Below are 72,089 nucleotides of genomic sequence, written 5' to 3'. Positions count from 1 at the left end.
ATCACTAATTCTTCTAGATCTTCTTCTTCTTCCCCTTCAATTTCATCATCATCAGCAATGACGACACCAGGGTCCATTGCATCAGCTCGAGGTTCATGATTTGGATCCAGGAGGTTGCTCAGCCTATGGACTTTCTTCATGCAAAGTAGTATTATGTTCTTCTAAATCTTCTATATAAAATTCTAGCTCATGCGTTCTAGCTCTAGCTACATCTTCCCTATGCCAAGCCTTATTTCTCCCTTCCACCGTACGAACTAACATACGCTCGTAGTTCTTATGAGCGGTGGTGCGACACTTCAATTGATCCTTTAACTTGCCCACCCGGATGGCATCCAAGGCCCTATCTCTAGTAGCCCATGCTAACTCTACTAAAAGCCTCTGTATCTCTACCTGGGGATTCAGGCCTAGAGCTGCTACTGCTAGCACCATCATTTCTAGGGGCAAGTTGGTGACTGAGGAACTCCTTTAGGTCCAACAGACTTACGGGGCGTTACATTGGTGCGAGCCATACTGTAGGAAGCAAGATTAATCCAATTAAGGACAATCTGATCAAAATCTAAAGAGCAACTAGGATGGATTACATAACTTAACCTAGACTCACTACCAAACCTAGACTCAGGGTGAAGGAAGTAACAAGTGAATTAATCATGATGCATGAATCGTTCTTACGAACAAAAACATCAAAGCTTATAATGTACATAACCACAATTATTTTTATATAGGGCATAATAAGATTACTACTCCACTATACAAAGCCTTCTTAAACAATTAAGGAATGGTGAGAATGAAATAAGATAAGCCAGAAGCAATTTGGACCAAATTAACAAGTTATATCTATTTGTCCTAAATCATTTTGAAGTTTTTGTAAAACAATACAACAAAGACTTTGTAACGATCGCTCTGATACCATTCTATGGTAGAACCTCCTAAATTATAGGACCCACATGCACTTGTCACTGTCCAACGACCTTTGACAACTATGCATATGTTCCTGGTAACTTAAGAAGTCTGTCGGGTGTCCTCGGGGAACCCCGAATCATCCACGATTTCTGAGTAGGATCACATTACACAGTCATTACAGTATTACAACATTTATTCAAATATACACATCAGAGTAAAATAGCGGAAGTCTTATGATAACTTAATTTACAAACCAGTTGTTTCAAACCTTACAAACTAAGTTAGATAATTATTACAAACCATAGTAGTAGTGGAGTGGCATAATTAACATAAATATAACACACAAAATAAGCATCCTGTCCAAGGATCACACATTCATTTATCGTCATCGACCTGAACAACAGTCATGCAACAAGGTCTAAAACAGACCTGCTCATGAGGCTCACCTGCAACAAGGGTCAACGAACCCTGAGTACAAAAGTACTCAATAAGACTTAACTAGAATAAAAACTGAGAAGACTCAGGAATGTAGGCTCAGGGATTCAAGGTATGGCTTTAGCAATAATCAAAGTTCTTTTGCGTAAAAGCTCTTTAACAAAATTCTTTACTTCAACATATAAAACTTTATAAGAACCACATATGAATCTGCCATGATCTATAATGAGATCATGAACTTCATATCAAACTCTTTCTCAAACCTTACTCAAGTTTTCAGTTATTAACTACGATGATGAACAGTGAGTTGAGTCTCCATAACCGAGGAGCAACGACGATTCGAACCAATTATAAACCTAGCTGGGAATTCCAGACCACACGACGTATGCAGGTCCCCGACCTATATATACCAACCTGTCCTCAGATCCTCTAAAACAAGAATGGGTCCACGGCCACCCGAGAATATAGTACTCCACCAATCCAGCCCATTGCCACATGGGTACACGCTATTCCCGCCATCTCTCCACTCCCAGTGCGCGAGTAGCCATTCTCGTAATAGAATAGCCAAGTTAAGGCTTATCGAAGTATGTGGTTAGTACTACAAAGTCTCACCTCATGCAATTCAACAACGGACGGACCTTAATCGACACAGGCGGAAAGAAGCCGCTCACAAGACCTCCATGTCTTGTGGCTCTCACACACCGAGTCCACCCGGTCTAGATTTATTACTCCACATGCTCATATCTCATGATAACATAAGTAATCGAACGTAACCAAAGATTCATTTAAAACTCGCGGGTGACAGGTAATCACCCGACTTTTATCTGTCTAAGCATGGCTAAGCATAACTAGGCATTTACGAAGTAAAACTGGTAACAAGGTAGATATGGAAAAACAAGGTTGGTAATGCACCAATTAGGTTTCCACTTGACTCCTAATCACTTAATGCAGTATATAAAAGCAAAAGCGATAAAAACTTGTAAAACACAAGGTAGGTTTAAATGCATCCGGGGCTTGCCTTCGTTGACGGAAAAGTTAGGTTCCTGCGACTGTTCCTACAATTATCAGATCCGACCTCAACAGACGGATTAACCTCCTCTGCAACTTGATTAACTACCACTGTGTTCACCTTCGTTCACTACACGTAGTAACAATGCCATGTTTAACATGATGCGGGATATGAAACATGATGCTTGATGATGGATGCAAAATTAACAATTCGAATATAACTTTCCTTCGTGGTACAGTTGCAAGTCAAACGAACTAAACCTTTTTCGTAACACATACATCAATTGCCAAGGATCATTACCAACTAATGATCCAAGGTCATCACTAAATCCAAAATTTCAAACAAAACCTAAATCATTAAAGGTTACTATTTGCTTTTATGAATTAATTATTTAATTCAAAATTATGAAATAAATCAACTTATTCTAATTGAGCTCAAAATTTTTGTAAATGTTCATTACATGATAACTAAGTGGCAAAACAATTTTCATAATTTTTGGATAATTAATTAAGGCTAGCAAAATCATGGAAACCTCACTTATTAATTAATTGAGCAATTTTTATCACATTTAAAAAGTACTTATAATCAACATTTCATATTTTTCTTAAATAATATACATCACAGAGAGGTCACACAAAAATTTTCATAATTTTTGGAGCTCTAAATAAATCTACACAAAAATAACAAATCACATTACTATTCATTCAAATCTGCAAAATAGAAAAATCCATTTTCAAACCTACTGAGTCACTGACAAGGTGACCCCACATGTCATCTTCATCCTCTCGCGTTTGACTACGGCAACAACGGCGCTGACCGACTGCTTCCTCGCCGACGGTGAGACCAACAGCGACGGTGAAGATACCAACACGTTCACCATGACTAGGCGCATCGATTTGTGGCACTACGGAGATTAATTACGACACGATACAAGCCTGACTCCGGCCATGGCGGATGCGGTGGCTCGGCGACACTACGTCGGCGATAGGAGCCCTGGTAGCAATTAAATAAATGGCACAGGAAGGTCCAGCAGCTCACCCCGAACGTGATGGAGCAAAGAGCGAGGTCAGAGGATCAACGGAGATGTTGGTCGACGTCCACGGTGATCATGGCGGCGCAAACAACGACGACGGCGGTCAACCAGTGACTATGATGGACAAATTGACCAAGCAATGAGGTGTTAAGCACCATGGCACCAAGACGAAGCTGTAGGTACACTGTGCAAGAGCCAAGACTCACCGGAGAGCGCTGGCCGCGGTGAAACGGGATCACCGGTGACGCTACCGGCCGCGAGGAAGAAAAGCGCGTAGCGGGTTCCCAATGGAATCAGGCGACAACGGCTAGAGGACTGGGTTCGCAAGGAGAATACGAAGCTAGGACAGGCTTGACTACGACTGGTGAGGCACTACGGTGATGGTAAACGCACTGACAGAGCAGCAGGCGGTGGCATTAGGGAAAACAGAGGAAGAGGAAGGAAGAACGACGACGACGTCTGAGCTTTATAGGGCGGCCAAGGAAGCAAGAGGAAGACACGTCACTAGCCTTCTCTATGCCAGCACAAAGCCAAGGGCGGCCACAGGCATGACTGGAAGCCAGGAGAAGCACGTCGATGGTGGGGCGGTCGCCATGGCACTGTTCCACTTATTTACAAAATTGCCATTCGTTTTCAAAGCCAAATTACTCCCAAATTTGTATAACAACTCAAAAATCTCCTAAAAATAAAAGTTGCTCAAAATTCAAAGTTCTACAACTTTGATTTTATAACCACCTCCTAATTCGGTCTACATTTTGAAATGCAAATTTGAATTCAAATAGGGGACATTTAAAGAATTTCGCCTTTTCAAATTACTTCAATTTTTTCATAACAACTTTGAAAACTCCAAAAACAAACTTTATATAACTTGACAAGCTCTACACTTTTGCTTTTAGGCTCAACCCCAAAATATGCTTAGATTTTGAAATGAGTTTTTAGGGTAGGATTTAAATACTGAAAATCAGGATTTTTCTTGAAAATTCAAATCCAAACAAAATTTTGAACTTGATTCAAACAATACAATTCAACACATACCACATAAAGGTAAACTTGTTTTAGTGTATGCATATCAAAATTTTACTAACACATGAATGATGTGCTATGCATATGATGACATGGCATATTTTAGTATTTAAACACCTGAGGTGTTACAGCGCACGCTTGCGGGCCGAGCTGAGCTGCTTGGGCCCTTGTTCTTTTTGTGTTGTTTTTTGTTTTGGTTAATTCAGTGCTCTTCAAAATTTGAAAATAAATCGTAGAAAAATCATAAAAATGCCAAATCAATTTTGTTAGTCTCCTAAAATCATGATCTATCTGCTAGTATATTTTGTTCATATAGTTTGATAATATTCTTGAGAGCTATATAATTAATATGAGATACTTAATATTATAAAAATATAAACTTATAGGAATTATTGTGATAAATTGGTAATAGTGTTGGATCTGAAATTTTTACAGTAGGTTCCTAGCAATATTAGCTACTAACTGTAATTTTTGTAGCTCTAGAACAATTAGTTTGCTAGATAGATAATGATGCCCTATTTCGAATAAAGAATAAATTGATAGAATAGAATAAAGAGACAACTTGGGTTTGTATAACTAAAGCAATTGTTGGGAAATAGCACCTTATTCGACGACATGGATATATAGTACGGTCATCGTTAGAACTAGCTTATTAATTTGAGAGGCGTAAATCATATTTTACTGAGTCACGGTTGTAGTCGATTAATTATGTCTTTGCATTGCATCGCATTGCATATCATAATAGGGACATCGATGGATCACAGAGTCATTAGGAGTTGCTGGAGAAATGGTACTTTTGGAGATCGTGCCTGCCATGATAGGAAAGCTAACTTCTGATTAAATCTTACCCAGGTAAGTCCCGATGCATAACCCCTATTTTCTGCACTTTAAATTATATTTGTACATTAAGTTTTAAGGAGTTGAATGAAACCCACTTGCATATATAAATCTTTATCCTATGAGTCTTACTAGTATGATAGGATCATGTAGATTGCTATGCTACGAGGACTCCGGTAGAAGTCGAGTGATTGCCCGTCACTCGCGAGAGATAGGAAATATATTACTGTATTATTATCACTTGAAAAATATAAATGGTGGAAAGGAAAAATGGTGACTGGGTAGGGATATGATTTAGGGTATTGGTGGATATAAGAGGTTGTGTCCTACAACCAACAGGACATGGCTTGATTACACTGTTTTCCCTGTCTATGTCGGTTAATGATCCGGCTATTGCATTGGGCTCTAGGTAAGTCACAGACTTATTATCCCGAGCACATACTTGGGTATGGATATAGAGAAGACTTATTACTCTCTTGTTATGGGTTTTGGCTCTTTCCAGACCGACTATCAAGGTAGTTTTTGGGTGGAGGTCCTTGCACCGCACTGAGTCTAGGACTCAGGGGTGGGGACTTAGACTCCCTAGTTTGGATGGGGACCTAGACCCCATGATAGGAGGGTAGTGGGTTGGTCCTAGTTTGTGCCTAGGGATACAAACGGGGCATGTGTTTTTGGGATACCTAGCTGGGGGCATTGATTTGCGAATCCGTGGGCAATTCGGTACGACTTGTCTATGGTCTAGCACCGTAATAAGAACTGGAAGATGAAAGATGGTAAAAGGAAATTTGATTGCTTACCACCTGCTTGAAAGTAGCACAGGTGTTTATATAGAATGGTTAGTTAATGAACTAATGCGACTGCTAATAAAACCGAATATAAGGACATACACTTAGTAATGCTTCCTGCAGATGCAAGAAACGCACAAGCCAGATAGCCTTATATATCCTTGGAGTCTTTTTCTTTCCTCCTATCGGGTAAGTCTTGCTGAGTACAATTGAGTACTCAAGGGTTTTATTTCCCTCTAGTTGTAGGTGATAGGTGGATGCTAGAGCTGACTCTTGTGTGTGGATTCCTCCTAGTGGGGTCAGAGAGAATTTTCTTTACGCTACGATCATTGTCTTTATTTATAACTCTCACTAAATGTTTTTATAAATGAAAGATTTATAATTTGTTGTCATAGTTTATATTTTGATGCTTCGTTATGTCATGAATAGATATTTATTTCTGGTTTAACTCTGTTCACATGTTTATATTCCGCTGTTCAATTAAATTGTTCATAACTCTGATAATATGATTACATTCCGTTATTATAATAATAAATATTATACTATGATGTTGTATTAAAAGTGATATAAGAAATGGTTAATAATGATGTAAGCTTTATTCTCTTATTTGTGATCCTGAAGAAAAAATGTAGATTTTTGGGTTCTCCCTTGGGGTGTGCCCGACGGGACCACGTAATTTAGTGTTATCTCTTGAGTGCTTAGTGTCTAATGAAAGATGAGCACTCCTGGGAAGTATTAGATTAGGTAGTTCTACCAAAACGCCCGCCCTCGAAGGTTGGGCGAGGTGGAGATCGTGGCCTCAAGGTTGGGCAAGATGGAGCCCGCCCCCAGAGGTCGGGCAAGGCAGAGCCCATGCACCTAGGGGTCAGGTAGAGAGCTATAGGTGTGCTCTTGACTAGTCGGTTGAATCAATGTTGATGACCATTAGCTTCTCCTCTTCGGGTGCCCTAGTATTGGTCCCCGACAGTAGCCCTCGACCCTACAGAGGAGTAGAATACTCCTTTGGAGGCTTTTCTGAATAGGATGACTCTGAGGGCCTTAGCCATTTCTTGTCTCCCATGGCATGTCCTGGGGATGGCGATTCCCTTTTGTCGTGATCAGGCCTCTCGGGGGTATAGCCGTGAGATTTGGTGGGTCAGAAAAGGTCTTTCCTGATTTCGACCCCTACGGGGGTTTGTCATTCTACGACCGTCCATTCGGTCTCCTTGCAAGTCTAACTTTCCTCGAGCCCCCGCACATAGCAGGGGTCTGATCGAGGGTCGGCTCATCTTCGTGATCGTCTTCCCTCAAGCATTTTTTTCTGATAAAAATGGAGAGGCTGAGCCATGCCATGATTTCCCTCTATGGACGAGCCATGGTGCTCGGTGAGTTGTTAACGGGCTAGTCCGAGAGGGGTCCTGGCATCGTATTCGCAGGGTTCGGCTTGGGTCAGCTGGTGACCGACTCTAGATTCTTAGTGGTTAATCCATATAGTTCTCAGGTCCGTTTGATCGGTCCCGAGGGCTCTCTACCTTTCTTTGAGGAAAAACCATGGATCGTATCCGTTCGAGGCTCGAATGTGGGCCGAGATGCCCTTGGCGCTCGTGTGCTCAGGTACTGGCCGCTAGTGGGCCTATCCCTTTCCACCCCTCCCTATAAAGGGCTCAGAGCAGGTTGTCGAACCCGTCGGTGGGCCAACCTTTGAACTCCTAGGCTTAGACGGGCCATAGGAGCATTTTTAGCTCCATATCCCTCTTACCTGTGATGGGTCATGGCCCATTTAGGGAGGCAAAATGTTCAGTGCATTTTTCGAGGGGACAACCATATGTTGCGTGCGCACGCCCCACGACGAGACATGGTGACAGGGTATGGCAAGCGTGGAGATCTAGGTAGGCGGTTGGTTTCCTCACACCCATTGCCCCTATAAAACCAAAGGGTTAGCCCTCTGAGTTTCATACGCACGCCTGCATCCTTGCCTCCATAGCCACACCACCGCCGCCAACGCTTAGGTTTCCTGCCTCCACATCTCCGCCACCTTTGAGCTCGCATCCATCTGCTCCCACCTCCAATGGATCCATGGTGCCATTCTGACATCACCTTCTAGCGCATGAAGGGCCTCATCCATCGTGGTCTTCTCTACGCGTGGACCTTGGCTAAGGAGTGGTTGCTGCTCTGCGATGAGGGTTCGTCGTCGTCGCCCGACGGCTACGTGATGTCGTTCGCCCACTTCCACGAGTGTGGGCTTGCGACTGTAACACCCTAGGTGTTAGGCTTGCACTTTTGCACTTGCGTTGCATGGGCATAAGCATCATTCATTCATATATGAGCATAAGCATATGAAGTTCATCTCAAATCACCTTACTTTTGTACATGTGATGATAGCCATGTGCATGTATATGCTTGCCATTATGTGTGACCAATGTATAAAATGATTGTGGGACCTTAGGGGTATCCTAAACATGTTTAGAATGTCATATGGAACAACTTTGGTATTCATGACTTGGACTAATTTGGCCTCTAAGTCATGGTTATAGTATAATTTACTATTTTCAAGTTGTATGTTTGACCTAAGTTAAACTATAGCATAGAATGTTTACATGGTAGTGCACCCTTAAGAAAAGTTGTAGTACTTGACTAGAGTAACAACTTTTATTTTTGGGTCAAGAGCTAATTCAGCATCTAACTTGGTCAAATAGGGCTCACAAGAATCAACAAATTACTGTTTTCAAACTCAGAATTTTCTCCAAGTAAAAAACCGGTTTATAGTTTCATGTGCCATACTTTGATGCTTTACAATTTGAAAACCAACTCAAATTAGACCAAGCTCATTTAAGCAAAGTTGGAGTTTACATGTAGCTCTACAACTTTTATTAATGGAGTTTTTGCTAACTCACCATGGATTAGGAGTATTAACGGCTTGAAATGGCACTATCAGACGGCCTTATGGCCGGTTTGAATTGGCGTTGAGCGCCATCAGTGGCCGACCGTGCCAGGCCGTGGACACCACATGGTGGTCATACGCTGGCGATGGCTGAGCTAGTCGGGCAGCAACGCAGTGAAGACTAAGGCGACCCTGCTGCTCCATTCACTTCCCACCCTCTCGCTCTCTCACGCCTTCCCTCTCGCCCGCCAGCAGTAGCGCCTCCATCGCCATTGCCGCCGTGAGTTCGCCAGGCTCGCGCGCAGCCATCACCGCTCTAGTGTCCAATTTCTCATGCTAGTAGCATCGCCCTGCTTCGCTCTACCACCTTGAACCACCAATTTGACCACTCGAGTCAAGGTGAAGTCGTATCTCCAGTTGCTGTGCCTGCCATGACCTCGGTGCGTCGCCGAGCGTTAGCTCACCATGACCAGCCACAACATGTGCACCTTTGTTCCTTCTCTCCCTCCTCTGGTCTTTGTCATAGGTCCTAGGAGCTTAACCCATTGTACTGATCGCTGGCGAAGATGCCCGTCGACACCGGCTCTCGACCGGATGCTGTTTTTGCCAGCGCGTCAGCCGCCTTGTTGAGATGCCTCAGGATGTGATTGAGCTTAAGACCATCGAACTTGTCCTCTAGCTGGTGGACCTCTTAGCAATATGCAACCATCTTGGCTTTGTGGAAGCTTGATTCCTTCATGACTTGGTCGATGACCTGCTAGGAGTCACCCCGGACGTCGAGCTATCGGATACCCAGCTCGACGGTGATGCATAGGCCATTGATGAGTGCCTCATACTTGGCCACATTGTTGGAGGGGAAATGGATGCGAACCATGTACCTCATGCGTACCCCAAGGGGCGAAATGAAGACCAGCCCTACGCCAGTGACTTTCTTCATCAGCGATCCATCGAAGTACATCATCCAGTATTCTTGGTCGACAACTGCTGGCAGCATTTGGACCTCAATCCACTCTACAACGAAATCAGCCAGCACTTGGGACTTGATGGATGTTCGAGGGGCATACGAAATGCCTTGACCCATCAGCTCGAGTGCCCACTTCACGATTTTTCCTATGGCATCTCGGTTTTGGATGACCTCGCCGAGAGGAAAGGACGTCATGACCATCACCGGATGCGACTCGAAGTAGTGACGTAACTTCCTCTTAGCGATGAGGATGGTGTACAGGAGTTTTTGGATTTGGAGGTAGCGAGTCTTAGAATCGGACAAGACCTCGCTAATGAAGTACACAGGATGCTTCACTTTGAGGGTGTGTCCCTCTTCTTCTCGCTCTACCACCAGGGTGGCGCTGACCACTTGCGTGGTGGCGTAATGTAGAGCAGAAGCGGTTCCCCATCAGTTGGAGGGACTAGGATCGGGGCCTTCGTCAAAAGTTGCTTAACCGTGTCAAGTGCCTCCTAGGCCTCGGGCGTCCATTCGAAACAGTCTGTCTTCTTTAGGAGCTGATAGAGGGGGAGACATCGTTCGCCGAGGCACGATATAAAGCGGCTGAGCGTGGCGAAACACCCTATAACTCGCTGTACCCCCTTTATGTTCTAAATTGGACCTATCCTCATGATGGTTGAGATCTTCTTTGGGTTGGCTTTGATGCCATGCTCAGAGATGATAAAATCTAGCAGCATACCCCTTGGGACCCCAAAAACACACTTCTCGGGGTTGAGCTTAATGTTGTTTGCTCAAAGTTTCACGAAGGTCTGCTCTAGATCGGCTACGACCTGGTCAGCCTGTTTGGACTTGACCACGATGTCATCCATGTAGGCCTCAATAGTTCGCCCGATGAGGTCCCCGAAACATTTGAGCATACAACGCTGGTAAGTAGCCCTCATGTTTTTTAGACCGAACGACATCGTGACGTAGCAGAACGATACAAATGGGGTGATAAAATATGTCGCGAGCTGGTCGGACTCTTTCATCGTGATTTGATGGTACCCGGAGTATGCATCAAGGAAGCAAAGGGTTTCGCACCCTGAGGTTGAGTCGACTACTTGGTCTATGCGTGGCAAAGGAAACGAATCCTTTAGACACGCTTTGTTGAGACCCTTATAGTCGACACACATTCTCTATTTTCTACTATTTTTGTACCAGAAAGGGTTTGACTAACCAATCGAGGTGGTATACTTCCTTGATGAACCCGGCCACCAAAAGCTTCGCAATCTCCTCACCGATGGCCCTGCACTTCTCCTCGTCGAAGCGACGCAGGCGCTGCTTCACTGGCGTGGAACCTGGCCTGATCTTCAAGGCATGCTCGGTGATTCCTCTCGAAATGCCTGGCATGTTCGAGGGTTTCCACGCAAAGATGTCTCTGTTGGCGCGGAGGAAGTCGACGAGCGCGCTTTCCTATTCGGAGGAAAGCGTGATGCCAATGCGCACCACTTTGTCCTTGGAGCCATTAGGATATACGAGGACCTTCTTGGTGCCCTCTACAGGCTCAAAGGACCCGACCGACCGCTTGGGGTCGGGTGCTTCTTCGGCGACCTCCTTCCTGATGGCAGTAAGCTCCTTGGAGGCGACGATTGCCGCGGCGTGTTCACAGCACTCGACCTCGCACTCATGGCGCGCTGGAAGGAGGTGCCGATGGTGATGACCCCGCACGGTCCTGGCATCTTCTGCTTCAGATAAGTGTAGTTGGGGACGGCCATGAACTTCGCGTAGCATGGACATCCCAGGATGGCGTGGTAGGTTCCGTGGAACCCGACCACCTCAAAGGTAAGGGTATCCATCCTGTAATTGGTCGGATCCCCAAAGGTGACGGGCAGATCGATCTGCCCAAGTGGCATGGCCTGCTTTCCAGGCACGATGCCATGGAAAGGCGCTCCGGTCGGTCGGATGCGCGATCAGTCGATGCCCATGGCGTCGAGCGTTTCGGCATACATGATGTTGAGGCCGCTGCCTCCATCCATCAGTACCTTGGTGAGCCACTTTGTGCCAATGATCGGGTCGACCACGAGCGGATATCTCCCCGGTTGTGGGACGCTATCCGGATGGTCGGTCTAATTAAAAGTTATGGCAGACTCCGATCATTGGAGGAAGGTGCACCGTCGTAACTTGCGGAGTTTTGGGGGATTAAAGAGAAGCCCGCTGGTGATGCTATCCAATATGACCGTGAAGATCTTAGAGCCATCCACTAAATTTGAAATTCCACGTCTCTTCCATGCGGGGATGTGAGGAGCGATGCATGTTTTGCGAGATCGTGTCGCGGTGATTGCGCCCGTGTGATGCTTGCGCCGAAGATCAGCGCTCGATTTTCTGCCTGGTTTTGAACCCCCCTTTATTTTTAATAAATTTCCAGGGGCGCAAGCCCCTCCTGTTCCCTCAAAAAAAAATGTCTCTAGTGGTTGTTTACACGCTATTACATTGTCTCTGTTTGAAATTGGCTGTACATAATGTGCATCAAATGCTAATTATAAATGTGTTTTATGGATGTATTTACATTTTCAACCACCACATTACATCGTGTTTATACTTCTCTTGTTGCTATTAACTTCTTAAAGTAGTACTCCTTCCATCTCAAAATATAAGGAATTTTGGGTTATTGTCTTAAATCAAATTATTGAAAGGTTAACTAAGCTTATAAAAAACAATGTTATTTATTTAAAGCTTAACCAAGTTCGACATCGACGTAATTAATGTATTTGAGAAATTTTTTTGTCATAATTTCTTTTCCAACTAGTATGATGAAAATCAAATTAATGTATTTACTTAATCTACTGTTTCAGAATTGCTATTTATATTAATTATATTAGGCACTTACCTCTGGTTTATTCTAAATAGTTAGATGACCATAACATCTAACATTTTCAAATAATATGTAATTATTGGTTTTATTATAAACTTAGATCATCATAAAATCCGATCCTACTGTATATGTTCTTTTCCTCTTATTTTTCGACTAATCTTGGTATTTCTAGGTACTCTTGGAAAACTTGGTGGCCTCTTCTAATGCTATATATTGTAATAAGATAATTGATAGCTGAATAGACAATGAAGACTTCACCTGGTCTTATATAACATCAGGTAGACTCTGTACTCGGTATAAAGACCAGCTGCGCTATATAAATATAAAGGGTGATGATCAATTAAACCCCTATAATCGACACTAGATGGACTCTTGTGCCTAGCAGGCGACCATTAGAAATAGTCAATCAAACTTTATGCTTAGGTTCAATGCGACACTGTCCCCTAACACCTGGGCCAAAAAATGGGAGGTTCTATTTGAAAACGAAAACCAGTACACAAGTTCCTGTCCCTGTAATAGGATAGCAAGGCAGCTGACACCGTCAGGAGCAAGTCACACACGGATCCGAGACCTATTCATCAATCATCACCATATGGCGATTCGAAATACGATACGTGTACGGCGATTGAGATAAATAAAATACTCGCCGTATTATATACAAGAGCATGGTCTGACTTAGTATATTTAAGCAACTACGAAAGATTGACAGTGTCGACGTAGTTAGCCAAGTGCCCAGACAACGTCGCCGGTAATATAATCCCCATGTTTAGATGCCATCCAAATTCCAAGTTTTTTCACTCTTTCTCCATCACATCAATTTTTAGCCGTTTGCATGGAGTATTAAATGTAGGTAAAAAAAATAACTAATTGCACAGTTTAGTTCGAAATCACGAGATGAATCTTTTGAGCCTAGTTGATCCACGATTGAACAATATTTGTCAAATAAGACGAAAGTGCTACTATTCATCAGTTTGAAATTTTTTCGCAATCTAAACGATGCCTTATATATATAGCACACCTCCCTTTCCCATCCGCTCTCACGTCTACAGCTTCAGAAGCCTCCGACCACACCTCGCTACTGCAATCATTCGCGCCTCTCTCCTGAGCTAGCGATCAACGCAGTGGCAAGAAAGAGCACATCAAGAACGTACGTGTTCACCGTTCTACTACTTCCAATGGCAGGACGGGACCAGTCGGCTCTGCTCCTCATCGCGGCCGTGCTGGTACTCTCCGCGTCGTCCACCGCCACGGCGCAGCAGCAGCAGAACTGCTCGTCCGCCAAGTTCTCCGCGGGGCGGTCGTTCCAGCGGTGCACCTCCCTCCCCGTGCTCGGCGCCAGCCTGTACTGGACGTACCACGCGGCGAACGGCACCGCCGACGTGGCGTTCCGCGCGCCGTCGGACCCCAGCGGCTGGGTCGCGTGGGGCATCAACACCCAGAGCGCGGGCAGCATGGCCGGCAGCAGCGTGTTCATCGCCTCGCACTCGCAGGACGGCAACGGCGCGGTGTCCGTCCTGAGTACCTACCTGGAGAGCACCGGCAACCCCAGCCTAACCAACAACACCCTCAGGGTCGCCGTGCCCGCCGGCCCGGCCGCCGAGTACTCCGGCGGCGCGTACACCATCTACGCGACGGTGGCGCTGCCGGGGAACCGCACGTTGCAGAACACGGTGTGGCAGGCTGGGCCGCTCAGCGGCGGTGGAATCGCGACGCACCCGACGGCCCCGCCGAACCTGCAGAGCACCCAGAAGCTGGACTTCCTGTCCGGCAGCCGTATCACCGGGGCAGGGGCACCCAAGTCCAGGGGGCTGCTATCCCGTCGTAGCTTGAGGGGTTTTCAGGGTTGAGACGCCAGTGGTTGCTTTGCTTTCTTCTCACATTGTTCCAGTCTCAGATTGGTCAGACTGTGCATTAGTACGTTATATGTTTTCATTCATTGTCTCACTTTCGATGTTGTATGTGCATTAAAATTTAATTGTATATGTTGTTGCTATTATTTTTTTTGAAATAAAGAGCACCGTATGCTGCTACTGTATCCGTTTTTTCTTTAACTGAATTGTAGATTGACTGTGTATGATATGCTGCCATGTACTGTGCCAATTTTGTCTTTGAAAATGGAGAGAAACAGGTTTGTTCGGACTCCGGAGACACCATTCCAAACAGAAAAACTGGCCTCTGCTCGCGGGCCGCGGCCTCCCACACAAGCTTTGCAGGTCGGTCCGCCGATTCTTCCGTGTAAACCCTGCCCACTTAGGTAGGCTTTGCGGCCCAAACTCCTCGCCTCCTAACCTCTGGCGGCTTGGCCGCTTGGCACGTTGGGCCTTCTCGGCAAGTTCCTGGATCGGGCCCGCTGCCGGCGTCGCGTCCTTGGCAATTTGGGATGCAGCATGCTGCCAGCCGGCACGCGCACGCTGTTCCTTCCAGATGAAAAGCACCATACGACAGTGGAAAACGTACTCCTACTAGCTATCCCATGTTACAACCTTCTAGAGCCTGATGAACATTGCAGAATAAGGATGGGTGGGTGAACCATAGCAACGGTACTTCACTGGCACCAACTGCCAATGAATAAGGATGAAGCGAAAGGAAGAGAAAATCAAGCAGCTCTACTCTAAGCAAACCTCACAGCAGCATATAATATTAACTCCATGTACGAATCGGGCAGTAGATGTGAAATGGTTTACGGTTGAGCAAATTCACAGTTGGTAACCTAGCTAGAGCTAGGCTACCTGCAGAAGCGAAGAAAGCGCGTTTTGTTCTTCATAAAAAAAAACTGTTAGTGTACAAGGTATGAACTGAAAAGAAACTATGAGCTGGTCAGAACATCAACGAGAAATAGTAACCATATACAATGAAATGAACTACTTGTTCGGAGACCTAGGTGCGAGTCTACCATGTAGTTGCAGCTCGCAGTGACATACGCAAGCAACAATTTTTTTAACCAACAAACATGGCTACACGTTTCTCTTATATACACTAAGAAACTAAAATATGTATACCCTGTCCCTGTTCTGATTTCTGAATATGCTGTGTTCTTATCCAAACTACTGCATCACATGTCTCTTTGACCACCTAGTAGTACAAAAGTGAAATCCCAACGACCAGTTCGTTGCACGAGTCATAAGGCTCGCTAACATACACATGATCCTGCCTGCAACCTTCGTTAATTTCTCCGTATGTTGTTGCTTGGTCAGAGTGATCAAAGGTTCTATCATTGTACTGCTTGTACCGGTACTACATGGAAATTCTATACTAAAGAATACTTTCGACAATATATTAAAATCTTATAAGTTCTTAACTGGAGATCAACTAATCCCACTTGTATTATCTTTTGTTGCGACCACCTGATGTCAGTAATGATGCTTTCAGAATTAATCTGAGTACTTGGTCAGTTTGGTCTCTGCATCTCTGCCGTTGCCGCCGTTTAGTTCATTGGTATGTTCAAATGGAGACACGCTTTCTTGTGTTTGTTTACGATCAGACTGACTATGACAGACTATCCTATTATCTATAGAAGAAATAATTGTTACAGCCTTGTCGCAAATATTGTATTCTTTACCAAAGCCCTGAAAAGTAGTTGTACCAATCAAATAGAACTAACATCTTAAACAAGGCAAACAAGTTAAGGTACATGTGCACAAGTTAATGACAGATGAAAGTTAATGACAGATGAAGTAAGTCGATGATGGAAGTCTTATTTACACGCCGGGGCCCTATGTGTCTCGCCTACGGTTAGCGCGTGAATCGAAAGAAAAAAAAAACCGCACGAATGGTAGAACTTTTTTCAGCCACAGATAACCGAAAGAGAAGTTTGATAGGTAGTTTACAAATTTATGATACATGGCTCCATATTTCAGCATCTTGTATTTTTTTACCTCACAAATTGTTCGCTGAATTTTCAGTAAGACGACAGAGCTGAAAAACCTGCATTTCTTGATTTTTTTTTATTTTTAACACTTTTTGAAAACTAATTTTAAATTTAACACTGCTTAATTTTTTTTCCCAAAACTAACACTTTTGGTCACGTCTATTTCCCTGGCGCGGCGAGACGCCTATGCCGCGCGGTAGGATCTGCCACGCCACCGATACTTTCAAATTATTTTTATGAATTGCAGATACCAGAGAAATATATTTCAAATTATTCATAAATTTCAAAACAATTTTCCCAAATTGTGGTGGGACCCACCTCCCCAACCTTATCCCTTCCCTTCCGTCGCCTGCGCACTTCCCTTCCCTTCCCTTCCGTCGAATGCGCACGCAAACAGAGTCCAGAGAAGAAGAAGCAACGGTGATCTGACGGTCTGGCCAAGGGGCGGCCCTCCTCGTCGGCCTCCTCGTAGCCGGCCGTCGGCTGCTGCCATGGCTGGGCCCACGAGCTCTGAGGCTGGCCGCACCTGCTGCCTCGCCGGCCCTCGCTGACTGCGCGTGCCTCGCCTGTTCGTCGGCCTCGCCCCCTGCTAGCCGTCCGCGTAAGATCGGATGGCCCAAAAATCAGTTGATTGGAGAGACCAAATCAACCGGTTGAGGTTTAGCAATTCTGTAGCTAAAATGTTTCAGAAAAATAGTCCATCAACTCATGCTCTCGCACGGGTTAAAATTTTAGAAGATATAAGTATTAGGTACTGCAATGATGTAACATAGAAAACTTCTAATACTTATATTTTCTAAAATTCTAACCCATGCGGGAGCACGGGTCGATGGACTAGTTTTCTATGAATTGAAACATTTTAGCTGTAGTTAGATCTAGTAGCATCTACCGGGAGTCGTTGTAGATGTACTCCGTACTAGTTGGTCGACGAGACCCTCGTGTCTAGCCTTTCACGGGGACCGAGGCTGCCGCCCGCTCGACAGTCCGGTGGACGTCGGAGGGCAGGCCTATACTCCGGCCTAGATGCCCACAGTCACCGCTTCAATGAGCAGGCCTAGATGCCACTTAGCGTCAGCTAGCTCAGCAATAAGTTCATTAACTATTGGCATGGGTGCTTATTCTTTACTATTTGAGCATTCAAATGCCTATAGTCCACAAAAAAATCTCTATGTCCCATCTTTCTTTTTTACAAGCAGAACAGGTGAAGCATAAGGGCTTTGACTTTTGATAATTCCATTCTTCATCATTTCTGCAATTTGCTTTTCAATCTCATCTTTTTGAGCTGGGGAATATTTGTATGGCCTAATGTTGACCGGTGAGGCTTTAGGCAATAACCGAATGTGACGATCAAAAGGTGTCTGGGGAGATATTGAGGTGGGTTCCTGAAATAGATCAGCATAATCACTAAGTAATGACTGAATTTGTTGAGGTAACATTGCAGCCTGCCCTTCATTCAGAGCATGAATTTCCATAGGTGCTGAAGACTGTTGTGCCTGATCACTTTCCCATTTGTATTGTACATAATGCTGGACAGCTTCCCCACTGAATAATCCCTGCAAGGCAACAAAAGTTATAGCAGGGCATTGTGAAATCTGCTGCTTAACCCCATGAAGCTCAATTCTCCTTCCTTGATAGGTGAACCTCATGATCATGTTAGACCAGTAGACCCACATTGGACTACACTCTTCCAACCAGTCCTCGCCCACTATCATATCAAAGCACTTGAGTGGCAAAATGGCCATAGTAGAAATGAAAGAATGACCTTATACATCCCACTGTAAAGCCGGCAACCACGGTGGCCATGCCTAGATGCCCACATTCACCGCAACAATGAGCAGGCCTAGATGCCATGCCGATGCCACGTGGGTAGGCCTATGCTCCGGCCATGCCTAGCTTTGCCTCGCCGCGCCATTCTCCATGGCGCGACAGTGCCGCGCCCAGATCGGTGGTGCGGCAGACCCTGTCACGTCACTGGTCAGCGCCTCGGTCGTCGCCACGTCATCCCTCTCGCCGTGCCACCATGCAAGGCGCGGCACAGACGTTTCGCCGCGCTAAGAAAATAGGCGCGGCCAAAAGTGTTTGTTTTGGAAAAAAAAATAAACAGTGTTAGATTTAAAATTAGTTTACAAAAAGTGTTAAAAATAAAAAAAAAATCCATTTCTTCATTGTACTGTTTCCCGGTGTTGCCAGTTTGCCACCCACCGTATATCTGCTTTCTCTATTCCTAGAGCAACTTCAGCAGGGGCATCCAAATCAGGGTACCTATTTTGAATTTGGGTGCTCTCCTTACTTTTGTTGGCTGGGGCCGGAGGGAGGCGCGGCTGGGCTGCTCCCACGCGGCTTGGGCAGCACGCCCGCATGACAGTTGGGGGACGGCGGAGGCGGACGACCGAGGAAGGAGGCGCGGCCAGGTCGCCGACGCTGGGCGAGGGCGAGCGGGCGCCGTGGTTCCTTCCGAACGTGGGGGAAAAAACAACGCAACAACTGTATGGGGGCTCAAGCTAAGGCCCCAGGAATGGGCGCCGGAGGGGGGATTTGGGTGCCCACCGGAATTTGGGGTCGTAGTAGGGGCCTGCTGGAGCACGGTTTTCGGCCTGAGCACCCATATTTAGCTACGGGTGCTTAAGTAGGTGTCCTGCTAGAGTTGCTCTTATACACTTATATTGAAGCTTTAGTCCACTGTTAAAAATGTCATTCGATGTTTACTTCGTCGAGTTTTCACAACGATAGCTAGAATTGGAATATAGTATTTGCATCATTCATTTCTGCTTTTAGTTATTCATCTTATTCTTAGTAGAGGCTCCGCTTTATTCTTTGTAAGATGTGCTAGGAAAAAAACGGTAATGCTCTGGAGCAGGCGTCCGTCCGTTCGGACATCGCTTTTTCTGAGCCTACGTGTACCGGCCCAAACAGGCTTGCTTACTCTCTGCGTCTCCCATCTCTTCTCTCAAAAATATCTCCCGATCGCTCTCGCCCATCGCATCCCACTTTGCGTCGTGCGCTCGCTGCTGCCGTCTTCCCCACCGCCCACTCCATCTCGCGCCGCGTGGCTCCCCCATCCAGCGTTGCGCTCCATCCTGCGCCGCGCCCCCTCCATCGCCGTGCCGCGCTCCATCCCCCGCCACACCTGCTCTCGCTGCACGCTGTGCACCGTGCCACGTCCCCCGCGTGAGCTGAGGTGCTGCCGACGCCGCTGTTCCAAATGTTTCAGCTGTTACAGTCTTATGTTGCAGTAAGTGTTTTCATGTTACAAGTTACCAATGTTTTATATGGATGTTGCATATGTTTCACACATATGTTGCAAGTGTATGTTTCAGACGTTTCATCTGTTGCATTCAAGTGTTTTATGTTGCACATCTTTTATGTTGTTTGGAGAGTCAGGGGGCGCGGAGAGTGATGGTAGCATGGCGCAGGCACCTAGGAATGGGGTGCGGCGAGCTGGAGGCCGGCATACGGGGCGCACGGCGCGTCGGTGTCCTGTGGATGGGGCGCGCTCGGGGCCGGCGGTCGGGGCGTGACGGGGGCGGGGTGCGAGTGCATGGTGGGGCGAACGACCTCAAATCGAGGCGGATAGGGCGGGTTGCGAGTGTGAGGCGAGTTCTCCAGACACACGAGCGCTGCGACAGGGTGGGATAAGTGTGCGAGACGAGAAAATTCAGCGGGCGGGGGCAGGCTACGCGGACGTCCGGGCGCTAGCACCTCTGAAAAAAATAAATTTTAGAAAATTTTTATAAAATAAAAAAACATGACCATCAATTTGGTAGACTTTAAATTTTTTTTTGAAAAGAGGATAAACCTCGGCTTTTAAGAAAGCAAGGTAATTGTTTACAGCTGGGGATACCAGTTTCAGATAGGGACAATTGTCTGTTGGACATCCAAAGTGATGGTCATTTGCTGTCAGACACCCACTTTGGAGCAATTTGCCAGAAGACACTCTAGTTCAGTGAAATTAGGCTAAAGGACACCGCGGACCAGTTGCAGCCGGTTGAGGAGAGAGAACAACAATGAAATGACATTCTTGCCCTAGCCACTTTCTTCTTCCTCTCTCCCTTTCTTTTTTCCCGTTTCCTGTCCCCGCCACCCTCTCCGCCTCTCGTACGACGACACGCGCGGAGCCGTCGGCGGCGAAGTTCTCCGATAGCTTGCAGAGCTCGAAGAGCGCCGTGGCCATGAGCCCCACGTGCGTGTCGTCGCCGTCCAGGCTGAGGTGCAGGAGCGCCCGTGCAGCTGCCTCACCCCCGGCCTCCACGTGCCGCAGCAGCACCGTCGTGTTGCCGGACTCCAGCACCTCCCTCCGCCCGGCGGCGCCGGACTTGGCCAGCCTCAGCAGCGCTGGCACCGGTGACGCAGATCGAGCTGGCGCCACCGACACCGCTTCTTGCCTCGCGTGCGCCCCTCCATCAGCAGGGACAGGAGCCACCGCCGCAGCAGCCGCAGGAAGCGAGATGGTGGCTATGAGGCGGCGCACCGCGTGGTTCAGGATGAGCGGCGGGCAGGGCGGCAGCGGGAGGTTGGTGACGGGGCAGGTGAGGTGCCCCCCGTCGAGCCACTACTGGATGCTGCAGCGCTCGAAGGTGTGGCCGGAGGGGAGGATGACCGGGTCCGTCATGACCTCCATTCTTGAGCAGCAGGATCCGTGGCGCCGGCGCGTTCACGTGAAAAGGGGACGAGCAGAATGGGAAGCGTGTGGGACTCAATCCTAGAGGAAGCCGAAGACGACGACGACGACTGCTTCGCGGGCTCGTCCTGCGTCGGCGGGTGCGGGAGGCGGAGAGGGTGGCGGGGACAGTAAACAGAAAAAAGAGAAAGGGAGAGAGGAAGAAGAAAGCGACAGGGACAAGAGTGTCATTTCACCGTTGTTCTCTCTCCTCAACCGGCTGCAACCGGTCCGCGGTGTCATGTGGCCTAATTTCACCGAACTAGAGTGTCTTCTTGCAAAATGCTCCAAAATTGGTGTCCGCCAGCAAAGGACCATCACTTTTGATGTCCAACAGACAATTGTCCCTTTCAGATAACAGCAAAAGGAAAGCCATACTGGGCTATAAGCAAAAACAGCTAACTGAAAAAGATGTTGACAAGAATCAGATCTCAACTACATCCGAGAGCATCACAGTCGACGGCCTAAACTGCTTCATCCATTGTATGATCTCCTCCTTCATATTTCCCAGCCGCTCTCTGTCCTCCTCCCGAAGAAGGATAGCCCATTTCTGCAGGAATGATAAGCCAATATGCATTACATCAGTGGGGGCTTTAGGGAACTTTTTTTCGATTGCCATCTTGTTTCTGGTAATCCACAACGCCCATGTAAAGCCTGCAAATAAGAACATAAGCAATCTAGCAGGAATAGACCCCTTGCCTTGTAACCATTCCTCACAAAACTCTTTCAAAGAATTTGGTATATGAGGAAGATGAAAGACTTCTTTGATAATGCCCCACAGCAATTTAGCCAAATAACAGTGGAAGAAGATGTTGTCAATAGTTTCAGAAGCATTGCAGATGCAACATCTCCCAGTTCCCTTCCACCCTCTCTTAATCAAGCTCATAGCTACTTGTAACTTGTTGTTAAACATTTGCCATAAGAAGAATTTGATTTTTAGAGGGATCTTGCACTTCCAAATATGCCCTGCCACCCTGCTGGGCATACCCCTATTAGTAATAAACCTATACAGAGACTTAGTCGAGAAGACCCTGTTCTTCTCAAGAGCCCACAGCACAATATCTGTATACCCCGGAGCCAAGTCTACAGCTGCCAAGCTACTGCAGAGTTGAAGCCACCTATCGAGGAAAGAGGTCTTTTAAACTCAACATACCATTCCTCTCCATCCCAACATTCCTTTCGGTAGACTTTAATCACTATTGATAGTAGTAGTGGTGGACATAGGGCTAGCTGAATAACTAAATAATTTAGTAATAACTAATTAAAATGCTGCTTTGGGATTCATGCAACTTTTAGAGAGAGGTCTACCAGATCACCTCTCTGTACTTATTATTTTAGGGAGAAACGATGTTGTTCATTTAGCAGTAGGGATGTGTTTATAGGAGTAATGAGTGTGAATGCGTTGATGTGAATGATGTGTACTATTTTGTAAATTAAAACTTGATATGTGAAATTTACAAGAGCACGGATAAGGTCGTTTCTTGAGGTGCATGTATATGGATTGTCTCGTGAAATCGTTCTCGCAAGCTAAAGCGAAACGACGCAGACATTTGCTCAATGGCTTCATGATTGCGTGAACCGGTGGCAAAAATATCGCCGAATAGGCGCATCAGAGAATGATATGACACTCAAAGCGAAAGGTGGGTCATCTTGAGTACGTACGTGTGTGGATAATGACTTAACTAATGATCTTGATACTTGTTCCTCGGTGCCCTGATTGGATTGGACCACAGACCACTATCATATTATACAAAAGGATTGATCTGAGACAAATGCACGGTGGAAAGAAGCTCAATTATGGCGAAGATGACCTCCAATAACCAATATATCCAATCCAACTGGTGACTGAGAAAGTTTTCAGCCTGTTCAATACAGTAAAATGCGGCAATATACGGGGAGTCCTTGCAGCCACCAAGACGATGAGACGTAAGATAATCCCCAGAGAACTGAGTAGCATAGGGCCGTCAACATGTTCGACCAGGTCACTGTACTTCGTCGAAGAGTCTGAAGTAAGCTACGTACGGGCGTCGGCCGGTGCAACTGCACGTACTGGCCCTGTTCGCTTCTCTTAAAAATGGCTTGTTCGGCTTCTTTTTTCAGCCGGAACAGTATTTTTCTCTCACAACAATTCAGCCGGAACAGTGTTTTTCAGCCAGTTTCAGCCAAGTTTCAGACCAGCGAACGGGGCCACCGTCGTCTCTGTTATTTCTCCTCTTAATAATTCTTTATTAAGTACCTACTCTACCAGTACGTATATACAGTCTGGTAATACAAACAGTACATGCTGTAGTAGTCAAAGTTGACCATGGATCGGGAAGCCAACAAAGAAAATATGTACACACGCGGAAGATCAAAGAAGGAAGATCTATAGGTAGATTGCATGAAGGCGAATCCATGAACCAGAAGCGCGACGTTGGAGGAGTTAAAGAGTAAGACTAGTCAATGTGATGAACAAGTCATCCAGTAGTGTCTTAATAATAACTATAAGTGACAAGCAAAGCCTGGTGGCCTGGTCTTGATGATCAGAAGAACGCGTGCCCGGCCTCCGTATGGCACGCGCCTGAGGTAGACGAAGAGGGAGATTGATGGAGAAGCCCTGCGCCCTGCCATCCTCCAACAACTGTCAACTGTGCGCTCTGCGTAGATTCAGGGGACGAACCCGTCCACGCCCTTTTGCCGCCGGCATGCCGCGTGCTTTCATGCACGCAGCAAAAAGCATCGCTACGGCAGCCAATCAAATTACGTACACGTGATGGAAAGATTGCAACTTGGAGAATGCTAAGATTTCCGAGGGCTTATTAGATCATGGCATCATGTGTGAGGATACAGCCTACAGGTTAGTTTTTTTTCCTAGGGAACTTATAGCGTGAGAAACAGAGAAGAGGTCTCGATGCTTTCTTTTTTCCAAAGGGTCTACAATAGCTTTACGGTAATTTTTATTAGACGGAGAAAATAAAAATCCAAGTATAGTTCTTTTAGTATAAAATCAATCCAGAGCCAACTTGGTCGAAGCGACCCAACTAGCAAACACAACAACACTTACATCAAGCTAACAACTAAAGCAACTCAGGACACCTTAACCCAAAAGAACCAACTAGCAAAACAACTTTCTCAGGAAACCAACGCCAGGCACAGTTAACAAACTCGACGCATTGTCGAGCACCACCAATGCAATAGCATAGCTTGGAGCATCGTCATGGCTAGACGACAAGAGTGTAGCAATGGACCTATAAAAGCCTAGCGATGCTTTTAGGAAGGAACCGACGCCAAAGAAGCTGACAACCTAGCCCACCATGGGAATATATTCACCCACAATTCTAGTATATGGTAGGAGAAGTGGCACGAAGAGGACGCCTCCGGAGTCCCCGTCGACACAAATGCCACCACGTGCACCGTGGGCGTCCCTATCGCACGCGTAGCCACAGATAGATAGCCCTAACCCCACCAAGGAGATGGGGTGCGAAATGGCGAGGGGTAGGCTACAACGCCAATGTAACAACCCACAGGCCCGACAATACTGGCGCCCCAATCCAGCAAGACCGAGCCCCACTGCCGACATGCCCAAAACTGGGTTTGCAACAGCTACACCGTCACCAAGAGGCCAACCAGATCAGGCACCACATCTGTTGTCACTCGACGTCGGACTCGCAGGAATCCAGCATGGTAGAGTGGAGATCCAAGCGTCCCCCACATGGATCTAGTTGTCTCCACGCAAATTCGATCACTGGCTGCTCGGATCCAACCACCACCCATGCCGAAGTTGCCGATGAAAGAGATAGGAAGGAGAGGAATGAGGATCCTGGGAGTGGGGGAAGGGGCGAGATGGCCCCGCCGCCGCCTTCCTCGTTGCCTGCAAAGCATCTGGCAGCAGAGGCTAAGAGAAGCAGGGGGTGACGATGGCTAGGAAACTTGGGGGAGCCGTCCGAGTCGCCCTGTTCGGATGACACGGGGGAAACGTCTCACAACACATTAAGTTCTAAGGAGGTCTTAACTCTTAAGGCCAAAATGTTTAGGAGTAGACCTCAAGCTTGAGGCCTACACTTTACGATAAAAAAAGTTGAGGATTGGTGGTAAAAGGAGCCAGTGTTCCTACAAGCCATCATTCTGTTCTTGTGACCAATGGCCCCTTGGTGAGAGCTCTAGGAAGGCCAATGCTAGCTGCCTCGCGCATCATGTTCTAGGCAGATGCTTGATTGTGACACTGTCAACCACCAGCCAAGCAGCGGGGAGCGAAACAGAGTAGGATCGGTGGAGAATTGAGCAGAGCAGAACCGATGAGGATGGCGGCTAGGCCTTGGGACTTGCATGGGCGGACGATAGTTGAGATTGCAGTGATGGTTCTTATGGCTGTTGTGAGCACAAGATTTGTGGGTGGATGGCGCTATGGGGATGATGGCGGGGGTCATGGCCTTGAACATGTGAATGGTGCTATGGGGACGGTAGTCATGATTGCAGAACACCCGAGTCAGTGGCCAAGGCGATGGCCCTACACTTTCGAATGTGGTAGGCGCAACCCTGTAGGGTGGACAATGGCGGGAGGCAGGTGGAGAAGCAATAAATGAGTTAAAGAGAAGAATGGGGATATTTTTTTTCTTTTTTCTAGTTAGGAAGGTTGGTCGTGTGAATAAGAACTTACACTTACCACTAATGTAACCCACTTTAAGGCTTGTGTCACCCATAAACACTCTAGATGCCCTTAGATGGAGGAGAGAAAATAATGTTGCTAGTTTTTAATGAGCGCCACTAGCACTACTTTTAACGTGAGTGGGCATACCATGTGCTCGGATGCCTCTCAATCGCCACAGAGGATACATGCAATGCTTGGTCCGCCGACACGGAGGGTGGCCCAGTGCAATCATCAGCACAAGGGCGAGGGGCATGGCTCCACAGCCGCCAACATGTGGAGGGCCGCAGTTTCGGTGGTGATGCGGAGACGAAGGAAACGACGATGCTATGCACTAGGGCCATAGATCCTGTTGCAAGCCTGTAATGGGGGAGCTTTGGCACTAGACCTAGAGGGAAAAGAGAGGATGTATCGAAGGAGATGGGCCTTGTGGGGGACACCGCCTGCGCGGAGCGGGGGATTGTTGCTAACTTGCCACCGCGAGGTCCCCAGGAGCGCACTCAGCAACTCCTCTTTAGGATTTTTGCGTTGAGTTACACACACTGAAAGGATCAAGATGCCCAAGAGGGGGGGTGAATTGGGCTAATTCTAAATTTCTTGCAATAATTAAGCCCTACACTTAGCCCATTTCGCCCCCTTATGCCTAGAAGTGTTTCTATTGTTCTACCGCATAAAAATTTTGCACCCTAGATTCCAATCCTACTCTAGCATGATAATTCTAAGAATGTAAAGACATGAATTGAATTGCTCAAATATAAATGCACAAAGTAAAGAGAGGGAAAGGAACACAACGATGTTTTTTCGAGGTATCGGAGAGTCGCCACTCCCCACTAGTCCTCGTTGGAGCACTCGCGTAAGGTTGTAGCTCCCCCTTGATCCGCACAAGGGTCAAGTGCTCTCTACCGGCTGATTCTTCGACACTCCATCGCGGTGAATTGCCCACAATCGCTCACAAGACGACTTGGGTCATCCACAAGCTCTATCGGATGATCACCAAGCTTCCAATCACCATCGAGCCATCTAGGTGATGGCGATCACCAAGAGTAACAAGCACAAAGTCTTATTTGATCAAGACAAGCCTAATGAGAAAGGTGGATGCACACTTGCTACTCCCTATGCACTAATGAGGTCCTTAATCTTGGATTCTCAAATCTCAAATACCCCACTAAGCTCTTACACTCCCTTGCAATCCGAAGGTGTTTCTCAACTGAACAATTGTGCAAGAGAGCTGAATTGGACAAGTAGGAGATGTATTTATACTCCCCCATTCAAGACATGACCGTTACTGTCCAACTCAACAAAATTCGAAGTGACCGGACGTGCAGGTCAAGGTGACCGGATGCGCCGGTCAGTTCATCGTGGCAACAGTGCATGAGCCTGTTAGAGATGACCGTTGGAGTGACCTAACGTGTAACACCCCTGGTGTTACGAGCTTGCTTAGCACCGAGATTTAGGTCCGAGAGGGATTAGCCTAACAAGTTTTCGGGTTTTAATAATTTATAACGCATGTGAAATGATAATCCAATCATATGTGACTCACTTTTATGGTTGAGAAAATTCAAAATAAATAGTGTTAACGAGTGCTCTTGGGAGCTCAAAAATCAAATTTATAAACTCCTTTCGTTAAGTCGGCAAACGCTTGAACTATTATTAAAATACCATTTTTGGTGAATTATATTGAGCAAAATAGTTAAATGGTGCTTAAATATTTTGCTCCTATGGGTTAGTATAAGGTATGGACTATTGCATGAAGTATTTGTTAGTTGAAGTTAACAAGGTTTATACCTATTAAAAATTATGACAAAAGAGTTAATAGTTACTTAGTCCCAACTGAAATCCTTAACTTTTCTAAGTATAGAAAAGTAGTAAGATAAGGCTATTTTGATATTTAATTTCTAACAAAAATGTTTAAACACTAGTTGCATGTTTTGGTATTGTTGATTGCATCAAAGTGAGTGCTTGAGCATGGCATAGGTCGAAGTTGTGTTGGATGTCATGTTGCTCTCGTAAAAATTGCCCAAACTTCGTTGGAACGCGCTGTAAATCATGTTGCGAGCGCTATGTTCGTGAACTGGCGTTCAGCACAATGAGCTCATATTGGCATCCATCTACCTCCTTCCCTGGTTGCTCTCTGGTTATGGCGATGGCATTGCTAGGTCGTTGGCAATGTGGACTTTATGATAGGGGAGTTAGTTGAACCTCAACTGTGATCGTTAGTAACATTTGCTACGCTTCAAAATTCGTGCGCGCCACCGCTCGTCGTTGCGCGGCCCGTGTCTACAGTTACCCCGCGCGCACGCTGCCGCTACCTGGTCATTCTTGGCCATGGTCGTGCCCACGGTCGGCCTTGCAGGCTACCGGCATGCGTCGGGCTGAGATTGGCCTCGGCCGCCTCCGCAGGCCGGGGCTGCGCCGCTGGGCTGCTGCAGTGTGGCCGTCGCGTGCGCACTGCCGGCCAGGCCATTCGCGGGCCAAGCTAACATCGCGGCAGTCACCGTCTGGCCATCGTGGCTCTCGCCTTGCCACTCAATTCACCTACCCACTGAGTCGATGTCTGCATCCGCTTTTCCATCGCATTGCTGCCCTTTGTCGTGGTGTCAATGCCTTTCCCGTGCGACCGTTGTTCCACTGTCGCCGTCCACACCCTGCCAAGACTGAGTGGTCCCATCTCGGCACCCCACGACACGCTTCCTCTGAGCCTCCCCATGTGGATGCTCCCGCTCATTTAACGCAGCCTTGGTCGAGGTTGTCCAAGCCTTGAAGCCGCGGCCCCATCCGCCTTGTCGCCAACGGAGCCGCGCCGCTTCACAAGCTTATACGCGCGGTTCGTGATACCCCACCTCAATTTAGTGCTCCAACAGCGAGGATTGGAGGCTCGCTAGCAATCCGCCCCTCACTTTGTTGCAACCGAGCACTACTGGCCGCCAATTTGGCATTTTTCTTGTCACCGACCAGGTGCGCCACCGTGACCAGAGGGTTGGGGGTAAGGCTCGTAGGTGTGGTAACAATTCAATTCCCCATAACCCTAAACTTGTCTTGATTCCTTCTATCTGGTGCTCACACAATTTTGGCAAGGGAACTCGTCGGCGATGTGGTGATGCATCAGTGTCCGGTGATGTGGTGATGCGTCAGTGTCCGGCTCTTTAAGCATCTAGTTACTTATCATGCCTATGTTGTATTTGCATGCTTATATCTTTTGTCATGCATACACTAGGTATATCTTATGGTAGTCTTGCTCGGTTTCATTCTTAACCCTTGGAGCAAACCTATATGGTTTAAAATTGTTTAGGAGCACGACACATAGCTTATCTTACAATTGTTCATCTAATATGTGCCAAAGTCCAAATTGTAGATAATCTCTCCCGAATATCATCTTCGAAAATGATTCTCACATTCATGTGATGTCATCTTTCAAGTGGTACTATTGATTCAAAAATCAATGTGTATGTCTTCTACAAGTATTCCACACTTGTGTGCACAAATTTAGGGGGAGGTTACTCTATAAGTTGGATGCCTTGAGACTAACACCTTTTTAAGCTTACCATGTTTGTAGTAGTCTCATTGCAAGGAAAATAGAGTCCTTGGAGTTAAGCATCATACTTCAAATATCCACCACCTATTGCAAGAGGTAGAAATCAAATTGGTTTCCACATATGATATTTCTAAACCAATATCATCATGTTGATTTTATTTTGATATTCATATGCTTTCTCCATGTATTATATAGATTAAATTCCCTTGAGCAATAATTTGCCAATTATGCATATGCTTTGCCTTCTACCATATGTATGCATATATTTAGGGGGAGCTTAATCTATATAATGTGAGAGTCAAATTTTATGACCTATTCCACTCTACACACAAAGGATCACAAAGTTTAACCCTCCCTTGTGCTACTAATGTCTTTCTTTTTGGTGTTTGATTCCAAAGGGGGAGAATTTAGAGGACCAAAAGCATGTATTAATTAATAGGACCAAAAGCTTGATCATAATAATTTATAAGCGGTAATGGTCCGAGAAAGGAAGGATAGTGGATTATGGATTAGTCTATGTAATAGGGAGAATTTGTAGGAAGCAAGGCTTAAATCCATAATGCCACATGAGAACATTTGTAAGGGCAAGATAAGTTTTATGTAGTATCTTTTAGTCTTACAAGTAGTATCTTTTAACATCATATAACCTTGCCCCTTGCATTGCATCCTAGCAAGTAGGTAGTTTTCAAATTTCAAAATTCTATTAATTGCTTGCTTTGGTCGTGTTGTCATCAATCACCAAAAAGAGGGAGATTGTAAGGAAAATGGACCCTAGGCCTATTTACTTTGAATTTTATTGTTTGATGACCAACACAACCAAATTGGACTAAAGAATTTGCAAGTGTTTGTTTTGTTGTTTAATAGGGTGCAAGACGTGACTTGGATGAAGGTGACGTAATGATCCGATGATCAACACCATAAGCAAGACCTTAGAAGCACAAGAGAAGACCCAAGATATCAAGCAAAGTCCAAGCACGAAGATAGGAACCAACTTAGACGCAAGATCGTGAAGAAACAAGCTCACAGAGGTGACCGGACGCTGGTAGCACAGTGACCGGACGCTCCGATCAAGAGGCTCGACAGCAACAGTGACCGGACGCTGAAAAGCAAAATCGACCGAACGCAGGACAACAGCGTTCGATCGAGTACAGAAAGGTTCCAGAGCAGCGATACTATGACCAAACACGTCCGGTGGCATGTGACTGGACGCTGGCAGCGTCCGATCAGTTGATCGTGGCTCCAACGGTCAGGACGATCGGACGTGTCTGGTCAGGACGTGATCAGCGTCCGGTCAGTAGCAGAAAAGCGAGATTTCATCCTCAACGGCTACTTTCTCAGTGGGGCTTATAAATAGACCCCCCAACCGGCCATTTGAGCATGGTGGAGCTGAGGAAACATATCTAGGGTGTTGATACACTATTTTAGTGATCTCCACTTGCATAGTGCTTAGTGTTTCATTAGGTGATTAGCGTAGGTGCTTTTGCGAAGTGCTTAGGTTGATTAGACCACCACTTATGCGCTTGCTCTAGGTTTAGGCCTAGTGTTTAGTGAGGTTTGCATACCTCTTACCACTCGATGCTTGCGCGCACCATTGTTGTACATTGGAAGGGCTTATAGTCTTGTGAGATCACACCAACCGCGTCTGTGGTGTGGCCGCCACCATGTACTGGAGGGAACAAAGCTCACGTCGTTTCGGCCGGAAGCTTGATAGTGAAGATGGCAGGGAGCATCCAGGAGAGGCTTGCCGGAAGGCACGTCAGAGACCCACTTGCGCGTGGGGAAGGCCCGAGGCTATCCACGGAGTTACCCAACCGAGAGCTTGGCCCTTGTGAGGGATTCCTTACGAGGGGCTCCAACGAGGACTAGGGAGAAGCTTGCGTGCTTCTTGATATCTCGGTAAAAATACCGGAGTCATTGACGGGAGTTTGTATATCTCTACCTTGCTCTTTAGCTTCCGCATTTATATTGATTGTATTACTCCTTTTACGGTAGAGATAGCAACACACTAGCAAAACCGTAGTTGCACATTTAGATAGTTTATCTTTTGCATAGGTTTTGCTAAGGTTAGAAAAAAAGGCCATAGTTTAGAAGTGGAATTTTAAGTTGTCTAATTCACCCCCCCTCTTAGGCGTCACGGTCCCTATGCTCTTGGGAAAACCTAGGTTCAAGCTTAGATTTATGGAGTTGTGCATCTTGCAGGTGCCAAACATTCCTAGGGTAGCTTAGGTGGCTTATTAGGCTCAAGATAGCTAGGTTTTAAGCTAGTTATACTAAGTGTGTTTAAGGCTTAGGAATTAAACCAAAACTCATGAGAAAAGAGATAAACCTTAAGATTGAGCTTGAGATCCTTGGCTCTAAAATTGAGAGCTTCCGTAGCCAAAAGATTGAAGATTCAACTCTTCTTCCATTCAAGCTCCTCCTTTTCCCAACATGCAAGTCTTTCATCCATCATCCTCTCCTTGCAATAATCCAAACAAATACCTTAAGGTGGATCCATGAGATGACAAAGTGATGAAGGTGAATGTGGGTCACTTGGACTTACTCTACATATGATTGAGCCACCTCTTAACAAGAGATCTCCAAGCTTCCACCAAAATTCACAAATTAGACTTTTGGGAAAAATCCACAAAATAAGAGCTAATCTCTTGAGCTCACCATGATTGAGTTGAAGATGTCGATGAGATCCATAGGGGGGATGCTGATGCTTCTCTTCTTCTCCTTTCTTTCCTCCTCCATTCCCATTTCCACTCCTTTCTCTCTCTAGTTCTAGGGTTCTCCCTTGCTCATGAGAGTTAGAGAGAGATGGAGAGGGTTTCAAATGAATGGATGAGGGAGAGAGTGGGTGAAAGGGTGTGTTTCCAGCTGAAGATATGTGCCAACTCGTGTTGACATGTGGGTCCACTTCCACAATTGGGAAACAACCCAATTCTACTTAAGTCTGTTCTGATTCAGCTTCTATCGAATGGTCCGGTGACTCTGCGGTTGGTCCGGTAGTCTCTGCCTTTGCTGAATTGACCATGTAATTGGGTAGTTGGTTATTGGTGACCAATGCATTGCTCTTGAGTAGCTTCTTGGGGCTGACTTGGTGGTTGACCTTCCTTGATCAGTCAAAGGTGACTACCTAGGGTGTAACGAATTCGGGTCGTTACAGGCTCGCAAGGGCATGGTTAGTGGTGTTAGATCAGGTGAGAACATCGGGGACAATGTTTGAGGGACATGCCAGAACTCGCCTGTTGGCATTGGAGGGGGCTTGGTATTGGAGGAGGTTGCTATTAGCATGTCTATAGATGATGTGAACTTTCCTTATAGATAGTTGCTTAGGGTTTCCTCAATGGTCCTGGCGGTGTCGCCGACTGCATTGGAAGCAAGAGAGAGAGAGAGAGATAGCTTGCTTCCTCTTTCCTCCCACTCCCAGCATGCATAGCACTGGTTGCATCTCTGCTCTCACACAATCTTTAAGCAAGTGAAATTGTCTACCAATTTGTTTGTCGCTACTGAGTCTTCTCTCTCATCTTTTTCTGTCGTGCACATCAGACCGCGTCTGAGTCAGCTAGCGATTTCACCAGCCATTGAGGATGCTCTTACTATGTTGTTGAGGGTGCCTTGAGAATCAAATTGTGCTTGTGCAAAAGCCCGAGATATTCATGGGAGCTTCAGATTTTGTATAATCAATGCAGTGGTAGCTTTTTAACAACATGTTCGTTTGGCTGTGGCTTGTCGTAAACGATCATAAATTTTCAGCCAGAACAGTATTTTTCTCTCACACAAACCAGCCAGCAGTACTTCTTCACGAACCAGCAAACTGAACAGGCTGACAATGGAACTTAGCTGTCCCAAGTCCCAACTCCCAACTCCCAAGCATACTTGGCTGCTGCTCGTCAAACAATCGTGGCAAAAGAACACACATGCTCAATCTCCAGATAATCAGCCTGTTCATTTTGGATGAATTGGCTTATAAGCCATGACTGAAAGTACTGCTGACTGATTTGGTTTGAGAGAAAAACACCGTTCAATCCGTAGGTTATAAGGCAGATAATAATGCGATTGCCGGAAGCGCACGACGAGGATAGCGGGGTGAGAACGAAAGGAAGCTACACAAGCACAAGAGCTGAGTTGACCGAGCGGGACACGGTCTACAGTCCTGAACTTGCTCCAGCTTTCACCTAATCCTCTTCCTCTTGTCCGAATTTCCTATTGCTGCCTTCTGGCCTTGTTGGCCAGCCTCAACAACTCTCGGCAACTCGGCTGCGGAAGACCGGGCCACGGCTCTCACTAAAACGTGGAAAAGGGCATGCTCCTGCACTACGGGGCGGGGCAGGTACATGACTATGCGCACAACAATTGTTCCAACTCACCATGGTGTGAGTAAAAAAATGACAGAGGTTTTGTGGTAATTTACTTGGTCTCTTTCATTTGGACCTATGTGTAGCTCACACCCTGGCAAACGAAGAAACTAAAGCGCTGAAAGCCTGCAACCTTCACCACATCGATCTGTCACTCGATAATTCTACCTCATGTAAGCAATCTTTTGCTGAAACGGTAGCTGATTTCATCTGTTAGTATTATAAACGCCTGCTACCAATGCCATGTTTACAGCATGTATGTCCAGTACGTTGAGTACAGTTTACAACCTGAGCCGTACTATATGCTCCCTTAGCTTGAACGTTCAACACGAAATGTGTCGCCTCGATTATTCAGCACCTAATGAGAGAAGACCGTGTCATATAAACACACAGAAAGGTTAAAAAAAAGTAGCAGCTGTATCATTGTAATGCTTCACAGAGATATCATAATAAGGTATCGGAGACGAAATCCCCAGATGAGACTGCGAAATGATCGACCACGTCAACCTCGAACCTTCCACGCACACGCTAGCGGCCATCGGCTCTCCGGCCCCCAACAACCGCGCGCGCGACGACCTCCTCCTCTCCCCGTGCTGCCATTACATATAGCGCAGCTGCGCTTTCCCTCCCTCACCAGCTGCAGCTCCGACCAAGATAGCCTGCCTTCATCTATCGAGGCACCAGTCACCACCACCACAGCTGAGCTCATCAAAATCCGATATCGAGGCGACGCGCCGGCCGGCCAGGTGCTCCGTCCAGCTCCCACCAAAAACCACTAGCCATGGCCCGGCTCCTCCTCCTCCTCGGGGCCGCCATGGTGCTCTTGGCCTCCGCCGCCACAGCGCAGGACTGCCTGTCCGCGACGTTCAGCGGCGGGCGGACCTTCGTCAAGTGCAACAGCCTGCCGTCGCTCAGCGCCAGCCTGCACTGGACGTACCACCCGGAGAACGGCACCGCGGACGTGGCGTTCCGCGCGCCGTCGGGCACCAGCGGCTGGGTGGCCTGGGGCATCAACCCCACTAGCGGCGGTAGCATGCCTGGCAGCAGCGTCTTCATCGCCTCGCAGGACGGCAGCGGCGTGGTGTCCATCCTCATGACCAACCTGGAGTCCAAAGACCCCAGCCTAACTAACAACACCCTCACGTTCAACGTGCCCGTCGGCCCCGCCGCCGAGTACTCCAACGGCGCCTACACCATCTACGCCACCGTGCAGCTTCCCGGGAACTCCACGCAGCAGTTCACGGTGTGGCAGGCCGGCCCTACCAGCAACGGTGCCATCTCCCAACACCCGAGTGCGCCAGCCAACTTGGCCAGCACGCAGAGGCTGGACTTCCTCTCGGGGTCAAGCACCACCGCGTCCAACTCCAAGCTTCGCCGCCGTAACGTGAGTTCCTCCTCCTTGGCTCCTTCCCATCTCCTCCTGCTTTAGCTTGTTTTGTTTGTCAATTTTCGTTTTCTTACGCTTCAAAGATTGCCTTCCCTGCCCAATTGTTCAGACGGTAGGTAAAGTTTGGATAGGTAGTGATCAAGTATTCAATTAGAGGATGGCGACGTTGTGTACATTAAGAGTCAGCTGGGTTGGAGATGACTGGAATTAAGGCATTAAGCTACTTGATTGATTACTTTAATTTAGACGTGACGTGACATATATAAAATCTGCTAAATGGTTTATTAAAACTCGATTTGCTTGCTTCACCAACCGGATAGACCGTGTCATATATATGACCCTGAAAAAAGATGTTCAGACTCCCAGTCCCAGAAGCAACATCTTTCTGGGGGAGCTGCACTGCATTTCAGATTTCACAAGGGAATACTTAATTGCTAGTATACTATACATATTTGCGTCGGTTTCAGATTGCCACCGAGAGTTGTTGAACGAACCTACTCCTAGTAGCCACCTCAAAAGTGGATTACTGAATTTCCTGCTTCTTTTTTTTTTTCTGATGCATGCAAGTGCAACACAGAGAATTTAATTTTTGGCAACACCTTTCTAACCTTGACGCGTCTGCTACAACAAACAGATCCACGGACTGCTGAACGCGATTGCCTGGGGCATCCTGATCCCCATCGGCGCCATCATCGCCCGCTACCTGCGCGTGTTCGAGTCCGCGGACCCGGCGTGGTTCTACCTCCACATCGCCTGCCAGTGCTCCGGCTACATCCTCGGTGTGGCCGGCTGGGGCCTGGGGCTGAAGCTGGGCAGCGAGTCCGCGGGCATCACCTACCAGCCCCACCGCAACCTCGGCATCGCCATCTTCAGCCTGGCCACCCTGCAGGTGTTCGCGCTGCTGCTCAGGCCCGACAAGAAGAACAAGTACAGGCTCTACTGGAACATCTACCACCACTCCGTCGGCTACTCCGTCATCGTGCTCAGCGCCATCAACATCTTCAAGGGGCTCGACATCCTCCAGCCGGCCAGCGGATACAAGACCGCGTACATTGTCATCCTGGCCACGCTCGGCGGCATCGCGCTCTGCCTCGAGGCCATCACCTGGCCCATCGCCATCCGGAAGCGCAGGCGGAACGCCGCCGACAAGGCGGCCAACGGCAACGGCCACGGCTGGCAGCAGGGTGCGTAGGGAGTACCAGCTGATCGCCGGGCGTGTGGGTGTGCTTAGTTTTGATGCGGGCGAGGTTGTGACATCGATGTGCTGATGGCGTTGTTCAGAGCAGGGTCCTGGTTCAGAGAGACTGTTGCTGATGTGTTTCTTTCCTGTACTTCTACCTAGAAGAGTAGCTCCTTTTTCTTCTGTTTTTATTTTATTTTATTTTATTAGGGTTCTATAATGGCATTTGTACACATTTTTTTCCTTCTTATTATTGATGTACGATTACTTTGATTAGTGTATGGTTTCGATCAGATGACGGCTTCCTTATTGCTCAAGCTAAATCGACAGGTTAATGATGTAACCGATGTCCCTGCGGCAAAAAATGACACCGAACAGTCGCTTTCTCCCAACTTCTCCGGTCAGCTTGCAGTCTCCTGTTATTAGTCAGATGCTCACCAGAAGTTGTGAAAACAACAGCTGGGGGCAGTTTTCTAGACGGATACCATCACGCAACGAAAAATTATGCCATGTCTTGTTTGTCCTGTGGATTGGACGGCATCGTAGCATACACAGAGCCGAGAATTTGCGTATCAGAATATCCGAGAAAACACAGAGCCGAGAAAACAATGCTTAATGATGTAACTGATGCAATTAGACAGACTTTTCCTAATAAGATCACTTGACGAATTTAATTTGAAGATGAGCTTTTATCAAGTTATGTGTCTCTGTACACACATATCAAAATCATAAGTAGGATTTCATAGAGATATATAAACCAGAAAATCAGGGCCAAGAAAATGGACGAAAACCTTGTACTGTTGTACACACGGCAGTTCACCTAGTGGATCTGACTACCCGGAGATGTTGCTGAGTTATATGATTTGTTCCATGACTACGGACAGTTGCAGTGGATGAGATGCAATGGTTGACACGCCAACGAAGGATCAATCTGCCCATGCATTTGGTCCAAGGACCCGTCCAAGGTCAAGAAGGCGTATGCAAGCATGATGCTGTAACGACGTTCGATGGGTGATCCAGTCCAGTCTGTTCCACAAGCCCACAATACCTGAGTGCGAGATTGGGCCTAAAGGGGGTAAACGGAGCATGGACTGGACTGGGCCCAGTTGTGCTACACGAATTGGGCCAAAGTGTGCGTACAACCCACGCAGCGCTTACACGGGCCTAGGGCCTAAGTCTCGGACGTGGGCCTGTCGGCCGAGCGCCATGGAGCGGCACCACCCGGGTAACCGCTATTTCTGGACATGTACATGGGCCACTATCTGTTGCTGCAGAGACTCTATAAGTCCGACCCACAATTTTTTGGTGTCAAATTATGTTTGCCAGCATGAACCACTGCCCACTGGGTTTAAGTGCGAGCGCTGGTAATAGCCCATGGCAACAGAGTCAACAACCATTATGGTGGCCCCACTGAGAGCGCTAATAGCCCGTGTGGCAACAGAGTCGACCATCATGGTGGCCATGGCGGAGCATATGTATGGCGACGAGGCCGACGTAGGGGACCTGCCAGCCTTTGCACTGCCGACCTCCAGAAGGATGTGCGACATTCGGGTGGCGAGGATGACCCTCGCGACGAACACACCTTGCAAGCAGCGCAGATGCCGAGCTGCCCAGGAGCGGGACCAGGACCCCCGTCGTACCCGTTGAGACGTAGTGCCTCGTGGACATCCTCCTCCTTGATCACGAGGATCAGCACAGCGAGCCACCGCGTGTGAAGGGGAGTCCAAGCTCGCGTGGCGTGCATGGCATGCTACCTCCTCGATGGCCTCCGCCGGAGCAGTGAACAAAACCACCAACGACATAGCGGAGCAGCAGGAGATAACGATGGCTATGTTTTAGGACCCATCATAGCATCTTCAAGAGTCTTTCAAGTTCACTCTCAAAATTCTCGTTTAGACAGTCATTTGAATAAACATCAATCTCTATCTTTGTGCACACTCTAGAAAGCTAGCTTCACTCTCTAGCAAAAAATCCATAATAATAGAGGATGACAATACTTAAAGATCTAATTAAAAAAACCCGTTGAAGGACATTTTTCACCTATTCCTATCAACACGGTTAGACACGGGTTGACACAAAGACAACCCATTTGCTTGGCTAACCTACAGGCTGTGCGACAAGACACTTGTTGGTCCGTCTCCAAGAGCAAAGTGTCTATTCGTGTTGTTGCCTATCCTCTGGTTGGGCTGCATGATCGTCAGGTGTGATCCTTGCCTTCCGCTTTCTTTTCCTCTTCTTTTTCCCATTCCTAGGCGCCGCAGGTGCCACGGCCGCCGCTCCTGTGTCCGTGTTGTTTCTGTTGAGATCGAAAAGATCATCTAGGGTTAGATCTAGCGGGTTCTCTTTACTGTGAATGCGATATCGAGAGTAGAGGGACAGAGAGGAATAGAAGAAGAACGTGTCAAACCTGACACCACAGAGGGGATGGTCCAGAAGCCGTCATCTTGTTCATCGGTGAAGTCTGCGCACGGGCAGCGACGTTCCGTGAAGAGGTCAATGAAGTCGTCGACGTCGGTGGAGCGGGGCGGCACGGCTGATGGTTTCCCGTCACTGGCTGCGCCCCTCTCTGATCGGGATTAGGGTTTAGGTTTTGGTGGGAAGCTCGGCTCAGGCGAACCTCGTACTCAGAGCCGTCGGCCTCCACATCTATATATAGCGCAGTGTGACAGGAGGCCTCCAACCATAATGGGTTAGGCGCCCCCGATCAGGGCGCCGATCAAAGGCCCAACTGGGCTGTTGGGCCCAGTTTGGGATTAGAAATCAATCTAACAATGTCCCCCTTGATCTTCTAACATCTTTCAATTTCATATCATTTACTTTTGTTCATTTCATTACAGATTAGCGCATAGAGCATGTTTCATCGTCACGGTCAATTGCCGATAGATTTAACAACTACAACACACCACTCTGTTCTGAAATAGATACTTAACTTTGGGCCTTCTTTTGTCTAGGAATTATAGGCTTTCCCTTAAACCCATGCCGGCTACATGTTCTCGGAACACGTTGGGTGGTAAGCCTTTTGTAAGCGGATCCGCGAGCATCTTTTCGGTACTTATATGCTCAAGACTTATGACATGATCCTGGACTTTATCTTTCACAACATAATTTTTTATGGCAATGTGTTTGGCAGCACCACTTGATTTATTGTTGTGAGCATACTGTACTGCCGGATTATTATCGCAGTATAACTTAAGTGATCTATAGATGTCGTCAACCACATTCAAATCGGGTATGAATTTCTTTAGCCAGTTCACCTGCCCCATTGCCTCATAACACGCTACAAACTCGGCATACATTGTGGACGATGTAGTGACGGTTTGCTTTGAGCTTTTCCATGAAATAGCTCCCCCTGCGAGAGTGAATACATATCCAGACGTGGATTTTCTATCATCTCCCGCATAATCATAATCTGAATATCCCACTATATGGAGTGAATCTAATCTTCTATACGTCATCATGAGGCTTTTCATTCCTTGCAAATAACGCAAGACTTTCTTTACTAATTTCCAGTGTTCTATTCCAGGATTGCTTTGGAATCTGCCAAGTAACCCGATAACAAATGCCAAGTTAGGGCGCGTACATACTTAAGCATATTGCAAGCTTCCGACAGCTGAAGCATATGAAACCGTTTCATTTGATCGATCTCACACTGATTCCTGGGGCATTGAAAATCACCATATCTGTCGCCCTTGACTATAGTAGCAGGTGAGGGACTACATTTGTGCATATTGAATTTCTTTAAGATCTTTTCTATGTATGCCTTTTGTGACAGTCGTAATACCCCTTTACTTCTATCTCGGTGAATCTCGATCTCTAGAACGAACGAAGCTTCAAAAGATCTTTTATATCAAATTTTGAGGACAAAAACTTCTTTGTCTCCAGTAGTAGACTGACATCACTACTAGCAAGTAAGATATCATCCACATACAGGACAAGGAAGATAAACTTCTCATTCTTAAACTTTGCATAGACACAATTGTCCTCTATATTTTTCTTTAAACCCAAAATTCCTTATTGTCCGATCAAACTTCAAATACCACTGTCTTGAAGCTTGTTTTAATCCATAAATGAATTTTTTAGGCGGCATCCCATTCGTTCTTTTCCTTCCATGACAAAACCTTTATAGCCTACTGTTTTGGCTCCTTTAGGAATTATTTTCAAGTCCCAAACTTTATTGGCGTTCATAGATTTTATTTCATCTTCCATGGCCTCAAGCCACTTTGATGAATGATCACTTCTCATGGCTTTTTCAAATGAGGTGGGATCATCCTCCATTTGAAATTCCTCATTGTTGTATACTTCGTAGTCAGCAGGAATAACCGATTTTCTAACTCTTTGAGACCTTCTAGGGCCTCCATATTTGACACATCTTCTGTTTGAGGCTGTTGTTGCTCCCCCTCATGTGTGGCAATAGGTCTACAGGATCCTAAAGAACAGGTTCCTCATCGTCATTCATTGTTGCCACATGCAGAATAACAACAGGTGCCGGCACCACAGTATCTTGCACTATCGGTGCTAAGCGACAGCAGGGTAGTGAGAAAATGGCTCATGAATCATCAGAGTAGACGCATACACCCTCTTCTCTTCAAGGTCAATTTCTTGAGCTACCATGCTTCCCCTCATCATTCATCCTCTAGGAAAGACAAGCGTGTCTCGTTTCCACAAACTTGTATGTCTGTCTGGATAGTAGAAACAAAAACCTTTTGACTTTTTTGGTAGCCAATGAAATGGCAAACTTACTATTTTGGGATATAGTTTCCTAATGTTTGGGTTAAATACTTTAGCCTCAGCAGGACTCCCCCACACACGTAAGTGGTTTAGTGAGGGTACTCTTCTTGTCCACAACTCATACGGTATTTAGGCACCGACGTACTTGGTACTCTATTGAGAATATGAATGATGGTTTTTAATGCCTCCGTCCACAGGCTCAACGGTAAGGTGGAGTAACTTATCATACTATGCACCATATCCATTAGGGTACGATTGTGTCTTTCAGCTACTCCATTCTGCTGAAGTTCGCCCGGTGCAGAATACTGGGCTACTATACCATTCTCCTGTAAGAACCTTGCAAAAGGTCTAGGAACTTGGCCATATGGGGTATGCTGACCGTAGTACTCCTCCACGGTCGGACCTAACTATCTTAATCTTTAAATTGTGTTAGTTTTCAATTTCTGCCTTAAATATCTTAAATTTATCCAATGCTTCTGTTTTTCTTTGATTGGATAAATGTAGCCATAACGGGAGTAATCATCTATGAATGTTATGAACGAATCATACCATCCACAGTCTTTACAGAAAACAGACCACAGATGTCTATGTGAATAATCTGTAAAATTCCTGTGCTTCATTTAGCATCTTTCTTAATTTTCTTTACATATTTTCTTTATGCATTCTCTGTATTATTCTAAATCTGAGAACTCTAATAGAGGAAGAATATCAATCTTAACTAGTCTTTCTATCTCCCCCTAAACGACAGTGCCATAATTTCGACGACGCATCATGAGCTCTCTTTCGTTTTCTGACGAGGATACATTCTCATTGTCACACGCAACGTTTCCATCATCTCATACAACATTCACATCATCACGTAGTGATAACAAATAAAGCTCATTTTGTAAGATAGCAAGATCAACACATGCATTATTAAATGTTATCTTACATTTGCCATTTCCAAAATGGAAATCATATCCATCATTGTCCAAGCATGAAACACTAATCAAGTTTCTCTATAAAGAGGGAACATAAAGTACATCGCTAAGTAAAAGTGTGAAGCCATCAGTAAGCTCTAGAGAAAGATCGCCAATGGCTTCAACATCAGCTCAGACTCCATTTGCAACTTTAATGTGTCTTTCTCTTCTTTGCATAGTCCTCGTCGAACAGAATCCTATAAGGAATTAGCAACATGAATAGTTGCACCTGAGTCAATCCACCAAGTAGATTTCAAATACTATACATACAGGGATTCATTTATAAACGTAATAATGTTCTCACATTTCTTTGCCATGATCATCTTTAAGTAATCGAGACAATCTTTCTTATAATATTCTGTCTTCTTATAATAGAGACACTATCTTTCTCTACTGTAAACTTGTTCTACTGAGGCTGATGCAGCATGGGACCCTTTCCCTTTGACTTTGAGGAGGAGTTAGCATTATTATTCTTTTTCTTGTTGTCTTTCACATAATTGATAGTGCCACCATTGGCAACTTTCATTCTCTCCTCCTCTTGCACACACAAAGCCATGAGCCTCTTTAAGTCCCACTTCTTGGGCTGTATGTTGTAGTTGACAACAAAAGTGTCAATTCCTTTGGCGAGGAAGCAAAAATCAGATGGATAAGGAACTCTTCCTTGAGAGCCAGATCCATTGGTTTTATCTTGAATGCCAAATTGCTCATCCTTAGTATGTGCTCTCTTATGCCACCATTTCCAGAGTACCTCTCTATCACCAGCTGCTTTCTCAGCTGGGTAGCATATGTCTTTAAAGAGCCAGTGATCTAACTCTTTATTTTATCGAGGTACTCGGTGATCGTGTCACACTCTGGGATTGAGCTCACAATTATAGGCTCAATTGTGTTCTTATCACAGCCAAACATTTTTTTATTGGCAGTGACCCACTTCCTATGCTCAAGGTCATATGACATCTTTTGGGATTCAAAATCCCTCTCTCTAGTTGCCCAAGCGGCATCAGCCTCGTTTGTCTCCCTTACCGGTGCCATAGGCTTAGTGGAGTTCACCCGATGAGGTCCCCGAAACATTTGAGCATACAACGCTGGTAAGTAGCCCTCATGTTTTTTAGACCTGAACGACATCGTGACGTAGCAGAACGATACAAATGGGGTGATAAAATATGTCGCGAGCTGGTCGGAACTCTTTCATCGCTGATTTGATGGTACCCGGAGTATGCATCAAGGAAGCAAAGGGTTTCGCACCCTGAGGTTGAGTCGACTACTTGGTCTATGCGTGGCAAAGGAAACGGATCCTTTAGACACGCTTTGTTGAGACCCTTATAGTCGACACACATTCTCCTATTTTCTACTATTTTTTTGTACCAGAAAGGGTTTGACTAACCAATCGAGGTGGTATACTTCCTTGATGAACCCGGCCACCAAAAGCTTCGCAATCTCCTCACCGATGGCCCTGCGCTTCTCCTCATCGAAGCGACGCAGGCGCTACTTCACTGGCGTGGAACCTGGCCTGATCTTCAAGGCATGCTCGGCTGATTCCTCTCGAAATGCCTGGCATGTTCGAGGGTTTCCACGCAAAGATGTCTCTGTTGGCGCGGAGGAAGTCGACGAGCGCACTTTCCTATTCGGAGGAAAGCGTGATGACAATGCGCACCACTTTGTCCTTGGAGCCATTAGGATATACGAGGACCTTCTTGGTGCCCTCTATAGGCTCAAAGGACCTGGCCGACCGCTTGGGGTCGGGTGCTTCTTCGGCGACCTCCTTCTTGATGGACGTAAGCTCCTTGGAGGCGACGATTGCCGCAGCGTGTTCACAGCACTCGACCTCGCACTCATGGCGCGCTGGAAGGAGGTGCCGATGGTGATGACCCTGCACGGTCCTGGCATCTTCAGCTTCAGATAAGTGTAGTTGGGGACGGCCATGAACTTCGCGTAGCATGGACATCCCAGGATGGCGTGGTAGGTTCCGTGGAACCCGACCACCTCAAAGGTAAGGGTATCCATCCTGTAATTGGTCGGATCCCCAAAGGTGACGGGCAGATCGATCTGCCCAAGTGGCACGACCCTGCTTTCCAGGCACGATGCCATGGAAAGGCGCTCCGGTCGGTCGGATGCGCGATCGGTCGATGCCCATGGCGTCGAGCGTTTCGGCATACATGATGTTGAGGCCGCTGCCTCCATCCATCAGTACCTTGGTGAGCCACTTTGTGCCAATGATCGGGTCGACCACGAGCGGATATCTCCCCGGTTGTGGGACGCTATCCGGATGGTCGGTCTGATTAAAGGTTATGGCAGACTCCGATCATTGGAGGAAGGTGCACCGTCGTAACTTGAGGAGTTTTGGGGGATTAAAGAGAAGCCCGCTGGTGATGCTATCCAATATGACCGTGAAGATCTTAGAGCCATCCACTAAATTTGAAATTCCACGTCTCTTCTGTGCGGGGCTGTGAGGAGCGATGCGTGTTTTGCGAGATCGTGTCGCGGTGATTGCGCCCGTGTGATGCTTGCGCCGAAGATCAGCGCTCGATTTTCTGCCTGGTTTTGAACCCCCCTTTATTTTTAATAAATTTCCAGGGGCGCAAGCCCCTCCTGTTCCCTCAAAAAAAATGTCTCTAGTGGTTGTTTACACTGTTATTACATTGTCTCTGTTTGAAATTGGCTGTACATAATGGGCATCAAATGCTAATTATAAATGTGTTTTATGGATGTATTTACATTTTCAACCATCACATTACATCGTGTTTATACTTCTCTTGTTGCTATTAACTTCTTAAAGTAGTACTCCTTCCATCTCAAAATATAAGGAATTTTGGGTTATTGTCCTAAATCAAATTATCGAAAGGTTAACTAAGCTTATAAAAAACAATGTTATTTATTTAAAGCTTAACCAAGTTCGACATCGACGTAATTAATGTATTTGAGAAATTTTTTTGTCATAATTTCTTTTCCAACTAGTATGATGAAAATCAAATTAATGTGTTTACTTAATCTACTGTTTCAGAATTGCTATTTATATTAATTATATTAGGCACTTACCTCTGGTTTATTCTAAATAGTTAGATGACCATAACATCTAACATTTTCAAATAATATGTAATTATTGGTTTTATTATAAACTTAGATCATCATAAAATCCGATCCTACTGTATATGTTCTTTTCCTCTTATTTTTCGACTAATCTTGGTATTTCTATGTACTCTTGGAAAACTTGGTGGCCTCTTCTAATGCTATATATTGTAATAAGATAATTGATAGCTGAATAGACAACGAAGACTTTACCTGGTCTTATATAACATCAGGTAGACTCTGTACTCGGTATAAACACCAGCTGTGCTATATAAATATAAAGGGTGATGATCAATTAAACCCCTATAATCGACACTAGATGGACTCTTGCGCCTAGCAGGCGACCATTAGAAAAAGTCAATCAAACTTTATGCTTAGGTTCAATGCGACACTGTCCCCTAACACCTGGGTTAAAAAATGGGAGGTTCTATTTGAAAACGAAAACCAGTACACAAGTTCCTGTCCCTGTAATAGGATAGCAAGGCAGCTGACACCGTCAGGAGCAAGTCACACACGGATCCGAGGAGACCTATTCATCAATCATCACCATATGGCAATTCGAAATACGATACGTGTACGGCGATTGAGATAAATAAAATACTACAAGAGCATGAGGAATTTACAGGAGCATGGTCTGACTTAGTATATTTAAGCAACTACGAAAGATTGACAGTGTCAACGTAGTTAGCCAAGTGCCCAGACAACGTCGCCGGTAATATAATCCCCATCCCATTTCATTACGAACTTATATATATAGCACACCTCCCTTTCCCATCCGCTCTCACGTCTACAGCTTCAGAAGCCTCCGACCACACCTCGCTACTGCAATCATTCGCGCCTCGCTCCTGAGCTAGCGATCAACGCAGTGGCAAGAAAGAGCACATCAAGAACGTACGTGTTCACCGTTCTACTACTTCCAATGGCAGGACGGGACCAGTCGGCTCTGCTCCTCATCGCGGCCGTGCTGGTACTCTTCGCGTCGTCCACCGCCACGGCGCAGCAGCAGCAGAACTGCTCGTCCGCCAAGTTCTCCGCGGGGCGGTCGTTCCAGCGGTGCACCTCCCTCCCCGTGCTCGGCGCCAGCCTGTACTGGACGTACCACGCGGCGAACGGCACCGCCGACGTGGCGTTCCGCGCGCCGTCGGACCCCAGCGGCTGGGTCGCGTGGGGCATCAACACCCAGAGCGCGGGCAGCATGGCCGGCAGCAGCGTGTTCATCGCCTCGCACTCGCAGGACGGCAACGGCGCGGTGTCCGTCCTGAGTACCTACCTGGAGAGCACCGGCAACCCCAGCCTAACCAACAACACCCTCAGGGTCGCCGTGCCCGCCGGCCCGGCCGCCGAGTGTTAGAATTGATCTCATCCGTCTTGACCCAACGGTCGAGACGGACCCCTTGACCGCGTCCTGATCGGGGACGTCCAGCCATCTCGTGGCTAGTGGGCCCCCGTCGCACAGTGCCTATAAAGAGGAGGTGGGGCAAACGGCACATGGTACGAGGTTCGCCGCCACCACATCCCACTGTCCTAACCCTAATCCGATCCAGAGGGTGGCACTGCCAGCGGCGGGAAGCACCACTGCCTCCACCACCACCACCGGTCTTCACACCTACACCAAACGTCGCTGCCTAGCGCAGATCTTCATCGACGAACCAGTGAAGGCAGGGAGCTCCTCCGACGGTCAGATGCTTCTACATCTCTCTCTCTCTGTCTCCTACCCCGAAGCAAACTCATGATTCAACAGGAAAGAACTAACCCACTGGATCCACACCTAGACGATCCAAAGTATTTAACAATGGTATCAGAGCAGGTTCTCTAGTATGTGGATCTGGATCGGGGCAAAGAAAAGAAGAAAGAAAAAGAAACGAACTTCGGTTCGGAGAAAATGAAACCCTAAAGAAATTGGACGGTCCGGGGAAATTTTTCCCCACCGCCGTCATTACCGCCTCACGCGGGATGGAGCACCCGCCGTCGGTTTGCTGACGCGCGGAAAGAGATGAGCTAGATCCGATTCGGATCGAAAGAAAAGGAATACAAAGGGTCCATCGAACCCTAGACCCTAATCGGGTAAAGAAAAGGGGAAAGAAGGGGTCTCGATTTCGAAAATTACTCGAACCCTAACCCTAACCCGTCGGGGAAGAAGAACAGTGCCCATCCTGAAACCCTAACCCTAATTTTTACCCCATCCCCAAATCGGGTAAATCCCAGAAGAAAGGAGGAAGGGACTTACCTGAGCTTCTTTCCCGCTGTCGCAACCGCCACCGCGCGGGGAAGTGGAACACCGCCGACCGTCGCGGCCACGCCTCGGGCTCGGCGGTAAAGGGCACCACCACCAGACCACTCGACGGCGGCGCGTCCACCTCACGGTGGGCGCGCGCACCGGCGAGGGGACTGGCGGCGGCGCTGCCACCGACTCCTCCTCCGATGGGCCATTGGGCCACTGCTGCTCCTCTGAGTGCGGCACGAGAGAGAAAGGAGGAGGGAAAAGAAAATAGACGGGGGAGCCGCTGCTGGGATCACTCCGGGCAGCGTCTTCCTCACCGGCGAGGACGGCAGCCCCGACCGGCACCGACGGCAACCACGGCTGCCGCGTGAGGCGTGCGAGAGAGAAGGGGAACGGAGGAAATGGTGTTTAGGGTTTCAGGGGTGCGGCGGCAGGGACGTTTTGGTTCGCCCGACTCGGCCGGATGGCCGTTGGATTTGATCCGACGGCGATGAGTCACTGGGCCAAATGAGGCCTAGGCGGGGTGCGCAGCCGCGGCGCTTTGCCGGCCCAGGCCCACGTTGCGGCCTGGGTGGCAGCGCGCGCGCGCGAGCAAACAAGGCCGGACCGGTTTTTGCTGCTGGGCCGGGAAGACAGTGAACAAATGAGTCTATTTCTCTTTCCTTTTCCAGTAAAATGTTATTTCCTGTAAAATGATTAATGGCTCAAGAAAAAAGAAAAAAAAAATAGAAAAGAGAATTTTTCCTGTGGATAAAATTCAAGAAAAGTAAGTCGGGCCGTATCTCCGGTTGGGCCGAATGCACAGTGGTGATTGAGAATTATTTTATTATTTTCAGAAGCAAATTTCGATGATTTCATTCAAAGAGTGATTTAAAATCTCTGATAATTATTGCACCAACGTGTTAGAATTTTTAGAGAGTAGAAAAGTACAGTAAAATGCTTCTGAAAAGTAGAAAAGAAATTTTGTCAATTTTCGCTGCAAAGTTAAAAGTTTATTGTCTTCTAATTTGAAGAGCAGTTATAGTTATTCAATAAATGATGAAAAGTTTATCCTCCAGTTAAAATTAGAATCAAAGAGAAGAATTTTTTTTTAATTGGAGGAATAGTCGGTTTATAGATAAGATGAATTATAATATTGTTATTTTCTGACCAACGTTGATGATAACAATATTATAAGTTCATTTATGAGTTTAAGCTTAAAGTTAAATTATGGTATTGTTATTTTCTGACCAACATTGATGATAACAATATTATAATTCTATGAGTTTTATGTTTAAAGTTTGAATCTCTGATAATTTTGCATCAAAGTGACCAATTTTCAGAGAATAGATAAAGTTCAAGGAATGCTCTTAAACTAGATAAATGTATTTTCATGTTTCCGCTGCAATGAAGTTGATTGTCTTCTAATTAAATTCGAACCAACGGGAAAATTTAATTTTGAGGAGCAGTTCTATGTTTTCAAGATTATTGAATTTCTATACGTTAATTCCATTTCTGTCCAACGGTGATGTGGAATTAATGTAGAAGAATGATGTTTTATTCTATTTCTGCCCAACGGTGATATAGAATAGAACATAAAGTTTTCAAAGTTTAATGAGCATTATTGTTGAATATTTTTCAGACAAAAGACATACATGCTTTCATTCTTGAAGGCAGAAAGAGAAATGAGCTGGGTACTTGTGACTCAGATGATAAAATGCCTAAGGGCAAGTTATGTATGAAAGAATGTCATTGGTTAAGGGACTGTGCTCTCTTTAAAGAATGGGTTCAAAAGAAAAGAATTCTAGGATATTGATCCAAGAAAAAAGATAGATCAATGAGAGTCTTCATTGAGAAATGTCTTTTATGTACTCTCTGTGGAGAAGAATTTATTTTTAGTTTCACTTATGAGAGTTGTAAAAGTCATATACATGTTTAATTTGACTAACATTGGATTAAACATGTGTGTTAAAAGAATATTCGGATTTATTTCTGAATTTGATGATTGAACACGAGCCAATCCTGGCAATTATGTCCGTTCAAAGGAATATCTCGCATGGCGGAAAAAAAAAGTTTGTGATAGTACCCGCATGGCGGGAAAAGTTTGAGAAAATACCCGCATGACGGGGTAAAGTTGGCATAGTACATATGTTAACCAATCCTGCATGGCGGGAGAGTTTGGCATAGTACTTATCCCGCATGGCGGGAGGAGGATGTGATGATTCATATGCTCTAAAGAAATATCCCGCACATGGAGACAAGTTTGGGATAGCTCTTATGCTTTTCTAGTATTTACCGTACACTCTGATTGTGTCATGGTCATAAGTACTCAATGAGTTTGAGAACAAAAGAAAGTTGCATGTGAATCAAGAGATAAGAATGATATGCAAGTGTGACTTGCAGAAGTATTGATAATAATAGACTATGTTGAGTTTTGAAGTGTAATAAGGAAAATGTGCTCCCATACGAATTTTATTTGCATGCTGTAATCATGTGGATGAAGTAAGTAATCAAAGTTTCCTCATTCACAAGAGTTCTGAATGTTTCGAAATTGTGGTAGAAAAGTTCATACCACATTTCGAGGGGGAGAAATGTAAGATTAAGAAAGATACTTCCCCATACTTCAGATAAGCAATGCACACTATGCATTGAAGGTAAAAGTGATCTATAAAAGATGAATGTGATCGTTGAGGGAGTAAGACGGTCATAATCATGATACCCCTAAAGTAAAGAAATAGCTAAATTTCTGGACCTTTTACAGTTCCGATAGGAAGATAGCATAGTCAGCTAGTATTTATACTGGATGATGCCATATGAGTTTTTAGCAGATTAAACCCAAAATAAGAAATTACAAGATACACCATCTTTACTGAAGATGGAGTAATCTGGGGGAGCATGGTATGTAGATACCTAAAGCTTGAATAGAAGTGGGATTACATATCCACTACAGTGTTTAGAGCAACAAATTGCTTAATACATGTTGATGTTGTATGACATATACAACATCAGATGTTAGCTCTTAAAGAGGATGAATAAGTAAACAAGGATCTTGTGATACAGGAGGCTATAGAACAATTGCCTTTTGGCAATGAAGAGTAACAATAGCCCCATATGAAAGAAGTGCCACGAGGCCCTAGAAGGTCTTAAAGAATAAGAAAATCAGATATTTCTGGTGACTAAGAAGAAATTTCTAATGGAGCCAAAACAGTAGGCTATAATGGGTCTACAAGACAAAGGTGACTCCAAAGGGAATACAGAAAGATACCCAAAGAGAATATGGAAAGCAATAAAGCGTCACTTGTGGTGAAATGATTTACATAAAGAGAAGGAATAGATTATAATGAGCATGCAAGGATTCTTTTAGAATCATAATGGTGTTAGTGGCACATTACGATTTATAGTTACATCAAAAGGATGTAAAGACACATTCCTCAACGGGGACTTGTATGGAAAAGTTTACATGGCATAACTCAAAAGGTTTTGTCGTAGAAGAAAAAGAACGTAAAGGGATGTTGCCTAAAGAAATCCATTTATGGATTAAAGCAAACTTCAAGACAGTGGTTCTTGAAGTTTGACAGTACAATAAGAAAGTTTGGGTTTTAAAGAGAATGTAGAGGACAATTGTATTTATGCAAAGTTTAAACATGGGAAATTTATTTTCCTAATCCTGCATGTGGGTAGCACCTTACTCGCTAGTAGTGGTGTTAATCTACTGTTGGAGAAGAAGCAGTTCTTGTCCTCAAGTTTCAATGAGAATGGTCTTGGTAAAGCATCATTCGTTTCAGGAATTGAAACTTACCGAGATAAAAGGAAAAGGGGTATTAGAACTGTCTCAAGTGTATACTTAGAGAAGATTCTAAAGAAATAAAGTATATATGTGAGTAAACTTGCGCCTATTTCTAAAGTAAAGGGTAATAGTTTTCGGAACTTTCAGTGTTCCAAGAATGAATATGAGATCGGTCAAAAGAACGTCCTATATGCTTCAGCTGTTGGAAGCTTAATGAATGCTTATAAGCAAGAACTTACCCTGACATAGTTCATGTATCCGGGATATTTTGGCAGAAGTCCAGTCCAGATATAGATCACTGGAATGGAGATGAGAATGTTTTGCAATTGTGCAAAGATTTATAGGCCTCATGGTGAGTAAGAAAGAATAAGTACTCTTAAATAGTTGTGGGTACAAATGTTAAATTTTGGCGAGATGTTTAGTGAAACCCACATAGTAGCTAACACTCGCAGTTGGAGTTTTATTGTGGAAAAGCTCCAAAGAAACAGTTGTGGTGTCATCAAGGATGCATACCCACAGTATAGCTTGATATGAGGCTTAAAGGACAGGCGAAGTGGTTAAAAGAACTTACACCCGGAATTGATAATGGTATACAACAGCAATAACCATTTAAGTAGTTCGCTCCTATAACAACGGGTCAAGTGTGCTGCCAAACACATTGACGATAAAGTTGTACGTTGTGAAGGAGAAAGTCCGGAATCATACTAAAAATATTGAACATAAAAGTAACAAGCAAGTGCTTGCGGATCCGCGTACAAAAGGCTTACCACCCAGTGTGTTTAGAGAACACACAGTCGACATGGGTTTATGGTATAGCCTATGATTTTCGGACAATAAAGGACCCAAAGTTAAAGAATCTGTTTCAGAAGAGAGATGTGTATTGTAGCTGTTAAGTCTATCGGCGATTGACCGTGACGATGAAGCATGCTCTATACACTAATCTGTGATGGAACAAATAAAAGCGAAAGGGATTAAAGTCAAAGTTTAAGGTTAAAGTATGAGTTGAGATCAAGAGGGAGAATGTTAGAATTGATCTCATTCGTCTTGACCCAACGGTCGAGACGGACCCCTTGACCGTGTCCTGATCGGGGACGTCCAGCCATCTCGTGGCTAGTGGGCCCCCGTCGCACAGTGCCTATAAAGAGGAGATGGGGCAAACGGCACATGGTACGAGGTTCGCCGCCACCACATCCCACTGTCCTAACCCTAATCCGATCCAGAGGGTGGCACTGCCAGCGGCGAGAAGCACCACTGCCTCCACCACCACCATCGGTCTTCACACCTACACCAAACGTCGCTGCCTAGCGCAGATCTTCATCGACGAACCAGTGAAGGCAGGGAGCTCCTCCGACGATCAGATGCTTCTACATCTCTCTCTTTCTGTCTCCTACCCCAAAGCAAACTCATGATTCAACAGGAAAGAACTAACCCACTGGATCCACACCTAGACGATCCAAAGTATTTAACACCGAGTACTCCGGCGGCGCGTACACCTTCTACGCGACGGTGGCGCTGCCGGGGAACCGCACGTTGCAGAACACGGTGTGGCAGGCTGGGCCGCTCAGCGGCGGTGGAATCGCTACGCACCCGACGGCCCCGCCGAACCTGCAGAGCACCCAGAAGCTGGACTTCCTGTCCGGCAGCCGTATCACCGGGGCAGGGGCACCCAAGTCCAGGGGGCTGCTATCCCGTCGTAGCTTGAGGGGTTTTCAGGGTTGAGACGCCAGTGGTTGCTTTGCTTTCTTCTCACATTGTTCCAGTCTCAGATTGGTCAGATTGTGCATTAGTACGTTATATGTTTTCATTCATTATCTCACTTTCGATGTTGTATGTGCATTAAAATTTAATTGTATATGTTGTTGCTATTATTTTATTTTTTTTGAAATAAAGAGCACTGTATGCTGCTACTGTATCCGTTTTTTCTTTAATTGAATTGTAGATTGACTCTGTGCCAATTTTGTCTTTGAAAATGGAGAGAAACAGGTTTGTTCGGACTCCGGAGACACCATTCCAAACAGAAAAACTGGCCTCTGCTCGCGGGCCGCGGCCTCCCACACAAGCTTTGCAGGTCGGTCCACCGATTCTTCCGTGTAAACCCTGCCCACTTAGGTAGGCTTTGCGGCCCAAACTCCTCGCCTCCTAACCTCTGGCGGCTTGGCCGCTTGGCACGTTGGGCCTTCTCGGCAAGTTCCTGGATCGGGCCCGCTGCCGGCGTCGCGTCCTTGGCAATTTGGGATGCAGCATGCTGCCAAGTTCATCAGCCGGCACGGCGCACGCCAGAGCCCAGAGGCCAGGTCGCGGTCGCGGTCGCACGCGCCCCCTTGGTTGGTTTCTCACTGGAGCGTTCGGGACTCCGGGGCCTGAGGTCTGAACCCGACATGTCGGTCAGGTGCTTGAGCTTGACTCTCTCGCTTAACCGCGTGCCCAAGCATCATCATTCCTTCCGACATCACACGCCGCCGGCCCAAGGCTCCATTCGGAACCATTCCAGCATTTACTATAATTAATTAGAAACCACAGCAAGGGCGACGTGCGTGCTTACAAGTACGCTTTGAACATCGCCACATGATATATACTACTCTATACTCCTACGAACGCGGGTGTGCGAACCAGACCAGACCAGAGCGTCCCGTTCCAATGTTCTTGTCGTCAGTGACGAACCCATTCTGAATTTTCCTTTTCCTTCGTGATAGGCCATGATTCCCCTGACGACCTGCATGGGATAGGGAAATACGGAGGAGTATGCAGGCTCAGGTAGTCAGCTCAGCTAACGGCTAAACGCTGTAACGCAGCACCTGGACTTTGCTACGGCATGTGTACGGAAGCTCGTACCGGACAGCATCCTGGCCGGCTGGAGAGATTTCCATGGGTTCACTGCGTGCACGACGGTACGACACCGCTGCCGGCTACGACTTTAATCACGCGTTGTATGTCTGCCATCATGACACGTGGCACGAATAATCATCTGGGGCCAAGTAATGTCAAATGCTGACAGCAAGCTCTGAAGAAATGCGCGGCCAGGAAGAGGTCGTCATGTCCTTGTACGTACGTATTAGTAGCCACCTGTCTTCCTTGTTCCTTCCAGATGAAAAGCACCATACGACAGTGGAAAACGTACTCCTACTAGCTATCCCATGTTTCTACCTTCTAGAGCCTGATGAACATTGCAGAATAAGGATGGGTAGGTGAACCATAGCAACGGTACTTCACTGGCACCAACTGCCAATGAATAAGGATGAAGCGAAAGGAAGAGAAAATCAAGCAGCTCTACTCTAAGCAAACCTCGCAGCAGCATATAATATTAACTCCATGTACGAATCGGGCAGTAGATGTGAAATGGTTTACGGTTGAGCAAATTCACAGTTGGTAACCTAGCTATAGCTAGGCTACCTGCAGAAGCGAAGAAAGCGCGTTTTGTTCTTCATAAAAAAAACTGTTAGTACAAGGTATGAACTGAAAAGAAACTATGAGCTGGTCAGAACATCAACGAGAAATAGTAACCATATACAATGAAATGAACTACTTGTTCGGAGACCTAGGTGCGAGTCTACCATGTAGTTGCAGCTCGCAGTGACATACGCAAGCAACAATTTTTTTAACCAACAAACATGACTACACGTTTCTCTTATATACACTAAGAAACTAAAATATGTATACCCTGTCCGTGTTCTGATTTATGAATATGCTGTGTTCTTATCCAAACTACTGCATCACATGTCTCTTTGACCACCTAGTAGTACAAAAGTGAAATCCCAACGACCAGTTCGTTGCACGAGTCATAAGGCTCGCTAACATACACATGATCCTGCCTGCAACCTTCGTTAATTTCTCCGTATGTTGTTGCTTGGTCAGAGTGATCAAAGGTTCTATCATTGTACTGCTTGTACCGGTACTACATGGAAATTCTATACTAAAGAATACTTTCGACAATATATTAAAATCTTATAAGTTCTTAACTGGAGATCAACTAATCCCACTTGTATTATCTTTTGTTGCGACCACCTGATGTCAGTAATGATGCTTTCAGAATTAATCTGAGTACTTGGTCAGTTTGGTCTCTGCATCTCTGCCGTTGCTGCCGTTTAGTTCATTGGTATGTTCAAATGGAGACACGCTTTCTTGTGTTTGTTTACGATCAGACTGACTATGACAGACTACCCTATTATCTATAGAAGAAATAATTGTTACAGCCTTGTCGCAAATATTGTATTCTTTACCAAAGCCCTGAAAAGTAGTTGTACCAATCAAATAGAACTAACATCTTAAACAAGGCAAACAAGTTAAGGTACCTGTGCACAAGTTAATGACAGATGAAGTAAGTCGATGATGGAAGTCTTATTTACACGCCGGGGCCCTATGTGTCTCGCCTACGGTTAGCGCGTGAATCGAAAGAAAAAAAAAACCGCACGAATGGTAGAACTTTTTTCAGCCACAGATAACCGAAAGAGAAGTTTGATAGGTAGTTTACAAATTTATGATACATGGCTCCATATTTCAGCATCTTGTATTTTTTTACCTCACAAATTGTTCGCTGAATTTTCAGTAAGACGACAGAGCTGAAAAACCTGCATTTCTGGATTTTTTTTTTATTTTTAACACTTTTTGAAAACTAATTTTAAATTTAACACTGCTTAATTTTTTTTCTTCCAAAACTAACACTTTTGGCCGCGTCTATTTCCCTGGCGCGGCGAGACGCCTATGCCGCGCGGTAGGGTCTGCCACGCCACCGATACTTTCAAATTATTTTTATGAATTGCAGATACCAGATAAATATATTTCAAATTATTCATAAATTTCAAAACAATTTTCCCAAATTGTGGTGGGACCCACCTCCCCAACCTTATCCCTTCCCTTCCGTCGCCTGCGCACTTCCCTTCCCTTCCCTTCCGTCGAATGCGCACGCAAACAGAGTCCAGAGAAGAAGAAGCAACGGTGATCCGACGGTCCGGCCTAGGGGCGGCCCTCCTCGTCGGCCTCCTCGTAGCCGGCCGTCGGCTGCTGCCATGGCTGGGCCCACGAGCTCTGAGGCTGGCCGCACCTGCTGCCTCGCCGGCCCTCGCTGACTGCGCGTGCCTCGCCTGTTCGTCGGCCTCGCCCCCTGCTAGCCGTCCGCGTAAGATCAGATGGCCCAAAAATCAGTTGATTGGAGAGACCAAATCAACCGGTTGAGGTTTAGCAATTCTGTAGCTAAAATGTTTCAGAAAAATAGTCCATCAACTCATGCTCTCGCACGGGTTAAAATTTTAGAAGATATAAGTATTAGGTACTGCAATGATGTAACATAGAAAACTTCTAATACTTATATTTTCTAAAATTCTAACCCATGCGGGAGCACGGGTCGATGGACTAGTTTTCTATGAATTGAAACATTTTAGCTGTAGTTAGATCTAGTAGCATCTACCGGGAGTCGTTGTAGATGTACTCCGTACTAGTTGGTCGACGAGACCCTCGTGTCTAGCCTTTCACGGGGACCGAGGCTGCCGCCCGCTCGACAGTCCGGTGGACGTCGGAGGGCAGGCCTATACTCCGGCCTAGATGCCCACAGTCACCGCTTCAATGAGCAGGCCTAGATGCCACTTAGCGTCAGCTAGCTCAGCAATAAGTTCATTAACTATTGGCATGGGTGCTTATTCTTTACTATTTGAGCATTCAAATGCCTATAGTCCACAAAAAATCTCTATGTCCCATCTTTCTTTTTTACAAGCAGAACAGGTGAAGCATAAGGGCTTTGACTTTTGATAATTCCATTCTTCATCATTTCTGCAATTTGCTTTTCAATCTCATCTTTTTGAGCTGGGGAATATTTGTATGGCCTAATGTTGACCGGTGAGGCTTTAGGCAATAACCGAATGTGACGATCAAAAGGTGTCTGGGGAGATATTGAGGTGGGTTCCTGAAATAGATCAGCATAATCACCTAAGTAATGACTGAATTTGTTGAGGTAACATTGCAGCCTGCCCTTCATTCAGAGCATGAATTTCCATAGGTGCTGAAGACTGTTGTGCCTGATCACTTTCCCATTTGTATTGTACATAATGCTGGACAGCTTCCCCACTGAATAATCCCTGCAAGGCAACAAAAGTTATAGCAGGGCATTGTGAAATCTGCTGCTTAACCCCATGAAGCTCAATTCTCCTTCCTTGATAGGTGAACCTCATGATCATGTTAGACCAGTAGACCCACATTGGACTACACTCTTCCAACCAGTCCTCACCCACTATCATATCAAAGCACTTGAGTGGCAAAATGGCCATAGTAGAAATGAAAGAATGACCTTATACATCCCACTGTAAAGCCGGCAACCACGGTGGCCATGCCTAGATGCCCACATTCACCGCAACAATGAGCAGGCCTAGATGCCATGCCGAGGCCACGTGGGTAGGCCTATGCTCCGGCCATGCCTAGCTTTGCCTCGCCGCGCCATTCTCCATGGCGCGACAGTGCCGCGCCCAGATCGGTGGTGCGGCAGACCCTGTCACGTCACTGGTCAGCGTCTCGGTCATCGCCACGTCATCCCTCTCGCCGTGCCACCATGCAAGGCGCCGCACAGACGTTTCGCCGCGCCTAAGAAAATAGGCACGGCCAAAAGTGTTTGTTTTGGAAAAAAAAATAAACAGTGTTAGATTTAAAATTAGTTTACAAAAAGTGTTAAAAATAAAAAAAAATCCATTTCTTCATTGTACTGTTTCCCGGTGTTGCCAGTTTGCCACCCACCGTATATCTGCTTGTTCTCTATTCCTAGAGCAACTTCAGCAGGGGGCATCCAAATCAGGGTACCTATTTTGAATTTGGGTGCTCTCCTTACTTTTGTTGGCTGGGGCCGGAGGGAGGCGCGGCTGGGCTGCTCCCACGCGGCTTGGGCAGCACGCCCGCATGACAGTTGGGGGACGGCGGAGGCGGACGACCGAGGAAGGAGGCGCGGCCAAGGTCGCCGACGCTGGGCGAGGGCGAGCGGGCGCCGTGGTTCCTTCCGAACGTGGGGGAAAAAACAACGCAACAACTGTATGGGGGCTCAAGCTAAGGCCCCAGGAATGGGTGCCGGAGGGGGGATTTGGGTGCCCACCGGAATTTGGGGTCGTAGTAGGGGCCTGCTGGAGCACGGTTTTCGGCCTGAGCACCCATATTTAGCTACGGGTGCTTAAGTAGGTGTCCTGCTAGAGTTGCTCTTATACACTTATATTGAAGCTTTAGTCCACTGTTAAAAATGTCATTCGATGTTTACTTCGTCGAGTTTTCACAACGATAGCTAGAATTGGAATATAGTATTTGCATCATTCATTTATGCTTTTAGTTATTCATCTTATTCTTAGTAGAGGCTCCGCTTTATTCTTTGTAAGATGTGCTAGGAAAAAAACGGTAATGCTCTGGAGCAGGCGTCCGTCCGTTCGGACATCGCTTTTTCCTGAGCCTACGTGTACCGGCCCAAACAGGCTTGCTTACTCTCTGCGTCTCCCATCTCTTCTCTCAAAAATATCTCCCGATCGCTCTCGCCCATCGCATCCCACTTTGCGTCGTGCGCTCGCTGCTGCCGTCTTCCCCACCGCCCACTCCATCTCGCGCCGCGTGGCTCCCCCATCCAGCGTTGCGCTCCATCCTGCGCCGCGCCCCCTCCATCGCCGTGCCGCGCTCCATCCCCCGCCACACCTGCTCTCGCTGCACGCTGTGCACCGTGCCACGTCCCCCGCGTGAGCTGAGGTGCTGCCGACGCCGCTGTTCCAAATGTTTCAGCTGTTACAGTCTTATGTTGCAGTAAGTGTTTTCATGTTACAAGTTACCAATGTTTTATATGGATGTTGCATATGTTTCACACATATGTTGCAAGTGTATGTTCCAGACGTTTCATCTGTTGCATTCAAGTGTTTCATGTTGCACATCTTTCATGTTGTTTGGAGAGTCAGGGGGCGCGGAGAGTGATGGTAGCATGGCGCAGGCACCTAGGAATGGGGTGCGGCGAGCTGGAGGCCGGCATACGGGGCGCACTGGCGCGTCGGTGTCCTGTGGATGGGGCGCGCTCGGGGCCGGCGGTCGGGGCGTGACGGGGGCGGGGTGCGAGTGCATGGTGGGGCGAACGACCTCAAATCGAGGCGGATAGGGCGGGTTGCGAGTGTGAGGCGAGTTCTCCAGACACACGAGCGCTGCGACAGGGTGGGATAAGTGTGCGATGACGAGAAAATTCAGCGGGCAGGGGCAGGCTACGTGGACGTCCGGGCGCTAGCACCTCTGAAAAAAATAAATTTTAGAAAATTTTTATAAAATAAAAAAATATGACCATCAATTTGGTAGACTTTAATTTTTTTTTTAAAAGAGGATAAACCTCGGCTTTTAAGAAAGCAAGGTAATTGTTTACAACTGGGGATACCAGTTTCAGATAGGGACAATTGTCTGTTGGACATCCAAAGTGATGGTCCTTTGCTGTCAGACATCCACTTTGGAGCAATTTGCCAGAAGACACTCTAGGTTCAGTGAAATTAGGCCTAAAGGACACCGCGGACCAGTTGCAGCCGGTTGAGGAGAGAGAACAACAGTGAAATGACATTCTTGCCCTAGCCACTTTCTTCTTCCTCTCTCCCTTTCTTTTTTCCCATTTCCTGTCCCCGCCACCCTCTCCGCCTCTCGTACGACGACACGCGCGGAGCCGTCGGCGGCGAAGTTCTCCGATAGCTTGCAGAGCTCGAAGAGCGCCGTGGCCATGAGCTCCACGTGCGTGTCGTCGCCGTCCAGGCTGAGGTGCAGGAGCGCCCGTGCTGCTGCCTCACCCCCGGCCTCCACGTGCCGCAGCAGCACCGCCGTGTTGCCGGACTCCAGCACCTCCCTCCGCCCGGGGGCGCCGGACTTGGCCAGCCTCAGCAGCGCCGGCACCGGTGACGCAGATCGAGCTGGCGCCGCCGGCACCGCTTCTTGCCTCGCGTGCGCCCCTCCATCAGCAGGGACAGGAGCCACCGCCGCAGCAGCCGCAGGAAGCGAGACGGTGGCTATGAGGCGGCGCACCGCGTGGTTCAGGATGAGCGGCGGGCAGGGCGGCAGCGGGAGGTTGGTGACGGGGCAGGTGAGGCAGGTGAGGTGCCCCCCGTCGAGCCACTACTGGATGCTGCAGCGCTCGAAGGTGTGGCCGGAGGGGAGGATGACGGGGTCCGTCATGACCTCCATTCTTGAGCAGCAGGATCCGTGGCGCCGGCGCGTTCACGTGAAAAGGGGACGAGCGGAATGGGAAGCGTGTGGGACTCAGTCCTAGAGGAAGCCGAAGATGACGACGACTGCTTCGCGGGCTCGTCCTGCGTCGGCGGGTGCGGGAGGCAGAGAGGGTGGCGGGGACAGTAAACAGAAAAAAGAGAAAGGGAGAGAGGAAGAAGAAAGCGACAGGGACAAGAGTGTCATTTCACCGTTGTTCTCTCTCCTCAACCGGCTGCAACCGGTCCGCGGTGTTATGTGGCCTAATTTCACCGAACTAGAGTGTCTTCTTGCAAAATGCTCCAAAATAGATGTCCGCCAGCAAAGGACCATCACTTTTGATGTCCAACAGACAATTGTCCCTTTCAGATAACAGCAAAAGGAAAGCCATACTGGGCTATAAGCAAAAACAGCTAACTGAAAAAGATGCTGACAAGAATCAGATCTCAACTACATCCGAGAGCATCACAGTCGACGGCCTAAACTGCTTCATCCATTGTATGATCTCCTCCTTCATATTTCCCAGCCGCTCTCTGTCCTCCTCCCGAAGAAGGATAGCCCATTTCTGCAGGAATGATAAGCCAATATGCATTACATCAGTGGGGGCTTTAGGGAACTTTTTTTCGATTGCCATCTTGTTTCTGGTAATCCACAACGCCCATGTAAAGCCTGCAAATAAGAACATAAGCAATCTAGCAGGAATAGACCCCTTGCCTTGTAACCATTCCTCACAAAACTCTTTCAAAGAATTTGGTATATGAGGAAGATGAAAGACTTCTTTGATAATGCCCCACAGCAATTTAGCCAAATAACAGTGGAAGAAGATGTTGTCAATAGTTTCAGAAGCATTGCAGATGCAACATCTCCCAGTTCCCTTCCACCCTCTCTTAATCAAGCTCATAGCTACTTGTAACTTGTTGTTAAACATTTGCCATAAGAAGAATTTGATTTTTAGAGGGATCTTGCACTTCCAAATATGCCCTGCCACCCTGCTGGGCATACCCCTATTAGTAATAAACCTATACAGAGACTTAGTCGAGAAGACCCTGTTCTTCTCAAGAGCCCACAGCACAATATCTGTACACCCCGGAGCCAAGTCTACAGCTGCCAAGCTACTGCAGAGTTGAAGCCACCTATCAAAGTCTCTAGAGGAAAGAGGTCTTTTAAACTCAACATACCATTCCTCTCCATCCCAACATTCCTTTCGGTAGACTTTAATCACTATTGATAGTAGTAGTGGTGGACATAGGGCTAGCTGAATAACTAAATAATTTAGTAATAACTAATTAAAATGCTGCTTTGGGATTCATGCAACTTTTAGAGAGAGGTCTACCAGATCACCTCTCTGTACTTATTATTTTAGGGAGAAACGATGTTGTTCATTTAGCAGTAGGGATGTGTTTATAGGAGTAATGAGTGTGAATGCGTTGATGTGAATGATGTGTACTATTTTGTAAATTAAAACTTGATATGTGAAATTTACAAGAGCACGGATAAGGTCGTTTCTTGAGGTGCATGTATATGGATTGTCTCGTGAAATCGTTCTCGCAAGCTAAAGCGAAACGACGCAGACATTTGCTCAATGGTTTCATGATTGCGTGAACCGGTGGCAAAAATATCGCCGAATAGGCGCATCAGAGAATGATATGACACTCAAAGCGAAAGGTGGGTCATCTTGAGTACGTACGTGTGTGGATAATGACTTAACTAATGATCTTGATACTTGTTCCTCGGTGCCCTGATTGGATTGGACCACAGACCACTATCATATTATACAAAAGGATTGATCTGAGACAAATGCACGGTGGAAAGAAGCTCAATTATGGCGAAGATGACCTCCAATAACCAATATATCCAATCCAACTGGTGACTGAGAAAGTTTCCAGCCTGTTCAATACAGTCAAATGCGGCAATATACGGGGAGGTCCTTGCAGCCACCAAGACGATGAGACGTAAGATAATCCCCAGTGAACTGAGTAGCATAGGGCCGTCAACATGTTCGACCAGGTCACTGTACTTCGTCGAAGAGTCTGAAGTAAGCTACGTACGGGCGTCGGCCGGTGCAACTGCACGTACTGTCGTCTCTCTGTTATTTCTCCTCTTAATAATTCTTTATTAAGTACCTACTCTACCAGTACGTATATACAGTCTGGTAATACAAACAGTACATGCTGTAGTAGTCAAAGTTGACCATGGATCGGGAAGCCAACAAAGAAAATATATACACACGCGGAAGATCAAAGAAGGAAGATCTATAGGTAGATTGCATGAAGGCGAATCCATGAACCAGAAGCGCGACGTTGGAGGACTTAAAGAGTAAGACTAGTCAATGTGATGAACAAGTCATCCAGTAGTGTCTTAATAATAACTATAAGTGGCAAGCAAAGCCTGGTGGCCTGGTCTTGATGATCAGAAGAACGCGTGCCCGGCCTCCGTATGGCACGCGCCTGAGGTAGACGAAGAGGGAGATTGATGGAGAAGCCCTGCGCCCTGCCATCCTCCAACAACTGTCAACTGTGCGCTCTGCGTAGATTCAGGGGACGAACCCGTCCACGCCCTTTTGCCGCCGGCATGCCGCGTGCTTTCATGCACGCAGCAAAAAGCATCGCTACGGCAGCCAATCAAATTACGTACACGTGATGGAAAGATTGCAACTTGGAGAATGCTAAGATTTCCGAGGGCTTATTAGATCATGGCATCATGTGTGAGGATACAGCCTACAGGTTAGTTTTTTTTCCTAGGGAACTTATAGCGTGAGAAACAGAGAAGAGGTCTCGATGCTTTCTTTTTTCCAAAGGGTCTACAATAGCTTTACGGTAATTTTTATTAGACGGAGAAAATAAAAATCCAAGTATAGTTCTTTTCGTATAAAATCAATCCAGAGCCAACTTGGTCGAAACGACCCAACTAGCAAACACAACAACACTTACATCAAGCTAACAACTAAAGCAACTCAGGACACCTTAACCCAAAAGAACCAACTAGCAAAACAACTTTCTCAGGAAACCAACGCCAGGCACAGCTAACAAACTCGACGCATTGTCGAGCACCACCAATGCAATAGCATAGCTTGGAGCATCGTCATGGCTAGACGACAAGAGTGTAGCAATGGACCTATAAAAGCCTAGCGATGCTTTTAGGAAGGAACCGACGCCAAAGAAGCTGACAACCTAGCCCACCATGGGAATATATTCACCCACAATTCTAGTATATGGTAGGAGAAGTGGCACGAAGAGGACGCCTCCGGAGTCCCCGTCGACACAAATGCCACCACGTGCACCGTGGGCGTCCCTATCGCACGCGTAGCCACAGATAGATAGCCCTAACCCCACCAAGGAGATGGGGTGCGAAATGGCGAGGGGTAGGCTACAACGCCAATGTAACAACCCACAGGCCCGACAATACTGGTGCCCCAATCCAGCAAGACCGAGCCCCACTGCCGACATGCCCAGAACTGGATTTGCAACAGCTACACCGTCACCAAGAGGCCAACCAGATCAGGCACCACATCTGCTGTCACTCGCCGTCGGACTCGCAGGAATCCAGCATGGTAGAGTGGAGATCCAAGCGTCCCCCACATGGATCTAGCTGTCTCCACGCAAATTCGATCACTGGCTGCTCGGATCCAACCACCACCCATGCCGAAGTTGCCGATGAAAGAGATAGGAAGGAGAGGAATGAGGATCCTGGGAGTGGGGGAAGGGGCGAGATGGCCCCGCCGCCGCCTTCCTCGTTGCCTGCAAAGCATCTGGCAGCAGAGGCTAAGAGAAGTAGGGGGTGACGATGGCTAGGAAACTTGGGGGAGCCGTCCGAGTCGCCCTGTTCGGATGACACGGGGGAAACGTCTCACAACACATTAAGTTCTAAGGAGGTCTTAACTCTTAAGGCCAAAATGTTTAGGAGTAGACCTCAAGCTTGAGGCCTACACTTTACGATAAAAAAAGTTGAGGATTGGTGGTAAAAGGAGCCAGTGTTCCTACAAGCCATCATTCTGTTCTTGTGACCAATGGCCCCTTGGTGAGAGCTCTAGGAAGGCCAATGCTAGCTGCCTCGCGCATCATGTTCTAGGCAGATGCTTGATTGTGACGCTGTCAACCACCAGCCAAGCAGCGGGGAGCGAAACAGAGTAGGATCGGTGGAGAACTGAGCAGAGCAGAATCGATGAGGATGGCGGCTAGGCCCTGGGACTTGCATGGGCGGACGATAGTTGAGATTGCAGTGATGGTTCTTATGGCTGTTGTGAGCACAAGATTTGTGGGTGGATGGCGCTATGGGGATGATGGCGGGGGTCATGGCCTTGCACATGTGAATGGTGCTATGGGGACGGTAGTCACGATTGCAGAACACCCGAGTCAGTGGCCAAGGCGATGGCCCTACACTTTCGAATGTGGTAGGCGCAACCCTGTAGGGTGGACAATGGCGGGAGGCAGGTGGAGAAGCAATAAATGAGTTAAAGAGAAGAATGGGGATATTTTTTTTCTTTTTTCTAGTTAGGAAGGTTGGTCGTGTGAATAAGAACTTACACTTACCACTAATGTAACCCACTTTAAGGCTTGTGTCACCCATAAACACTCTAGATGCCCTTAGATGGAGGAGAGAAAATAATGTTGCTAGTTTTTAATGAGCGCCACTAGCACTACTTTTAACGCGAGTGGGCATACCATGTGCTCGGATGCCTCTCAATCGCCACAGAGGATACATGCAATGCTTGGTCCACCGACACGGAGGGTGGCCCGGTGCAATCATCAGCACAAGGGCGAGGGGCATGGCTCCACAGCCGCCAACATGTGGAGGGCCGCAGTTTGGGTGGTGATGTGGAGACGAAGGAAACGACGACGCTATGCACTAGGGCCATAGATCCTGTTGCAAGCCTGTAATGGGGGAGCTTTGGCACTAGACCTAGAGGGAAAAGAGAGGATGTATCGAAGGAGATGGGCCTTGTGGGGGACACCACCTGCGCAGAGCGGGGGATTGTTGCTAACTTGCCACCGCGAGGTCCCCAGGAGCGCACTCAGCAACTCCTCTTTAGGATTTTTGCGTTGAGTTACACACACTGAAAGGATCAAGATGCCCAAGAGGGGGGGGTGAATTGGGCTAATTCTAAATTTCTTGCAATAATTAAGCCCTACACTTAGCCCATTTCACCCCCTTGTGCCTAGAAGTGTTTCTATTGTTCTACCGCATAAAAATTTTGCACCCTAGATTCCAATCCTACTCTAGCATGATAATTCTAAGAATGTAAAGACATGAATTGAATTGCTCAAATATAAATGCACAAAGTAAAGAGAGGGAAAGGAACACAACGATGTTTTTTTGAGGTATCGGAGAGTCGCCACTCCCCACTAGTCCTCGTTGGAGCACCCGCGCAAGGTTGTAGCTCCCCCTTGATCCGCACAAGGGTCAAGTGCTCTCTACCGGCTGATTCTTCGACACTCCATCGCGGTGAATTGCCCACAATCGCTCACAAGACGACTTGGGTCATCCACAAGCTCTGCCGGATGATCACCAAGCTTCCAATCACCATCGAGCCATCTAGGTGATGGCGATCACCAAGAGTAACAAGCACAAAGTCTCATTTGATCAAGACAAGCCTAATGAGAAAGGTGGATGCACACTTGCTACTCCCTATGCACTAATGAGGTCATTAATCTTGGATTCTCAAATCTCAAATACCCCACTAAGCTCTTACACTCCCTTGCAATCCGAAGGTGTTTCTCAACTGAACAATTGTGCAAGAGAGCTGAATTGGACAAGTAGGAGATGTATTTATACTCCCACATTCAAGACATGACCGTTACTGTCCAACTCAGCAAAATTCGAAGTGACCGGACGCGTAGGTCAAGGTGACCGGATGCGCCAGTCAGTTCATCGTGGCAATAGTGCATGGGCCTGTTAGAGATGACCGTTGGAGTGACCTAACGTGTAACACCCCTGGTGTTACGAGCTTGCTTAGCACCGAGATTTAGGTCCGAGAGGGATTAGCCTAACAAGTTTTCGGGTTTTAATAATTTATAACCCATGTGAAATGATAATCCAATCATATGTGACTCACTTTTATGGTTGAGAAAAATCAAAATAAATAGTGTTAACGAGTGCTCTTGGGAGCTCAAAAATCAAATTTATAAACTCCTTTCGTTAAGTCGGCAAACGCTTGAACTATTATTAAAATACCATTTTTGGTGAATTATATTGAGCAAAATAGTTAAATGATGCTTAAATATTTTGCTCCTATGGGTTAGTATAAGGTATGGACTATTGCATGAAGTATTTGTTAGTTGAAGTTAACAAGGTTTATACCTATTAAAAATTATGACAAAAGAGTTAATGGTTACTTAGTCCCAACTGAAATCCTTAACTTTTCTAAGTATGGAAAAGTAGTAAGATAATGCTATTTTGACATTTAATTTCTAACAAAAATGTTTAAACACTAGTTGCATGTTTTGGTATTGTTGATTGCATCAAAGTGAGTGCTTGAGCATGGCATAGGTCGAAGTTGTGTTGGATGTCACGTTGCTCTCGTAAAAATTGCCCAAACTTCGTTGGAACGCGCTGTAAATCATGTTGCGAGCGCTATGTTCGTGAACTGGCGTTCAGCACGATGAGCTCATATTGGCATCCATCTACCTCCTTCCCTAGTTGCTCTCTGGTTATGGCGATGGCATTGCTAGGTCGTTGGCAATGTGGACTTTATGATAGGGGAGTTAGTTGAACCTCAACTGTGATCGTTAGTAACATTTGCTATGCTTCAAAATTCGTGCGCGCCACCGCTCGTCGTTGCGCGTCCCGTGTCTGCAGTTACCCCGCGCGCGCGCTGCCGCTACCTGGTCATTCTTGGCCATGGTCGTGCCCACAGTCGGCCTTGTAGGCTACCGGCATGCGTCGGGCTGAGATTGGCCTCGGCCGCCTCCGTGGGCCGGGGCTGCGCCGCTGGGCTGCTGCAGCGTGGCCGTCGCGTGCGCACTGCCGGCCAGGCCATTCGCGGGCCAAGCCGACGTCGCGGCAGTCGCCGTCTGGCCATCGTGGCTCTCGCCTCGCCACTCAATTCACCTACCCACTGAGTCGATGTCTGCATCCGCTTTTCCATCGCATTGCTGCCCTTTGTCGTGGTGTCAATGCCTTTCCCGCGCGACCGTTGTTCCACTGTCGCCGTCCACACCCCGCTAAGACTGAGTGGTCCCATCTCGGCACCCCACGACATGCTTCCTCTGAGCCTCCCCATGTGGATGCTCTCGCTCATTTAACGCAGCCTTGGTCGAGGTTGTCCAAGCCTTGAAGCCGCGGCCCCGTCCGCCTTGTCGCCAACGGAGCCGTGCCGCTTCACAAGCTTATACGCGTGGTTCGTGATACCCCACCTCGATTTAGTGCTCCAACAGCAAGGATTGGAGGCTCGCTAGCAGCCCGCCCCTCACTTTGTTGCATCCGAGCACTACTGGCCGCCAATTTGGCATTTTTCTTGTCGCCGACCAGGTGCGCCGCCGTGACCAGAGGGTTGGGGGTAAGGCTCGTAGGTGTGGTAACAATTCAATTCCCCATAACCCTGAACTTGTCTTGATTCCTTCTATCTGGTGCTCACACAATTTTGGCAAGGGAACTCGTCGGCGATGTGGTGATGCGTCAGTGTCCGGCGATGTGGTGATGCATCAGTGTCTGGCTCTTTAAGCATCTAGTTACTTATCATGCCTATGTTGTATTTGCATGCTTATATCTTTTGTCATGCATACACTAGGTATATCTTATGGTAGTCTTGCTCAAGTTCATTCTTAACCCTTGGAGCAAACCTACATGGTTTAAAATTGTTTAGGAGCACGACACATAGCTTGTCTTACAATTGTTCATCTAATATGTGCCAAAGTCCAAATTATAGATAATCTCTCCGGAATATCATCTTCGAAAATGATTCTCACATTCATGTGATGTCATCTTTCAAGTGGTACTATTGATTCAAAAATTAATGTGCATGTCTTCCACAAGTATTCCACACTTGTGTGCACAAATTTAGGGGGAGGTTACTCTACAAGTTGGATGCCTTGAGACTAACACCTTTTCAAGCTTACCATGTGTGTAGTAGTCTCATTGCAAGGAAAATAGAGTCCCTGGAGTTAAGCATCATACTTCAAATATCCACCACCTATTGCAAGAGGTAGAAATCAAATTGGTTTCCACATATGATATTTCTAAACCAATATCATCATGTTGATTTTATTTTGATATTTATATGCTTTCTCCATGTATTATATAGATTAAATTCCCTTGAGCAATAATTTGCCAATTATGCATATGCTTTGCCTTCTACCATATGTATGCATATATTTAGGGGGAGCTTAATCTATATAATGTGAGAGTCAAATTTTGTGACCTATTCCACTCTACACACAAAGGATCACAAAGTTTGACCCTCCCTTGTGCTACTAATGTCTTTCTTTTTGGTGTTTGATTCCAAAGGGGGAGAATTTAGAGAACCAAAAGCAAGTATTAATTAATAGGACCAAAAGCTTGATCATAATAATTTATAAGTGGTAATGGTCCGAGAAAGGAAGGATAGTGGATTATGGATTAGTCTATGTAATGGGAAGAATTTGTAGGAAGCAAGGCTTAAATCCATAATGCCACGTGAGAACATTTGCAAGGGCAAGATAAGTTTTATGTAGTATCTTTTAGTCTTACAAGTAGTATCTTTTAACATCATATAACCTTGCCCCTTGCATTGCATCCTAGCAAGTAGGTAGTTTTCAAATTTCAAAATTCTATTAATTGCTTGCTTTGGTCGTGTTGTCATCAATCACCAAAAAGAGGGAGATTGTAAGGAAAATGGACCCTAGGCCTATTTACTTTGAATTTTATTGTTTGATGACCAACACAACCAAATTGGACTAAAGAATTTGCAAGTGTTTGTTTTGTAGTTTAATAGGGTGCAAGACGTGACTTGGACGAAGGCGACGTAATGATCTGATGATCAACACCATAAGCAAGACCTTAGAAGCACAAGAGAAGACCCAAGATATCAAGCAAAGTCCAAGCACGAAGATAGGAACCAACCCGGACGCAAGATCGTGAAGAAACAAGCTCACAGAGGTGACCGGACGCTGGTAGCACAGTGACCGGACGCTCCGATCAAGAGGCTCGACAGCAGCAGTGACCGGACATTAAAAAGCAAAATCGACCGGACGCAGGACAACAGCGTTCGATCGAGTACAGAAAGGTTCCAGAGCAGTGATACTGTGACCAAACGTGTCCGGTGGCATGTGACTGGACGCTGGCAGCGTCCGATCAGTTGATCGCGGCTCCAACGGTCAGGACGATCGGACGCGTCTGGTCAGGACGTGATCAGCATCCGGTCAGTAGCAGAAAAGCGGGATTTCGTCCCCAACGGCTACTTTCTCAGTGGGGCTTATAAATAGACCCCCCAACCGGCCATTTGAGCATGGTGGAGCTGAGGAAACATATCTAGGGTGTTGATACACCATTTTAGTGATCTCCACTTGCATAGTGCTTAGTGTTTCATTAGGTGATTAGCGTAGGTGCTTTGCGAAGTGCTTAGATTTATTAGACCACTGCTTATGCGCTTGCTCTAGGTTTAGGCCTAGTGTTTAGTGAGGTTTGCATACCTCTTACCACTCGGTGCTTGCGCGCACCATTGTTGTACATTGGAAGGGCTTGTAGTCTTGCGAGATCACACCAACCGCGTTTGTGGTGTGGCCGCCACCATGTACCGGAGGGAACAAAGCTCACGTTGTTTCGGCCGGAAGCTTGATAGTGAAGATGGCAGGGAGCATCCAGGAGAGGCTTGCCAGAAGGCACGTCAGAGACCCACTTGCGCGTGGGGAAGGCCCGAGGCTATCCACGGAGTTACCCGACCGAGAGCTTGGCCCTTGTGAGGGATTCCTTGCGAGGGGCTCCAACGAGAACTAGGGAGAAGCTTGCGTGCTTCTCGATACCTCGGTAAAAATACCGGAGTCGTTGACGGGAGTTTGTATATCTCTACCTTGCTCTTTAGCTTCCGCATTTATATTGATTGTATTACTCCTTTTACGGTAGAGATAGCAACACACTAGCAAAATCGTAGTTGCACATTTAGATAGTTTATCTTTTACATAGGTTTTGCTAAGGTTAGAAAAAGAGGCCATAGTTTAGAAGTGGAATTTTAAGTTGCCTAATTCACCCCCCCCCCTCTTAGGCGTCACGGTCCCTATGCTCTTGGGAAAACCTAGGTTCAAGCTTAGATTTATGGAGTTGTGCATCTTGCAGGTGCCAAACATTCCTAGGGTAGCTTAGGTGGCTTATTAGGCTCAAGATAGCTAGGTTTTAAGCTAGTTATACTAAGTGTGTTTAAGGCTTAGGAATTAAACCAAAACTCATGAGAAAAGAGATAAACCTTAAGATTGAGCTAGAGATCCTTGGCTCTAAAATTGAGAGCTTCCGTAGCCAAAAGATTGAAGATTCAACTCTTCTTCCATTCAAGCTCCTCCTTTTCCCAACATGCAAGTCTTTCATCCATCATCCTCTCCTTGCAATAATCCAAACAAATACCTTAAGGTGGATCCATGAGATGACAAAGTGATGAAGGTGAATGTGGGTCACTTGGACTTACTCTACATATGATTGAGCCACCTCTTAACAAGAGATCTCCAAGCTTCCACCAAAATTCACAAATTAGACTTTTGGGAAAAATCCACAAAATAAGAGCTAATCTCTTGAGCTCACCATGATTGAGTTGAAGATGTCGATGAGATCCATAGGGGGGATGCTGATGCTTCTCTTCTTCTCCTTTCTTTCCTCCTCCATTCCCATTTCCACTCCTTTCTCTCTCTAGTTCTAGGGTTCTCCCTTGCTCATGAGAGTTAGAGAGAGATGGAGAGGGTTTCAAATGAATGGATGAGGGAGAGAGTGGGTGAAAGGGTGTGTTTCCAGCTGAAGATATGTGCCAACTCGTGCTGACATGTGGGTCCACTTCCACAATTGGGAAACAGCCCAATTCCACTTAAGTCTGTTCTGATTCAGCTTCTATCGAATGGTCCGGTGACTCTGCGGTTGGTCCGGTAGTCTCTGCCTTTGCTGAATTGACCATGTAATTGGGTAGTTGGTTATTGGTGACCAATGCATTGCTCTTGAGTAGCTTCTTGGGGCTGACTTGGTGGTTGACCTTCCTTGATCAGTCAAAGGTGACTACCTAGGGTGTAACGAATTCGGGTCGTTACAGGCTCGCAAGGGCATGGTTAGTGGTGTTAGATCAGGTGAGAACATCGGGGACAATGTTTGAGGGACATGCCAGAACTCGCCTGTTGGCATTGGAGGGGGCTTGGTATTGGAGGAGGCTGCTATTAGCATGTCTATAGATGATGTGAACTTTCCTTATAGATAGTTGCTTAGGGTTTCCTCAATGGTCCTGGCGGTGTCGCCGACTGCATTGGAAGCAAGAGAGAGAGAGATATAGCTTGCTTCCTCTTTCCTCCCACTCCCAGCATGCATAGCACTGGTTGCATCTCTGCTCTCACACAATCTTTAAGCAAGTGAAATTGTCCACCAATTTGTTTGTCGCTACTGAGTCTTCTCTCTCATCTTTTTCTGTCGTGCACATCAGACCGCGTCTGAGTCAGCTAGCGATTTCACCAGCCATTGAGGATGCTCTTACTATGTTGTTGAGGGTGCCTTGAGAATCAAATTGTGCTTGTGCAAAAGCCCGAGATATTCATGGGAGCTTCAGATTTTGTATAATCAATACAGTGGTAGCTTTTTAACAGCATGTTCGTTTGGCTGTGGCTTGTCGTAAACGATCGTAAATTTTTAGCCGGAACAGTATTTTTCTCTCACACAAACCAGCCAGCAGTACTTCTTCACGAACCAGCAACGAAACGAACCAGCCAACTGAACAAGCTGACAATGGAACTTAGCTATCCCAAGTCCCAACTCCCAACTCCCA

The 72,089-nt window shown here is 46.6% G+C and overlaps 3 protein-coding genes across 3 annotated transcripts; all 3 read left to right on the top strand.

The window, feature by feature from the left end:
• Positions 1 to 13,851: 13,851 nt before the first annotated feature.
• Positions 13,852 to 14,523, top strand: LOC136505250 (cytochrome b561 and DOMON domain-containing protein At5g47530-like). The gene has a single exon (XM_066500402.1). The coding sequence runs from the start codon at positions 13,852 to 13,854 to the stop codon at positions 14,521 to 14,523; it is 672 nt and encodes a 223-aa protein (XP_066356499.1).
• A 19,661-nt stretch (positions 14,524 to 34,184) lies between these two features.
• On the top strand, positions 34,185 to 36,560 carry LOC136505236 (cytochrome b561 and DOMON domain-containing protein At3g25290-like). The gene is made up of 2 exons (XM_066500384.1): positions 34,185 to 35,084; positions 35,722 to 36,560. Exons 1-2 carry the CDS (start codon positions 34,482 to 34,484, stop codon positions 36,277 to 36,279), a joined length of 1,161 nt encoding a protein of 386 aa, XP_066356481.1. The 5' UTR covers positions 34,185 to 34,481; the 3' UTR covers positions 36,280 to 36,560.
• A 9,376-nt stretch (positions 36,561 to 45,936) lies between these two features.
• Positions 45,937 to 52,723, top strand: LOC136550942 (cytochrome b561 and DOMON domain-containing protein At5g47530-like). The gene is made up of 2 exons (XM_066542527.1): positions 45,937 to 46,363; positions 52,464 to 52,723. The coding sequence occupies exons 1-2, from the start codon at positions 45,937 to 45,939 to the stop codon at positions 52,721 to 52,723; spliced, it is 687 nt and encodes a 228-aa protein (XP_066398624.1).
• Positions 52,724 to 72,089: the final 19,366 nt, after the last annotated feature.

Source organism: Miscanthus floridulus, chromosome 1 (assembly GCF_019320115.1).
Source record: "Miscanthus floridulus cultivar M001 chromosome 1, ASM1932011v1, whole genome shotgun sequence".
NCBI lineage: Eukaryota > Viridiplantae > Streptophyta > Magnoliopsida > Poales > Poaceae > Miscanthus > Miscanthus floridulus.
Note: the sequence above shows the minus strand (reverse complement) of the source record. Positions and strands in the feature narration are given on the sequence as shown.

Bases quoted from the DNA above. Each gene is read 5' to 3' on its own strand.
- LOC136505250 (XM_066500402.1), top strand. From the start codon at position 13,852: ATGGCAGGACGGGACCAGTCGGCTCTGCTCCTCATCGCGGCCGTGCTG.
- LOC136505236 (XM_066500384.1), top strand. From the start codon at position 34,482: ATGGCCCGGCTCCTCCTCCTCCTCGGGGCCGCCATGGTGCTCTTGGCC. The intron at 35,085-35,721 runs GTGAGTTCCTCC...TACAACAAACAG, and splicing joins CCAAGCTTCGCCGCCGTAAC to ATCCACGGACTGCTGAACGC.
- LOC136550942 (XM_066542527.1), top strand. From the start codon at position 45,937: ATGGCAGGACGGGACCAGTCGGCTCTGCTCCTCATCGCGGCCGTGCTG. The intron at 46,364-52,463 runs GTTAGAATTGAT...GACGATCCAAAG, and splicing joins CGCCGGCCCGGCCGCCGAGT to TATTTAACACCGAGTACTCC.